General features: G+C 36.8%; 3 protein-coding genes and 1 pseudogene across 4 annotated transcripts; 1 reads left to right on the top strand and 3 right to left on the bottom strand.

The window, feature by feature from the left end:
- Positions 1–31,850: 31,850 nt before the first annotated feature.
- Positions 31,851–34,704, bottom strand: PG2 (polygalacturonase 2). The gene is made up of 3 exons (XM_047297346.2): positions 34,616–34,704; positions 34,002–34,364; positions 31,851–33,895 (listed from the first exon to the last, which is right to left on the bottom strand). Exons 2-3 carry the CDS (start codon positions 34,053–34,055, stop codon positions 32,069–32,071), a joined length of 1,881 nt encoding a protein of 626 aa, XP_047153302.1. The 5' UTR covers positions 34,056–34,364; positions 34,616–34,704; the 3' UTR covers positions 31,851–32,068.
- Positions 34,705–36,098: 1,394 nt separating this feature from the next.
- LOC148196460 (uncharacterized) lies at positions 36,099–36,803 on the top strand (annotated as a pseudogene).
- A 21,119-nt stretch (positions 36,804–57,922) lies between these two features.
- Positions 57,923–68,803, bottom strand: LOC124819578 (uncharacterized protein At4g28440-like). Of its 2 annotated transcripts, none has more exons than XM_088094261.1 (3): positions 68,677–68,803; positions 68,013–68,245; positions 57,923–58,409 (listed from the first exon to the last, which is right to left on the bottom strand). In XM_088094261.1, the coding sequence occupies exons 2-3, from the start codon at positions 68,233–68,235 to the stop codon at positions 58,219–58,221; spliced, it is 414 nt and encodes a 137-aa protein (XP_087950387.1). In that variant the 5' UTR covers positions 68,236–68,245; positions 68,677–68,803; the 3' UTR covers positions 57,923–58,218. The 2 variants fall into 2 exon arrangements, with proteins under 2 accessions (XP_087950387.1, XP_087950388.1); XM_088094262.1 differs by having other exon boundaries at positions 68,555–68,692.
- Positions 64,507–68,004, bottom strand: LOC148196459 (uncharacterized). The gene has a single exon (XM_088094260.1). The coding sequence runs from the start codon at positions 65,684–65,686 to the stop codon at positions 64,511–64,513; it is 1,176 nt and encodes a 391-aa protein (XP_087950386.1). The 5' UTR covers positions 65,687–68,004; the 3' UTR covers positions 64,507–64,510.
- Positions 68,804–72,089: the final 3,286 nt, after the last annotated feature.

Raw genomic sequence — 72,089 nt, 5'->3', positions numbered from 1 at the left:
TGATTTCAAAAGATCTTGTGATTGGTTTGCCTAAACTGAAATTTGAGAAAGAAAATTTATGCACTACATGTCAAAAAGGTAAACAAACCAAATCTTCATTTTCATCCAAAAGCATGATTTCAACATCAAAACCTTTAGAACTTTTGCATATGGACTTATTTGGTCCATCTAGAATTAAAATTTTTGGTGGAAATTACTATGCTCTTGTAATTGTTGATGATTACACAAGATTCACTTGGACCTTCTTTTTAAATTTGAAAAGTGAAGCTTTCAAAGCCTTTAAATCTTTTGCTAAACGTATTCAAAATGTAAAAGACTTGAAAATCAAAACATTGAGAAGTGATCATGGTGGAGAATTTGAAAATGAATCTTTTGATAAATTTTGTGAAGAATATGGCATAGCACATAACTTTTCTGCACCTAGAACTCCCTAACAAAATGGTGTTGTTGAAAGGAAAAATAGATCATTAGAAGAATTAGCTAGAACCCTTATGAATGAATCTAATGTGCCAAAATATTTTTGGGCTGATGCAGTTAGTACTGCTTGTTATGTGTTAAACAGGATGCTTATTAGGCCAACTCTGAAATTAACTCCATATGAATTGTTGAATGGTAGAAAACCAAATGTATCTCACTTGAAAATATTTGGGTGCAAATGCTTTGTCTTGAATAATGGAAAAGATAATCTAGGTAAATTTGATGCAAAATTTGATGAAGCAATTTTCCTAGGATATTCTTTGACCAGTAAAGCATATAGAGTATTTAATAGAAGAACTTTGACAATTGAAGAATCAATGCATGTTGTCTTTGATGAGATTGTGGACCTTGAGGAAAACCCTCTTGAGTCAAACAAACCTATTGCAGGTGATGAGGATTATTTGAAGGAAGCTCTTGACGAGATGTATCTAAATGAGAACTATCCTCCAAAACTTCAAGAAACACCTCAAGCTGTTAATTCTAAAAGCTATCAACAACTAAGAGGACTTTCCTTGGACAACATCATTGGAGACATTTCAAAAGGAGTAACTACTAGACATAATCATAATAATTTTTGTCTAACTGTAGCTTTTGTGTCTCAGATAGAACCCAAGAATATAAAGGAAGCTCTTCAAGATGATAAGTGGTGCGTTGCTATGCAAGAAGAGCTAAACCAATTTGAAAGGAATGAAGTCTGGGAACTTATTCCAAAGCAAGATGATTATCAAGTCATAGGAACCAAATGGGTATTCAGGAACAAACTTGATGAGGATGGAAACATCACAAAGAACAAAGCAAGGCTAGTTGCAAAGGGCTACTGTCAAGATGAAGGTATAGACTATGATGAAACATATGCACCAGTGGCCAGGTTAGAAGCAATTAGATTTTTGCTTGCATATGCATCTTTGATGAAATTTAAACTGTATCAAATGTATGTGAAAAGTGCGTTTTTAAATGGTTTCATAAAAGAAGAGGTATATGTTAGTCAACCTCCTGGTTTTGAGGATTTCAAATTTCCCGATCATGTTTATAAGTTGAAAAAGGCCTTGTATGGTCTTAAACATGCACCTAGGTCTTGGTATGAAAGACTTAGTACCTTCTTACTTGATAATAATTTTTCTAGAGGTAAGGTTGATTCAACCTTATTTATAAAGAAAGTAGGAAAATACATCTTGATTGTACAAGTTTATGTAGATGATATTATCTTTGAGTCAACTGATGACTCCTTATGTGAAGAATTTGCAAAAATAATGCAAGGTGAGTTTGAGATGTCTATGATGGGTGAGTTGAATTTCTTTTTAGGACTACAGATAAAACAGATGAATGGAGGTACTCTTATTTCCCAAACAAAATATTGTAGAGAAATTCTTAAGAAATTTGGTATGGATACGTGTAAAGAAGCTAGTACACCTATGGGTACTTCATGCTATTTAGATAAGGATGAATCTGGAAAAGGAGTAAATGAAACTATGTTTAGAGGCATGATAGGATCTTTATTGTACTTAACTGCTAGTAAACCAGATATTATGCAAAGTGTATGTGTGTGGGCTAGGTACCAAGCAAATCCTAAAGAATCTCATTTGACTGCTGTCAAGAGAATCTTAAAATACCTTAAGGGAACCACTTCTTTTGGACTTTGGTATCCATCAGATGCTTCACTTAGTTTAATAGGTTATTCTGATGCAGACTATGGTGGTTGTAAAATTGATAGGAAAAGTACTAGTGGTACTTGTCATTTTCTAGGCTGTTCTTTGGTATCCTGGAATTCAAAGAAACAAGCATGTGTAGCCTTGTCTACCACTGAAGCTGAATATATTGCTGCTGGAAATTGTTGTGCCCAAATTTTGTGGATGAAACAGCAATTGGAAGACTTTGATATCTTCCTTGATAATATTCCTTTAAAATGTGATAATACTAGTGCTATAAATTTAACTAAGAATCCCATAATGCACTCAAGAACTAAGCACATTGAGATTAGACATCATTTCTTGAGAGACCATATTCAAAAGGGGGATTGTCAAATTGAATATGTTGATACCTTACATCAATTAGCTGATATTTTCACCAAGGCGCTACCTAAGGATAGATTTTTTGAGCTTAGAAGAGAGTTAGGAGTATTAGACATGTCTTAGGATCAACGCTTATGAAAATTTTCACATTTTCGTAAAATTGACGCTTCATAATCGATTATCACAAGGAAATAATCGATTATTCAAACTTAAAACTCAAATCTGGGAAATTTTGAACGAATAATCGATTATCATCAGGCATAATCGATTATCATCATGCATAATCGATTATCACGCTAACAGTTTCAAAAATAAAGTCGTTGGAGCATCCCATAACGGCTATAAATGACCATAAACGGCCATAAACGGCTAGTTTTTCCATTCTTCTTATAAATAGCCTCCTATAATCGATTATTAGACACTTCTTTGCACCTAGAAACTACTGGAATCAAATCTTGAGCTCAAAAGCTCTCCATTTTTATTCACTTTCTCAAAATCTCACTACCTCAAACTTTCTCCATGGCGGATTCAAGAAGACATCGCCGCAGAGCTGCTGGAGCATCTTCTTCCTCTCAACCACGTCCTGCAACCATTGATGGGTGGATTTCAGATCAAGGAAAACATGCGGACTATGTTAATTCTTGGCAAGAAAGAAGAATCATGGCGGTAAAGTATATTCGCCTTGATTTTTTCCGTTTCTATGGATTTTAATTTCCAGATCTTTTTGCTGTTCAAGGACTCATGAATCTGGTGGAGCAAAAAGGTTGCATTTATCCCGATCTCATAAGAGTTTTCTACTTCAACTTGAGATATCGAGATGGGATTATATCCACTAAAGTAAAGGGTGTCCGCATAATTTTAGATGATGATGTGTGGACCAACGTTGCTCAACTTACCATCTGGGATGATGCTGTAAAAGTTCATCTGGGAGTTCAAGATTTCAATAGGTTGATGACTTTCCATTCATTCTTGCGTCACCCTGAACAGCAGACTAATCGAAGGCAATTGCTTGTTGGAGGTTTCAAGGTTGAAGAAAGGATGATTCACTACTTGATTGTTTGGATACTATGTCCTAGAGCAACCAATCATGCTCAATGCTCTGAGCAGGATCTACTTCTTCTGTATGGGATCCTAAATAACATACACGTCGATTGGCCTGCTCTCATTGCTGACACAATGGTAAAAGCTAAGAAATCTCATTCTTATCAATTTCCCTATGCTCTTCTTATTTCTAGGATTTTGGAGTACAAAGGTGTAAATGTTGAAGGAGAACTTGTCCAAGCCATTCAAGCTGTTGGCTCGGAAATTGGAGATACTACCTTTCGTCAGATGGGATTCATTACTAGAGGACGAGTTCTCATTCACAAAGATGATGACCATCCTGATGAAGATGAAGATGATGACATCGATACTCATATGGCAGAACCAGTTAGTGCTGCTGCTCCTTCTGATGCTGGTCCATCTACCATGCCCTCATCCTCCTCAATCTCCATGGAAGAACATTTTGCTAGATTATCTAAGCAATTAGAGGATATGAGTCTAGCACAAAGAACACATTTTGAGGAGATTTATGAGTGGCAACAATCTATTGATGAGTACATGGTTGATCAATTTCTTGATCTTGATGTTCGTTGATCTAACATCGAGAATCATCCCAACCTTCAACCTCCAGAAAGATCTCCTAGTCCTGAGTTTTAGATATAGGTTCTATGTTAGCATGTTTTGTTGTTTGCTTGCTATTTCATCTATGTTATAATTCTGTCTTTTATGTTTCTTCTTGTAATGTAATCTTTCTTTTCAATAAATAAAATGATCTCTTGATTATATGCATACTTTGTTTAATTGAGGGGGAGATCGTTTTTATGGGGAGTTTTTTTTTACATCAAATCTTTTTGCTTATGATCAAAAAGGGGGAGAAGAATAATATAAGGGGATAAGTTAATACAGGTATTGCTAACTCTGTTGTTGTCTGTTAGCTTGTATGTTTTGCAGGTAAGCCGAATTTGCTTTTAAAATTGAATTTTTTGATCATCATCAAAAAGGGGGAGATTGTTACCAATAAGGAGTATTGGTAAATCTTGAAGAAAATTGTTTTGATGATGCTGCAAGAAGTTTTAGTTGAAGAAGATATTAGAATTATTTAAAAGCAATTTGTATAAATTAAATATAGTAGGAAAGTCTTGTAACTTTGTAAAACTTGCATTTTTTACTGCCATAATCGATTATGGAATGTCAATAATCGATTATCACAAGTCATCCAGGAATAATCGATTATCACCTCATATAATCGATTATCACATTTTTGAAAACCTGTAACGGACTTGAATAATCGATTATCACTTACAATAATCGATTATTCGTGGCAGTTGAGACTTAACCTTAGATATTCAGAACAGCTAGCTATATATTGGGTTTCTATGAAGATCACTAGTAACGTTGTTGAACAGAAGCTCTTGCAGAATACTGTTTGTCAGAGGAAGTTCTTAGAAGCTATAGTTCAAGTTCCCTTGCTTGGTCTCGTGAACAGGAGAGGCTCGCGTGTCGTGTGTCGATAGTCGGAGCAAGCTCTCTTCGAGTTAGCAAGGTGCTCTACCTGGTCTCGTGAATAGGAGAGGCTCGCGCTTCGTTTATCGATAGTCGGAGCGGTTCTCTTCGAGTTGGCAGAGTGTTCTTCTTCCGGTTCGTTCGTCGAAGGAAGGTTTATTTATCTGCTTTATTAACTATTTGTTGTAAGTTGTGAAACATCTTTTTAGTGAAATTGTTAATCACTTTTTATAGTGATTAACGACTGGACGTAGATTCTGTTGAATCGAACCAGTATAAAAATTACTCGTGTGATTTTCTATTCCCTACACTCTTTATCTTTTACGCATATTAACTGTTCGATAAATTTTCTGAAAGAAAATTGATTTTCTAAAAACGGACCAACTTATTTTAAAAAAGGTGACCGAACACGCTTTCTGCTACTACAGTTTTATTCCGCTGCGTTACACTCTGTCTGGTACCAACCTTCATTCCGTTGGTCCCAGTCTGTTCGTCCTGTATGCTTGGGGGGTACCTGTCAAAGGTGCTCCGATGCTTAAGTTAGTAAAGGTCTGATCGAATTTTTAAGTGCTGCAATAAATGCGTAATTAATGAATATGCCTACCTCTTACCTTTGACCTGTATTTATAGTTTTGATCATGGGCCTAGGATTAGCAGGGCCTTAATCACGGCCCAATCCAGAGCCCAACCCTCTAATCGGTGTTTTACCTTAATCACCTCTGCAGATCTACCTGTTATGGTCGTCCGGTCTTAATACTCGAGTCCCGCCGAACGTCCCACGTGTTTTACTTGGGACCGTCTGGGGGTCACCTGGTACATCAGGCCCCGTAAGCCCTAGACAAACAATTGTCGTTGGGTTTTATAGTAACGTGTGACTGGAGGACGCTTTTTGAATTTGATTTTGAGCGGGAAAACACGTGTCGTGCTGTCATAGGCCGTTTGTCTCGAGTAGTGGGATCTCACTTGATCTGAGCCGTTGATCGTGCCACATTTGGACGGTGGATGTGGGTCAGCGGTTTCAAAAATTTCGCTATAAATAGGAGCGCGGGGTTCAGTCACTTTCACACACACTCTCTTTCTTCTGTTGTTGTCGTTCGGCTGAAAATTCTTTTTCCAAGGTAATTAATAGGTTTAATTGCTTTCTTTGTCCCCGGTTTAGCTGTAGTGTGTCAAGTTCGTCTACCCTTTTAAAAAAGTTTCAATTACGTCCAAACTTGATTTAAAAGTGTCAATTTCGTCCAAACATAGTAAAATTTGCGTCAATTAAATCCCTTCCGTTAAATAGACAGAAACGATGTTAACTTTTTCTTTCTCTCTCCTTTGCTTTTCTATGCAATGCAGCTTTTTATCAGTGTTTGCAGTATCCATTGTCTTATGCACGACTTGTAATCATTTTTAATGGTGGATGTTTTATTTTATGATTTAAATGTTATCGTTACATTAGCATAAAGTTGCTTTTTATTATGTAATAAAAATAATTATAATGCATGATAAGCACATATTCTTAAAAGAATGTGAGATTTTGAAGGTAGTTCATTCAATCAACATTGTAAAATTTGTTTTCACAATTGTTTAAAATTAAACTCAGGATATAATTTAATTCACACTAGCCTGAGCTTTTGAATAAACTATAATTTTTCATCTTAAATTAATTTATATCAATTTTAAAAACATTAAGCTTAAAAATTTATGCATAAAGTAATTTAATTTTACAAAATATTTCTACCCGTTTTTAGGTAGAATTTTGCAAAATATTTGTACCCGAATTTTATGTAGAATTTTTTGTAGTTTTCATGTTTATTAATTTTGTAATTAGTGCAAATGTTGTAATTCGTTTTCTCTTTGTCATATTTTTAGAAAGAATTCGTGTTAGTAGAAAGAACTTTTAGAAAGAATTCGTGAAGGAACTAGTTTAAATGGAATTTTTTTTTGCTGGTTTGAAGGTAGCATAGGATCTTGTCTAACCAAAATATATGTTTTTTTTGTTTAACACCCAGTTTCAAAAGAATATTAAATTAATAAAAATATTATAATAAAGTTAAATACAAATAGAATTTGTAAAACCTTAGTAGTATTTAAATAAATTTAATAAATAAAAATAAAACATAGACGAAAAGAGAAAAAACGAGAGCTTATGAAAAAAAAGAGTTAATTAATTATGATTGTTTATTAATCAACACGAATATTATTATTTATTAATACTTTGTTTCAATTTTTGTAAATTTTGACTGAAAAAAAAATTTCAAAAACATTAATTATGATTGTTTTACATTTAATTAAATTGTATGTATTAGTAATTGAAATATTTCATCCGAATAAAAATATTCAAATTTGAATTTACTTATCCAAATAAATAATGAAAAATAAAATAATATAAACTAATATCAATTTAAATTTAATATATTTAAATATATCCTTTGAAAATTCTCTATATCAAAGCAAAGTAAAATTAAACAAAATACTAGGATATTTATAAATTTTAGATATATCTAAATTTTTTATATTTTATTTTTTTATGACATATTTGTTATCAAATTTAATAATAAAGTATATAAAACTATAATTTATTATAAAAATAATTATTAATATAATTGATTGTTGTATCAACCAAAGGATAAGTAAAAGCACATATGAGTATTGTGAACATAATCCAAAGACAAAAGGACATTAATAACACTAACAAAGACTGACTCGTTGCACAGATGAGTAGAGGTGAGAGAAAAAAAGTTAACGTCGTTTTTATGTATTTAACGGAAGGGACTTGATTGAAGCAAATTTTATCACGTTTGGACGAAATTGACACTTTTAAATCACGTTTGGATGAAATTGAAACTTTTTTTAAAAGAGTGGACGAACTTGACACACTGCATCCAAACTAGGGACAAAGAAAGCAATTAAACCTAATTAATAAATGTCTACTGTTCACGTTTCTTATTCTGATGAGTCAACGAGCAGGGGAGGCGGGGAGTCGTCCGACGAGAGCGTGTCATCGTCTCCTAGCTCGGTGTCTTCATCTTATCTTGAAAAGCCCGAGTAGGAGGGGGGATCGGGGCCGAAGTCTCCGGTGGGTGGTGACGAGAGGGTTATAAATGGGATATTGTTCTTCCTTCTTCAGGGGGGCGTCGTTATAGATGCTGAATGGGCGGAACCGGCCGGCGGGTGGCCCGTGATCGGGGGATACGACTGGGCTTCTCACGAAGTGGGGTGCTATGAGTCCGAATTTTCTACCCAGGAGGAACTGCGGTTGTGGGTGGAACGATCGTACATAGCGAGGGATGGAGAAGACGCCCGTTTGATCCGCCTCGGCGTTAGTCACCCTAACGATCGAGTCTTTCACGGAAAGGGGGCTCACACTGAAGATTTTTTCTTCGTATATACGTATTTATTTAACCAGATGTTCGTTCGGGTGTCGTTCACTGCATTCTAGTCAGTCGTTCTTCAAAGGCTGAACGTTGCTCCCTCGCAACTTCATCCGAACGGTTGGGCCTGTATTCAAGCATTTGTGGCAATGTGTTCGGCGCTAGCGATTACTCCCACTGTCTCCGTCTTTCTCCACTAGTTTAATGTCCGGCCGATTGCCAAGCGGGGCTGAGTCTCTTTAACCTCCGCCCACGATTGTTGTCTAGTCAAGCCGTACTCAGAGTCCTTCAAAAATTTCAAACACCGCTACTTCAAAGAAAGCGGTCGCTCCCAGTTCCACACCGAAGCGGGCGGTCCCTTGTCCCCCTTTTATTGGACGAGGGACCCTGCCAAAATAAATGTTGTGTCAGTCGGCGCTATGACCCCTGTTGAGATAGAGGCGGTTAAGACCATTGACGCCTTATCCCGCTGTCTCCCTGTCCGAAACTTAGTTGAATGCCTTGGACATGAGGATTTTGACCAAATGGCGTTCGGTACGGCATTTGACACTATCTGCGTGTTATTTTCCTATTAACTTAGCTAAATTTATGTTTCCTTTTCATATACCATGTCTCTCCCAGCTCCCCACAAGACTAGTTATGTGTCGTCTTCTCGGAGGAGGGATCCCCGGTCGGCCGAATCAAGCCATGCACTGACGGGCTCTTAATCGAATACGGTGCCTCAGTAGGATTCTCCCGTGACAAATGTCGCTTAACCGCCTCCCGTGGTAAACCTGGAGGTGTCCGAGGCGGCCGTCATCCCGGTTGCTACCCCTCTAGATAAGAAGAGGAAGTCCAAAGAGGGAGAGAAGTCATCCTCGAAGAGGAGTTGTCGGGAGGGTAGCATGCCTCATATGGAAGCTTTCACTCTTTAGCATCAAGATTGCGAGAAGAAACGGTCGGCGTTGCAAGAGAAGTTAGATGAGGTGCACCCGCACCAGCAGCGACCGGATAGTGGAGTAGCCGGGCGGCTGAAGCTGGAGGCGAAGAGGCTGACTGCAAGTGAAAAGGAGTTGCATGAGCATGTAGATCGCCTGGCCGGCGAGCTGGTGAAGGCCAACGAGACCATTGTTACTCTGAACACAAATGTTCAGATTGAGCATGAAGAAGGCTTCAATAAGGCTCTCCGTCAGGCCATCTTGTTGCTAGTGGCGGACCCTTTGGCTGCCGGTTTCGACATTGGCCAAGATTTTATGACGACAAGATGATGTCGGTAAATGCTTCGCCGGTCAACGAAGAGGTGGCGGGCGATGAAGATGTGCGTCCGGACGTGGAAGATGATGAATGATTGAGCGTGGGGGAAGTGTCTTTTTGCTTTTTGTGGGGCTTATTGTTTTGCGTATCGACCGGTGGTCATTTTCCTCCTTACTGTAACTACAAACTTAAATTTTATCAATGAATTTTGAAGTTTTTAAACTGTGCTTTATCGTCCGGTCGTCTACTTTATCTTTTGCCTACGATATTTTTCATACATGCTTTTTGAAAGTAATGCTGCTAAGAGACTTTGTTGGGTTTCGACCGTTCGGGGTGGGGAGTTTGTGTTATGAACTTTATTTATCTTAAGTATAGTGGCTCCATGATTGGATTCGCCGCTCGAGTGTTCTTTTATGAGTTCGTCGTTCGCTTCTTGATCGTTTTGTTAGTTCTGGATTCGGGTGGCAGTGGTTCTGTTTATGAACTCGCCCTTCACCACCTGTTCGGTTTATTTAGCTTTCAGGTGGCAGTGGTTCTTTTTATGAACTCGCCATTCACCACCCGTTCGATTTATTGGCCCTTGGGTGGCAGTGGTTCTATTTATGAACTCGCCCTTCACCACCCAATTACCCATATTCATGTTGGACGACAGGGGTTCTTTTAGGAACCGCCCGGTCTCTGGTTAGTGCGTCAATAGTTAAGTAGTATGAGCAGTGGAAAACCCGGAGCATTGTATTAAATAACTGGAATGAAAAAGATATTACAAGGACAAATTCAACTAAAATAAAATTTTAGGTGCGAAGCGTTCCATGTGTTAGGGACGGTCTTGCCGTTCTGGTGAGAAAGACGGTATGCTCCATTCTGAAGGTCTTCAGTGACCCTGAAGGGCCCCTCCCACTTTGTCGCGAGTTTGCCATGAGTGACTGTTCTTCGTGCGTTTCCCGTCTTCCTCCAGACCAGGTCGCCTTCCTTGAAGCTTCGGGGTTGTACCTTGGTGTTGTACTTCCTTTCTACCATTTGTCTGCACGCTTCGGCCCTGGGTACTGCCCGGTCGCACCGTTCATCCAGAGTATCCAGCTCCACCATGAGCTCTTCGTTATTGAGTAGGGGGTCCTACGGTTGCCGTCGCAAGGAAAGTTCCCCCAACTATACTGGTAACATGGCGTCAAAGCCATAAGTGAGGGCGAACGGGTGTCGTTGGTAGTCCCGTGTGGGGTGCATCGGTATGCCCACAGGACTTCAGGGAGTTCGTCCACCCACACACCCTTCTTCTCTCCCAGCCTTTTTTTAAGCTCAGCCACTATTGTCTTGTTTACGACCTCTGCCTGACCGTTCGTTTGGGGATGCTCCAACGAACTCGTAACATGTTTAATCCCCAGGCTTTGGTAGAATGACCCTAGCTTTCTGTTGATAAACTGTTTGCCGTTGCCGGTCACTATCGTTCGTGGGAGGCCGAATCGGCACACTATCTTCCAAACAAATTTTTGAACCTGCTGGGCCATTATTTTTGCAAGGGCCTCGGCCTCTACCCACTTGGTGAAATAGTCGATGACGACTAAGATAAATTTTGTCTCTACTTGTTCGGGTGGGAAGGGTCCCACAATGTCCATTCCTCATTGGGCGAACGACCAGGGTGAGACGAGGGTATGCAACTTGCTTGGAGGAGCTTGCGGGATATTAGCATGGGGCTGGCACTTTCCGCATTTCTGGACAAAGTCCCTAGCGTCTTCGTCCATCATTGGTCAGTAGTAACCAGCTCGGACGGTGTGGGCCTTTAGTGTGCATCCACCGGTGTGGAACCCGCATATACTGTTGTGAAGCTCCTCTAATACGTACAATGTCTCCGTCTGATCCAGGCATTTGAGAAGAGGGGTTGAAAATCTCCTTTTGTAGAGATCGTCTCCTATGATGACGTATCTTGAAATTTTACGGGCGTTCGCTGGTCGAACCGAGCGTCTATTGTCCTGATGTTGCATCAATTTCCGAATTTCGCTTCGCCAATCCTTCCCGCCGTCCGTGTCGATAGGGAGGCATACCACTGAAGGTTTTGACAGCACCTGCCGAATTATTGTCGTTAACTTGCCCTTTTCCTTCCCGCTGCTGAGTTTTGACAGCATGTCCGCTCGGACGTTCTCCTCCCGCGGGATATGTCTAATGTCTACTTTTTCAAACTTCTCAAGCAAAGCCTGGGCTTTATGGAAGTACTTAAGGAGGTGTTCGTCCTTCACCTATCATCGTGAGCCAGAGCAAGGCCAGCTATCAGGGCCTCATATTCGGCCTGGTTATTGAACACTTTAAACTTGAATACGAGAGAGTGCTTTAGCAGGAAGTCGTCCGACCCTTCCAGGACCACCCATGCACCCCCTCCTGCTTTTTCGAAGGCCCCGTCGACGTATAAATTCCACTCGCCCTGATCGGGAGTTTGTGACAATTCTATGGCGAAGTCGGCTAGGTGTTGGCCCCTAACCGATCCTCGAGGTTCAAACCTTAATCTGAATTCTGACAACTTCACGCCCGGCTAGATCAGGCTTCCTCAGAATCTTGGATATGGGATGGTCCGTTCGAACCACCACCTCGTGACTCTGAAAATAGGGGCGAAGTCTTCTGGTTGCATTGAGGAGGGCCATAGCCACATTTTCTACCTGTTGGTAACGTGTTTCCGCGTCTTGCAGTAACCGGCTGACAAAGTAGACAAGCCAAGGCTCCGACCTCTCCTGCATCAGCACAACGCTAATCGCGATTGGCAACACGCCCAGATAAACTTGCTGCTCCTCCCCTGGCCATGGCTTGTTCATGACCGGGGGGTTGGTTAGGACACCCTTAACCTCTAAAAACGCCTGCTCGCACTCGATATCCCAGCCTTTGACGGCGACTCCTTTCTTCATTCTTCTGACGATCGGTCGTATACGTTCGCCAAGTTCGGGAATGAACCTAGACAAGGAAGTAAGTTGACCCATCAATCTCTGAATTTCTTTGAGACTGACGGGGCTTCTGATATCCAGAACGGTTGCGCATTTGTCTGGGTTGGCTTCTATACCACGAGCAGTCAGCATGAAGCGCAAGAATTTGCCGACGGCTACCCTAAACGTACACTTGGCTGGATTCAGTCTCATGGAGTATCGCCTGACCTGTCCGAAGACTTCCTTCAAATCCCGGATATGGTCGCCGCCGGACCTCGACCGTACCACCATATCGTCGACATAGACGTCCATGCAGCGGCCGATCTATCCCGCAAAGATCTTATCCATTAAGCGTTGGTAAGTGGCCCCTGCGTTTTTAAGGCCGAACGACATAACGTCGTAGCAATAATTCACCTTCTTGGTTATGAAGGTCGTCTTCTCCTGATCCGGGGCGTACATCGAAATCTGGTTGTAGCCGGAGTAGGTGTCCAGGAAGCTGAGCACATGATGGTCGAACACCCCGTCGACTAGACCGTCAATACTTGGAAGCGGATGAGAGTCCTTAGGGCATGCCTTGTTCAGATCGGTGTAATCTGTGCACTTCTGCCATTTTCCACTACTCTTCTTGACCATGACGACATTTGCCAGCCCAGTTGTGTAGGTCATCTCTCGTATTAAACCGACCTCCCTCAACTTGCGCACCTCTTCATTAACAGTCGCACTCTTCTCCGCGCCTAACCTCCTCTTCTTCTGAGCGACCGACTTAGCCTCTTTAAAAAGAGCCAATTTGTGTGACATGACCGAGGGATGAATGTCCGGCATGTCAGACGTTGTCCAAGCGAACAGGTCGCGATTGCGCCAAAGGATCGTCCGTAATTCCAGTTCAACCTACGACTCTAACCCCCTGCAATGCGGCTAGTTTGTTCTTCATTACGACTAATCTTCAGCTCACGCAATTCCCCGATCGGCTCGTCCGATCATCTGTGTTCGTACGGGGATTAAGGTCTGCCATCGCTACCTCAGAACTCACCGTCCGTCGCCGTGTCACCCTGGAGTGGAGCTTTAATCCCGCTGCATAACATTCCCGAGCTGTTTTTTGGTCGGCCCTGACTGTGCAGATGGTTCCCCTTTCTCATGGGTACTTCATAGTTTGATGAGGGTGGAAACTATTTCCCCGAACGCGTTTAAGTATGGTCAGCCTAGGAGGACATTGTACGACGTGTTGCAATCTACCAGCAGATATCGAACCTTCTTCTCGTCGCCTTCCCGCCCGGTTCCTAAACGAGTGCGGAGATCAACATAACCGCTTGTGTCCCCCCGCTCCCCCATGAATCCCACTATCTGTTCGTTGTAAGGCACAACCAGGTCCTCCGACAGGTCCATGCGCTAAAAATCTTCCAGTACAAGATGTTGGCGGAGCTTCCTGATCAATCAACACCTTACTCACCCCTTACCGAGCGATCTCTTTGGTGATCACCATGGGGTCGTCCAGTTCCAAGTCTGGAGCATGGAAATTGTCATCCGTGAATGTGATTGTCGACATGGATCTTTTGGTTCTCTGCACTACATTGACCGACCGAAGCGCTCTAATATGGTTCCTCCACCGACAAACCCTCCTGAGATGGTGTTGATGTGACCGTGCAATGATCAGTCATTACTCCTGCTTCTACTTCTGCTCCAGCGCCTCTCCTGTCGGGAACGATTACTTCCGTAGTTCCGTGATCATCCCCTTCCATCCTGTCTCGGCAGACTCCTGCGAGGGCTACGTGGTCGCGCTGACGAGCCGACATGGTGTTCAATATGCTTGGTCTTGACATACTTCTTCAATTGCCCAGCCCGGATCAACTCCTTGATCCGGTCCTTGAGAGTCACGCACTCCTCCGTGGTGTGACCCAAGTTCTTATGCCATAGGCAATGCTTGTTTCCATCGGCGTCGGGTGACGTCGAGCGCCTCTTGGGCACCTGTATGAGTTCAGTGCTCAAAGCTTCTTGTAATATCTTTGCTCGGGGTGCGTTTAATGGGGTGTACTGTTGGAAACGTGGACCCCTAGGGGGCTCCTTCGGTCTGAACTCCCCAGTCTTTCCCAACTGTCCTCCATGGCTCCTGCCCTCTGATTTCTCCTTTGCTTCCTAGGCATCCTTCTGGTAGGATTACTTCATTTTCTCCACCCTTATTTCTTCCACTGCCCGATCTCGCAGCTCCTCTAAAGTCTTCGGCGTCCCCCGCAGACGCTTTCCTTGAACGGTCCTGGTTTAAGCGTAGGTAAGACATATTGAAGAGCCAACTCAGAGTTGAGTCCCTTTACTCGTCGGACCATTTTTTGGTATCAGTCCATGAACGCTTTTAGTGTTTCGTCTTTGCCTTGCCTGAGGACGGACAATTCAAAGATGGTTAAATCCTAGGAACAATAGCTGGCAAACTGTCGTCCGAACATGACCTTGAGGCCCTCAAAACTTTCTATAGAATTGGGGGGCAGAGAGTTGAACCATTCCAGGGCTTCTCCTTCCAGGGACAAAGAAAACGCCCGACACTAGATTGTCCGCTCCCTTGTACGAAACGCCATCCGGGTAGTGAACGCCTTCACATGATCGTTAGGGTCGGTCGTCCCATTTTAAATGTTGAGTTATGGTGGGACAAAGTGCTCGGATATGTGGACGTCCATGATAGCTTGGACGAATGGTAGGTGGTCAGAGGTATCCTCGACCTTCACCACCAGCTGTTTGCTTAGGGTTCTCCTCCTGGTCGGCCTTAACCTTGCTTCCCTCGACCTCCGACCCGGGCGGTTTCCAGGTAGGATTAGGCATGCTAATGTGCTCCGAAACACCTTCCTAGGCGGCCTTGCCGCGCTCTTCTTCGGTTTTATCTCCCGCTCCGGATCTTCTCTCCTGTGTTATGCGGGCTGAGCACTCGACCCACACGGCCACCATCTCCGCTTCATGCCGCTGCTGCAACTCCTCCATCTACTGTTGTAACATCCTTATCATCTCGATCGGGTCCTCGCTGCTCATGTTTCTTGTGGTCACCATTGGGTTTAGTTTCTCGGCCCCACGGTGGGCGTCAAAATGTTCCTTTATGGGGTCGAGTCACCTAAGTCCGTGGGCTTGGCGCTACATTCATCCGATCTTCTCGCCGTCCTATCTTCCATTGGTCCTAGTTCGTTCGTCCTGTATGCCTGGGAGGGTACCTATCAAAGGTGCTTCGATGCTTAAGTTAGTAAGGGTCCGATCGGTTGTTTAAGTGCTGTAATTAATGAATCTACCTACCTCTTACCTTTAACCTGTATTTATAGTTTTGATCATGGGTCTAGGATTAGCAGGGCCTTAATCACGGCCCAATCCAGAGCCCAACCCTCTAATCGGTGTTTTACCTTAATCACCTCTACGTATCTACCTGTTATGGCCGTCCGGTCTGAGTGCTCGAGTCCTGCCGAACGTCCCATGTGTTTTGCTTGGGACCGTCCGGGGGTCATCTGGTACAAGAATATTTGGTATATCTTAATGCTCTCACTCAAGTTGGTGCATGAATATCACACATTCCCAACTTGAATAGAGAGTCATCAAACAATCTTCTTGACACTCCTTTGGTGAGAACATCAACCAACTGCAATTCTGATCTTACAAAAGAAAAGGAAATTATTCTACCTTCAAGCTTCTCTTTGATGAAATGTCTATCAATCTTCACATGCTTTGTTTTATCATGTTGCATAGGATTGTGAGCAATTATTATAGACGAACTATTACAGTAAAAACTCATAACTTCATTTGGTATAAAGCCCAAATCTGATAGCACATTTTTAATCCATAAAAGTTCACATACACCTAGTGCCATGCCTCTGAATTCTGCTTCAACACTAGATCTTGCTACTACAGGTTGTTTTTTACTCCTCCAAGTTAAGAGATTCCCTCCTACAAAATTAAAGTATCCAGAGGTAAATCTTCTATCATCTTTTGAACCTGCCCAATATGCATAAGTGTACCCTTTTACCTTTAAGTTTCCATGATTTAAGAACAAAATTCCTTTTTCAGGAACGAACTTTTCAACAACATCCATATGAAGCTTTCGTGAGTCATGCATAAATTGAATAACAACATTCACTGCATAGGTGATATCTAGACGTGTATGACACAAATAAATTAATTTTCCTACCAGTCTTTGTATCTCCCTTTGTCTATGCTTGCTAAATTTGAGCATTGAAAGAGTTTATGATTTTGTTCAATTGGTGTATCAGCTGGTTTACTCCTAAGCAGCGTAGTTTCAAATAGTAAGTCAATAATATATTTTCTTTGGTATAGGAAAATACCATGTTTTGATCTAGCTACTTCAATACCCAAAAAATATTTGAGGTTTCCAAGTTGTTTCATCTCAAATTCAAATGCAAGGTATTGTTGTAAACTAAAAATCTCATATTGGTAATTTCCTGTAACAATCATGTCATCTACATATATAATCAACGCTTTCATTTTTCCCTCTTCAAAAATTAGGTGTGATCAGAGTTACTTGCTCTATAGCCAAAAACCTTCATAGACTTGGTAAACCCTTCAAACCATGCTCTTGAGGATTGTTTTAATCCATATAAAGCCTTCTTTAATTTGCAAACCTTGTATGAATCTGTCATGCTTGGTAGAGAATCCATATAAATTTCTTCTGAAATTTCTCCATGTAAGAAAGAAGTTTTCACATTAAATTGTAGAAGAGGTCAATCTTGGTTTTCAATTAGCGACAAAAGTATTCTCACAGTGTTGAGCTTGGCTATCGGTGCGAATGTCACTTGTTAATCTACACCATAAGATTGAGTGTAAACTTTAGCCATAAGTCGTGTTTTATATCTCTCAATAGTTCCATCAGCTTTATGCTTAATTGTAGATACTCATTTGTAGCCCACAATTTTCTTTCCTCTTGGTAAGGACACAAATCTCAAGTGTTGTTCTTTTTCTAAAGTTGTCATCTCATCAACCATTGTTCTGGTCCATCTAGGACCTGCCAAAGCTTCCTGTATATTACTAGGAATAAAAATTGAAGATAATTGAGATACAAATGATGCATATGACTGAGATAACTTGTGAGATGACACACTAATGGGATATTTAACTTTGGCTTGGAGGTCTGGTTCATATTTAGTTGGAGGTTGACCACGGTTAGAACAAGGCGGAAGATGATATTGAACAGTAGTAGACTCAGTGTTTGGTGTGTTGGTGGTCTCACGTAGACAAGAATCAATTTCCTGATCGTTTTCATCTAAATTAGTATTATCAAGGGTAGAACCAAGAGAAACAATTTCATGATTAATTTCATCTACATAAGTATTATCAAAGATAGGATCAGAAGATATCTTTGAAGAGTCAAGTTGAACCTGTGGAGAAGATTGAGCCAATTGGTTGTGATCAGAAGACACTATATTATCTGGAAAAGAAGTGTCCATATTTAAGATTGACTCACTTCCTGTAGAATCATCCTCACAAGATAATTTATCTTCACAATATAATTTTATATTTGAGATATCAAACATACTAACATCATGATTATGCACTTCACTTTCATTGCCTCCTTGAAGTGAAAAATCAGCATAAAAAAAAATTCATGCTCATTAAATGTGACATCCATAGAGATATAAAATTTCTTTGATAGTGGATGGTAAATAAGACAACCTTTTTTAGTTGATCCGTACCTAACAAAAACACATTTGACAGCTCGTGCTTCAAGCTTTGTACGTTGATGTGAGTGTAAGTGAACATATATAACACATCCAAAACAATGAGGGGTAAATAAAAATACCATTATAATATCAAAAACATAATGTTAATTTTAAAAAATAAATAAAAATATCAAAAAGTTTAATAAGAATTTAATTAGTTTCAAAACTTAAATGATTTCATTATAATATATATTTTTTAAATACCATTATTTTTATAACAAATCTTATATAATTATATCTTTTATATCATTTAATATTTATCCACTAGTTTATAAGCTAATTTATGAAACGACTCTAATTCAATAAATTAGTTTATCAACTTGGAAGTTATAAATTAAGATTTTATAAACTAATTTTGCTAAAAAAATCTCAAAATATTTATTAAATATAGTAATATAAACATAAAGTTGCTGACCTTATTTTCTTCAATTTGATTTAATGTAATTGTTACATGTTTCACATTAATAATACCAATAGATTCTATGTCAATGATATATATGAATAAGAATTGAATGAAGGTTCTAACTATAGATGACATGTTGAAATTCAATTCAATAAAAGTATGATAAAATAAAGAGTGGAATACGGTGTATTAGAGCTTCATACAATACTCTCTATTTTATATATGTTAATGTATACACTTTATGAGCCTTTCTTTTTGGGATTAAATTTAACAACAATCATAAAATAATGATATCTTAGGGGAGTATTATAATTAATATTATTGAAGATAAATAAAAAGATAACTATGTGATTAATCTTTATCCTCTTTATAGTTATTAACTATCTCATATAAGTAGATACATAAACTCCCTATACTCAGAATCCTAGTAATTAATATATATATATATATATATATATATATATATATATATATATATATATATATTATATATATATATATATATATATATATATATATATATATATATTAATTCTAAAAAACTCACTCTTACGTCCCCTATAATTAGTGTTGTTAAAAAGAGACAAAAAGCAAACTCCAATCTAAAAAATAAAAAAAACAAAGCAATTTTAGTGAATTATTGGTTTTCTTTTATTGCAATCCTGTCTATCATATTTTCTTTTAAATTTGTAACATCCCAATAAATGATAATTACATTAATCAGAACTAATCACATTTACAGTAAACACAATACAGTCTTAATATAAATAACAGCTGTTCCAAAATAAAACAGCACGTACAGTAATTTACAGAAGCTGTTCAGAAATCTAAAACTGAACATACAGCACATAACAGTACTCAGAAATAAAAAAAACAGAACCAGTTACTGGACCAACGTTCTGCAACACTATACAGTCAACGTCCCAAAATGCTATACAGGAAGACTAACTATTGCTAATACTGTATAAACAGTGCTGTAAAACTACATACAGAATATCAAAATACAGCACCCAAAATTCTAAAAGCTGCTATAGAACGAGCCTCTACTGCTCAGCTTTAACTTCAACTTCCACAAGGTTGGCATCCTCCAAATTTTCTTCTTCCAGCATAGATTCAAGGGGAGCCTCACCGTCTGCTCACATCCACAACGGATGATCATTGCATTGACAAGACGGACATACAGAAACAGTAGACAACACAAGGAAAATTGCAAGGGTAAGCTTAGGTAATTTAATTCAATACAATCAACATGATTTAACATAATAAAATCAATCATACAGTTCATACAACATTAAACATAAATCCACGCATAAAGGAACTCATTCAAATTCTCATAATTATAGACTGTCCGGACTGTATGATCCATGTATCTACAGGCGTTCTTTGCACCCGGGTGATGTAGTAACTGGGATACCCTCAACAGCTGCCACCCGAGGTTAACCCTTATCAGCCCAAGTACTATAAGGACTAGGGCCTCCTGCCATTCCCACGCATGAACTACTCTCCTCTACATGAGGATGAGCAATCACGGAATATCAGGATGAACAGCCATCAGTAGCTTATCCATGGTCATACTACACTACTTCTCATATTCACATCATGGAGACGTTCCTCCTTGGAACGCTCTTTCACAATCCATTCCAATAAATCCATTCAATCCATAATTCGCACATATTCACAATTTCTCTTAATCAAATTTTCATTCTGTATTCACTCTCTTACTTTTAAGGAACAACCATCACTCAATAGATAGGAAGGAACATATTGCAGTACTCATACATCCACGTTTCTGAACGATAGAAACGAGCCATTTATCCCTTGATACTTGATGACACTTAATACTTTAAAAAGCTTGATCTTAGAATTTATGGATAATACTTAGAAAAATTTTAAGTATAAAGACTCCAGGCAGAATCCAAAGAATTAAACCAGTAAGAATTATTTAGATAAACAACCAAATATAATTGAATTCAGAAAACAACACTGCCAGTCTAAGACCGAACGTTAATTAATAATTTGGACGAACGCCAGATACGTTCGCTCACGAAGCCATGAAAGACGAGCGTTCAATTACAAAACCGAACGCTGCTCAGAACGAACGCCAGATCAATGATCGAGCACCAAGTAGAACGAACGTGTACTTTGAACGAACGCGCATTTGAACGCACGTGCACTTGAACGAACGTCCGTTATCAGACCGAACGCTAACTAGGACGAACGCTCAATCTAAGATCGAGAGTTACTTTGGACGAACGCTCAGTAAAATACTAAGCGCCCCTTATGACGAACGCTGGTAAACAAAACCGAGCGTCCCAACTATACTTAACTATTTTTCAATGGTTGGACACGCTAGGCTAAGCCGAACGCTCACGCCTAACTCTTAACACCAATAACGCTCGTTCTAAATCAGAGTCCTTTCCAAATGAAAGGATCCTCATTTTAAGTGATGTTCCAGGGAAACCGAACGGTATAAGACCGTTCGATAACGAGCGCACATGATCAATCAGAGAAGATGAAATTTCCAGATTTTTCAACTCGATAACTTCACAGATTTTCATATGATTCATAAACTTAGAATTTTATTTCCAACATTATTTCATACCTTACAGAATTTCCCAATTCAAACGTATCATTCCAAATCATCCAGAATTCAAATCATAATACAGTCCATACATTTCATTTTCTGCATAATTTCAAACAACATTTCTGATATACATCCAGTTCAACTCTGCTGATTCATGCACACACTCAAAATTCATCTATGGCATACATTTCAGACAACCAGCACACTTCCACAGTATTCATCTTTCATATGCAACCAGTACAACAAGTTCTTTTCACACATAATTACACATCACGTATTTCATACATTTCAGACATTCAACATTATTCATTACTGTCATACAGATCAAACATATATTAAATGAAATTACTAAAGCTTCCCTTACCTGTTACTGCAGTATTCTCCAAATTGCTTAAAATTTCACTCTAGCACTCACGGCTTTCTATCCAGTAAATCACTCAACCACTTCCACTAAATCTAATACACCAAAATCATCACAGATCAGATTTCTAATTCTGCATGCAACCAGAATTTTGGTTCGCATAAACTAAATGAACAATTATGCAGAATGAGAACTTACCAGTTCAGTTCTCAATTCTGTTCGGATCAACTTGATACTCACGGTGCAGGGAACTTTTCTACTGGTTCTGAAATGGGATTGGAGTAGATTATGGTGAGTTACTTCAGAGAGGAGATGAAAGAGTGCAGAGAAATGCAGAGAATATGGAAGATCAGAAATTGGAGAGGAAGAAGGTGATTGCATGGAATGAAGAGAAGTGTTTTTCAGAGAAATCACTTTCTCTCCCTCGTCAAACGGTTGAGCAGTTATTCACTGCCACCTGGTTTCCAATACTGATTTTAGAAGCTTCCAAATTGACATATGGCATTCAGTGCATGTAGAGAGGATTTAGTGGAATTTTGACGTGGCAGGTAATTTAAAACAGTGATCAGAGAATGGATTTAAGTGTGTTAATTTTATCAGGTTCTCACATTCCCCCTAACTACAAAAATTTTCGTCCTCGAAAATTCTAAGGCTTACCAGGGAATAGATGTGGATACAACTCCTTCACTGCCTCTTCAACCTCCCATGTTGAGTCACCAGTCTTTGCATTCCACACCACTTTCACAAGACGAACATCCTTCCCTTTGTAGAGTCTGGTGCGGCTGTCTTCCACACAAACAGGTTGCATCTCCAGTGTTCGATCTGGCCTAAGTTGGATATCTTCTAACTCCAATACGTGTGATGGATCTGCTATATACTTCCGGAGTTGTGAAACATGAAAGACTGGATGCAGGTTGGACAGTTGAGGTGGCAAAGCCAGTTCATACGCCACTGCTCCAATCTTCTTCAGAATTTGATAAGGTCCAACGTACTTGGGAGAAAGCTTCTTTGGACGCAGGACTCTTCCCACACCAGTGACTGGATTCAACCTCAGGAACACGTGATCTCCAGCAGCAAACTCTAAGGGTCTTCTTCTCTTATCTGCATACGATTTCTGCCTACTTTGAGAAGTCTTCAAACGTTCTTGAATCAATTTCACTTTCTCTGTTGTTTGCTGGATTAATTCTGGTCCAGTTACTGCAGTTTCACCTTCTTGGAACCAACACAAAGGAGTTCTACATTTTCTTCCATAAAGAGCTTCAAACGGTGCCATTCCTATGCTTGCTTGATAACTGTTGTTATAGGTAAATTCAACCAGTGGCAGAACTTCATCCCAAACCCCCATATGATCTATCACACATGTTCTCAACAAGTCTTCAAGAGTCTGGATGGTTCGTTCAGATTGGCCATCCGTTTGAGGGTGATAAGCAGAACTCATTTGCAGTTTGCTTCCCAATTCTCCTTGCAGTGACTGCCAAAAACGAGATGTGAATCTCGTGTCTCTATCTGATATAATGCTTGAAGGAACTCCATGCAGTCTAACAATCTCCTTAACGTACAGCTTTGCCAAGTTGGTCATAGACATCTTCAAATTAACAGCAAGGAAGTGAGCGCTCTTAGTCAATCTGTCTACAATCACCCAAATTGAATCGTGGTTTCGGACTGTGCGTGGCAGATGAGTCACGAAATCCATAGAGATGCCATCCCACTTCCATTCTGGAATTTCCAATGGCTGCAGCAATCCTCCAGGTCTTTGGTGTTCAGCCTTAGCTCTTTGACAGGTTAAGCAAGTTGACACAAAACGTGCAATGTCACTCTTCATACCCGGCCACCAGAAGGATAAACGAAGGTCTTGATACATCTTAGTCATGCCAGGATGCATGCTAAGACGGCTGCGATGTCCCTCCTCCAATATAATTCTTTTCAACTCTCCATCGTTTGGAATGCACGTTCTACCCATGTAACGTAACATGCCATCCGTTCCAGCATTGAATCCCTTAGCCTGATCTTTACCGAGCACGTTAAAGATTTTCACCAATTCTTCATCTTCACGTTGCTTCATCCAAATTCTGTCAAACACATCACTGGAAATTCTAAGATTACAGCATCTGATAACGTCCGTTCCTACATCAAACTGCAATCTTAGATCTCTAAAACTCTCCACCAAATTCCACTCCTTTATCATCATTGCCGAAACCCTTACTGCTTTCCTACTCAATGCATCAGCCACCACGTTTGCTTTTCCAGGATGATACAGTAATTCAAATTCGTAATCCTTCAAGAATTCAAGCCACCTCCTTTGCCTCATATTCAACTCCTTTTGATCAAAGAGGTACTTGAGACTCTTGTGATCACTAAATACTTGAAACGTTGCACCATACAGATAATGCCTCCAGATTTTTAAAGCAAACACGACTGCTGCCAGCTCCAAGTCGTGTGTGGGGTAATTCTTCTCATGAATTTTTAACTGCCTAGAAGCGTATGCCACTGCCCTTCGTTCCTGCATCAGTACACAGCCCAAACCTTGATACGATGCATCACAATATACCTCAAAAGGTTTGGCCGTGTCTGGAATGACCAACACAGGAGCGCTTGTTAATTTCTTCTTCAATTCCTGAAAGCTCTCCTCACATCTATCAGTCCAAGCAAACGGCTGGTCCTTCCTGGTGAGGTAAGTTAGAGGGGCTACTATCTTAGAAAATCCCTCAATAAATCGCCTATAGTAGCCCGCAAGCCCCACAAAGCTCCTAACTTCTGTTACAGAACGTGGACTCTCCCAATCCAGCACTGCCTTCACCTTGGCTGGATCCACTGCAATACCACCAGCAGACACAACGTGTCCCAAAAATTGGATCTCCTTCATCCAGAATTCACACTTTGAACGCTTGGCATACAGTTCTTTCTCCCTCAATACACTCAAGACAGTCCTCAAATGGTCTTCATGCTCTTCAAAGCTCTTGGAATAAATGAGGATATCATCAATAAACACCACAACAAATTTATCCAGGTACGGTCTAAAAATTCTGTTCATGTAATCCATGAAGATTGCAGGTGCGTTTGTCACTCCAAAGGGCATCACCACATACTCATAATGGCCATAGCGTGACCGAAATGCAGTCTTCTGAATGTCCTCCTCTTTAACTCTGATTTGATGATAGCCCGAACGTAGATCAATCTTAGAAAATACACACGCACCATGCAACTGGTCCAGCAGGTCATCAATCCTTGGAAGAGGATACTTGTTCTTGATGGTCAGCTTATTGAGTTGTCTATAGTCAATGCATAGCCGTGAGCTGCCATCCTTCTTCTTTACCAACAATACAGGCGCTCCCCAAGGAGAAGCACTCGGCCTGATGAACTTCTTATCCATTAAATCTTCAATTTGCTTCTTAAGCTCTACCAACTCAGCTGGTGCCATTCTGTAAGGTTGAACCGAGATGGGTGCAGCAGTAGTTACCAACTCAATGGTGAATTCTACCTCACGGATGGGAGGTAGACCAGGGACTTCATCCGGAAAAACATCCGAAAATTCATCTATTACAGTTCGTCCTCCACTGTTATCAATAGTGGATGAACGCTCTATCTCATCATCTCCATACGTCATAATCAGAAAGCAGCTTGCTCCCTCCATAATGTCCTCCTTAAACTGTCCAAGAGTAATAGACAGTTCTTCTTCTTCTTCATTTGGGAAGATCAACTCCTTCTTCCCACAATCAATGAGGATCCGATTGACATTCAACCAATCCATCCCCAAAATTATTTCTAAGTCTTGAAGGGGTAGGCAAATGAGATTAACTTTATATTTACGTCCCTCAACTTCTATAGGACATCTCACACAAACTGTAGATGTCTTAATCCCACCAGCTGCTGGGGTTGACACCACCAGATCAAACTGTAATTCGCTCTCCACTAATCCCAGCTTCTCAACACACGCCTTCGAGATGAAGGAATGAGTTGCCCCCGAATCATACAACACATCACACGGCTTCCCAAACAGTAAGCAAGTACTGGTGATTAGTGTACCTGAACGAGCAGCTTCAGCACCAGTAATGGCATACACCCTTCCTGTTGCTTGTGCACGTCCACCTCTTCCCTGTTGAGTTCTTCCAGCATTTGGAGGTCTCATCACTGCACGGCCTCCCATATTACACTCCTGATCCGAGTGTCCGTTCCTCCCACATTTGTTGCAATGTTTCCCTCCAGCAAGTTGAGGACACGCCCATCTCAAATGCGGTCCTCCACACTGATAACACGTCAGACTCCTCTGCTGCCCAGTTTGGCCAACAGTGACCAAGGCTTGTGATCCACCTGATGATTGAGTTGGACGAACGTATGGGGACCTTCTTACGTTCGTTGTGTTTCTGGATACCACCTGCCCCCTATTCATCTGCTGCTTCTTCAGTTGTTCAGCCTCAGCAACGTTCTTCTCCAGTACCTTTGCTCTTTCAACCATGGCAGGGAAAGACCGAATGCACAGGCAGGATATCAACACTTTCAAATCACTTCTAAGTCCATTCTCAAACTTCCTGCACTGCCATTCTTCGTTTGTAGCCATGGTGTTAAAACGGACCAGATGCTTAAATTTGTTGGTGTATTCCGAGACGGACATACCACCTTGCACCAGTTGAAGGAACTCCACTTCCTTAGCAAACCGCACACTATCAGGAAAATACTCTTCATAAAATTTGGTTCTAAAAACCTCCCAGGAAATTGGATTCTGCGCATCTGTTAGGATGGCCTTCATGCTCGCCCACCAATGACTAGCTTCACCAGTCAATAAGTACTCTGTAAATGCCAAACGATTTTCATTTGGACATCTTTTGGCATCATAGATACGCTCCATATCCCTCAACCATTGATCAGCTTCATCCGGAAGCCCTTTGCCATTGAATTTGGCTGGATGGTGCTGCAATAAACTCTCTAAACTCCATTCTGCATGAGGTGCAGCGTTAGAAGAAGAGGCTCCTGGTGTGCCTCGGCCAGCTGCCAAAATATCCATTAGTTGTCTCTGCGTTGCTTCTGAATGAACACGAGAAGCCTCCATACTTTGCATTGCTTCCTGGTTTTGCCTCATCAAGGCAGCGTTCTGCTCCACCAAAGTTGCGTTCTGTTGTTGAAGCCTGTCTATGACTGCCTCCAACACACGGGCACTAACTGTTGCATCAGATTCGTTCGGCTGAGGTGGGGGAGGAAGTCTAGGAGCCATTCGTTTTCTGGATCAGAGAAAACGTACGTTAGCTATGTTCAAGAGTTAAAAATTACTAACTCATCAAACACATATCAAGCACACAACGAAAAGCACAGTGCACTCATACCCTATATGTCCTTAAAAGAACAAAACTGCTCTGATACCAATAAATGTAACATCCCAATAAATGATAATTACCATTAATCAGAACTAATCACATTTACAGTAAACACAATACAGTCTTAATATAAATAACAGCTGTTCCAAAATAAAACAGCACGTACAGTAATTTACAGAAGCTGTTCAGAAATCTAAAACTGAACATACAGCACATAACAGTACTCAGAAATAAAAAAAAACAGAACCAGTTACTGGACCAACGTTCTGCAACACTATACAGTCAACGTCCCAAAATGCTATACAGGAAGACTAACTATTGCTAATACTGTATAAACAGTGCTGTAAAACTACATACAGAATATCAAAATACAGCACCCAAAATTCTAAAAGCTGCTATAGAACGAGCCTCTACTGCTCAGCTTTAACTTCAACTTCCACAAGGTTGGCATCCTCCAAATTTTCTTCTTCCAGCATAGATTCAAGGGGAGCCTCACCGTCTGCTCACATCCACAACGGATGATCATTGCATTGACAAGACGGACATACAGAAACAGTAGACAACACAAGGAAAATTGCAAGGGTAAGCTTAGGTAATTTAATTCAATACAATCAACATGATTTAACATAATAAAATCAATCATACAGTTCATACAACATTAAACATAAATCCACGCATAAAGGAACTCATTCAAATTCTCATAATTATAGACTGTCCGGACTGTATGATCCATGTATCTACAGGCGTTCTTTGCACCCGGGTGATGTAGTAACTGGGATACCCTCAACAGCTGCCACCCGAGGTTAACCCTTATCAGCCCAAGTACTATAAGGACTAGGGCCTCCTGCCATTCCCACGCATGAACTACTCTCCTCTACATGAGGATGAGCAATCACGGAATATCAGGATGAACAGCCATCAGTAGCTTATCCATGGTCATACTACACTACTTCTCATATTCACATCATGGAGACGTTCCTCCTTGGAACGCTCTTTCACAATCCATTCCAATAAATCCATTCAATCCATAATTCGCACATATTCACAATTTCTCTTAATCAAATTTTCATTCTGTATTCACTCTCTTACTTTTAAGGAACAACCATCACTCAATAGATAGGAAGGAACATATTGCAGTACTCATACATCCACGTTTCTGAACGATAGAAACGAGCCATTTATCCCTTGATACTTGATGACACTTAATACTTTAAAAAGCTTGATCTTAGAATTTATGGATAATACTTAGAAAAATTTTAAGTATAAAGACTCCAGGCAGAATCCAAAGAATTAAACCAGTAAGAATTATTTAGATAAACAACCAAATATAATTGAATTCAGAAAACAACACTGCCAGTCTAAGACCGAACGTTAATTAATAATTTGGACGAACGCCAGATACGTTCGCTCACGAAGCCATGAAAGACGAGCGTTCAATTACAAAACCGAACGCTGCTCAGAACGAACGCCAGATCAATGATCGAGCACCAAGTAGAACGAACGTGTACTTTGAACGAACGCGCATTTGAACGCACGTGCACTTGAACGAACGTCCGTTATCAGACCGAACGCTAACTAGGACGAACGCTCAATCTAAGATCGAGAGTTACTTTGGACGAACGCTCAGTAAAATACTAAGCGCCCCTTATGACGAACGCTGGTAAACAAAACCGAGCGTCCCAACTATACTTAACTATTTTTCAATGGTTGGACACGCTAGGCTAAGCCGAACGCTCACGCCTAACTCTTAACACCAATAACGCTCGTTCTAAATCAGAGTCCTTTCCAAATGAAAGGATCCTCATTTTAAGTGATGTTCCAGGGAAACCGAACGGTATAAGACCGTTCGATAACGAGCGCACATGATCAATCAGAGAAGATGAAATTTCCAGATTTTTCAACTCGATAACTTCACAGATTTTCATATGATTCATAAACTTAGAATTTTATTTCCAACATTATTTCATACCTTACAGAATTTCCCAATTCAAACGTATCATTCCAAATCATCCAGAATTCAAATCATAATACAGTCCATACATTTCATTTTCTGCATAATTTCAAACAACATTTCTGATATACATCCAGTTCAACTCTGCTGATTCATGCACACACTCAAAATTCATCTATGGCATACATTTCAGACAACCAGCACACTTCCACAGTATTCATCTTTCATATGCAACCAGTACAACAAGTTCTTTTCACACATAATTACACATCACGTATTTCATACATTTCAGACATTCAACATTATTCATTACTGTCATACAGATCAAACATATATTAAATGAAATTACTAAAGCTTCCCTTACCTGTTACTGCAGTATTCTCCAAATTGCTTAAAATTTCACTCTAGCACTCACGGCTTTCTATCCAGTAAATCACTCAACCACTTCCACTAAATCTAATACACCAAAATCATCACAGATCAGATTTCTAATTCTGCATGCAACCAGAATTTTGGTTCGCATAAACTAAATGAACAATTATGCAGAATGAGAACTTACCAGTTCAGTTCTCAATTCTGTTCGGATCAACTTGATACTCACGGTGCAGGGAACTTTTCTACTGGTTCTGAAATGGGATTGGAGTAGATTATGGTGAGTTACTTCAGAGAGGAGATGAAAGAGTGCAGAGAAATGCAGAGAATATGGAAGATCAGAAATTGGAGAGGAAGAAGGTGATTGCATGGAATGAAGAGAAGTGTTTTTCAGAGAAATCACTTTCTCTCCCTCGTCAAACGGTTGAGCAGTTATTCACTGCCACCTGGTTTCCAATACTGATTTTAGAAGCTTCCAAATTGACATATGGCATTCAGTGCATGTAGAGAGGATTTAGTGGAATTTTGACGTGGCAGGTAATTTAAAACAGTGATCAGAGAATGGATTTAAGTGTGTTAATTTATCAGGTTCTCACAAATTCTCTTTACTATTTTATGAAGAAAGTAAGAGAGGAAAATTACATAATATTTTAAAAATATAAAAGACATTTAATACTTAGCATACAAAATAATAGCACTATCTAGTTTTTTATAATATAAGCAAAACAAATGATTTCATACGAATCTCAAATACAAATAAATTTGAACTAATTTTATTTCATTTAATCGGCTATCCTTAACTTTATTTCATTTAATTTAGAATTTATTGGCAATGATTATTTTCTTAATTTTTTCAATAGCAGGTTGAGAAAATAAAAATTTATGGGGAGGTGATGGTGTTCTTCCATAAGAGGAAATCACACCTCATCCACATAGCACAGTCATTGATTATAAATGAAAAAGTTAGGTTAGTGTATTTAATTTATTCCTTGGGCTTTGGACAAACTTTAAATGATGCATATAATCCTCAAGGCACCTACATTAATGCATAGTATAAATTTGTACACGGGGCAGTTGAAGCATTACTAGATTCTTCACCAAACCCACCTTCTTCGTTTTCAGAATGTTTTTATTTTAATAAAAATCTTATATTTGAACCAAAATTTTTTCCTAATTGAAAAAATAAATAAAACAAAAGCAACGTGATTTCGTCATATTTAGAAAAGAAAAAGAAAAGGAAAAAATTGTACAGGCAGAGTTGACAAGAATCTATCTTTATTAACTACAAGTTGATGATTGAAAAAACAAGATTTTGGATGGAGCGAAAAAAGAGTTTCCATAGTATGAAACTGATGTTTCTTAACGTTGTATCGATTTGAAAGTATAAAAGTTGCGATGTATTCGGTTCTTCTTTTTGCTTTAATCAAACACCAGAATGAGTATCTGTCATGCACCACCGATAATCCACTATGTGAAGCAGTAAAAATTTTAATGATGGAACCGTTGTGCTTTCGCTTTCGCTTTCGTCGTTGCTCATGCATATTGCATTGAATTAGTGATCCCAGCTCAAACTTCAAACTGCTACACTAGCAAGTCAAGATCTCTCAGTGTCACGCTCAAACACGCATGCTTAATTGCAAGCAAAAGCTTACGTTTGTTTGGAACGTTCACCTTAGTTTTACTGTAACATAGATAAATTATGAATAAAAAGGCTTCGGGTCTTCTTTGGGGACATAGTGACCCTTGTCCTAAATTTTTATGGACAATTGATAAAGATGTGATACACAGTAGTCGTTCACGTTTGATATCAAGTACCAAACACATGGGGGAAGTTGGGGAATACAAGGATTTCAATAATTCCATAATTTTCGGTGACATGTACCACTGTAACTGTGAACCCTTCTCAGTGATATCATAATACTATAAAGCATTATGAATAATAGAAAACGGTATCTTACCAACTCATGTGGCAGTACTGAGAATCCAATAATAATTTCAATGATTAAAATGATATAGAAGATAAGTGATTATGTAATTAAGATGGTTGATTTCGATGATTGAGCATGCAATGATACAATGATAATGAGTAAAATGAAAGAGTTCACGAGTTGAAAATGGAGGAAATGTGTCTCCTTGGAAGTGATAGAAAGAAGGGTGTAGTGTAGGTATTTTTAAAAGGGGGCAAAAGGAAAGACAAAGGGGTGATTAGACGTTTAGTTGAAAGAGAACAAAATGAGCAATTTGTGTGCTCAAATTTTGAGATGAGCTTAGAAGTGAAGCCAAGGTGCATGGACACATGCTCATTATTATAGTTTTATTTGTTAGAGACTCGTTTGGACATTGGGCAACAATAGCTGTCCCGTGAACTCCTCCCAGACCAATACAAGAGCATGTTTTGGGGGATTTAAGGACCACCTCATCCTTCACTTCACATGCCTTTGTATATATCTGGAAAATCCCTCTATTTCTCCGAACCTCTCTACAATTTATCAACATGCACAATCTGGATCCTGTGTCTTTTTGTCTCCTCATGGACTCTTCTCGTGTCAACAATAATTCAACCAAACCCAAAAACATTCACAACCACCCAAACTCACAGATCATCGCTTCATCAAACTCAAAAGCTAACAGTAATCATAATCACATAAACACTCATGCTTCCAGTAAATAATAATCATCGTCTTCATATAAATTAATATACCTTCTTCTTCTCCTTCTTCTTCTTCTTCTTAGTAAAACCCATATATGAATTCAAAAAAAATACATAACTTCATTTTCAAACTAAAAACAAATAATTCAAGGGGCTAAGTTTTCTTAGCGCTTTTGACACTTTAGCTTTCATTTCCTATAGAGGTGATTCTTATTCAGAGATTTTCTCAATCGGCAATGGTCCAGGCCATGTCGTTCTGGAAGATCCAGTGGCAAACCTCGATTCGACCCGGACCGGACCCGAGCGAGACAAAGGCTCCGTGGGTGGGGCTCCAATCGGAGGTGTCCAGGTGACAGATGGCAATGCCGTGGTTGATCTTGCTCTTGGATTTCGGGTCGAGAAGATCCGCTTCGTAGAGCCGAACCTTAGGAACAGCGTGGCAGTAATAGAGGAGGTACGGGAACAGGCTCTGGTGGCAGGACACGGATTGGGTGACTTTACCACCGTTGATTCCCTTAACGGGTCCCACCATCACACTCTTCTTCGAGCCCTTATCGTTCTCCGTGCTCCGAACGGCGACGTTTCGCCCTAAAATGGACGTGGCGAAGTCGATCATGTCCTCCAAAGACCCAACGCACCGTTTGGTCTCGCCGCGACTGGGCGCACGCTCGCATTCCTCCAAGCTCTCGCGCATCATCCTCTCCATGGAACCGTTATCGGAGGCTCGGAACATGCGCTTCAATTCGTCAATCTTGGAAACGGAAAACGGTAATTTGGACAAAATGCTCCGGGGCAAAAAGGACCTTTCCGGCATTTTATCTCTTATGTCAGGCATCGGCATCACAGTTCCTTCCTTCATCATCTCCTCCCTGAAGAATTTACCCGGCTCCACCCACTTATTTACCATTCTACCACTGGCCTCGGAAGCCGAAACGCTCAGCGTGGTGCTCACGTTTGTGTACTTCGCGAACGAGAAAGTGGCGGTTTCTTTTGAGTACTCCTTGAAGGTGTTGTTCACGCCGTAGGAAGTGAAACCCACTTTCGTGCCGCCGTTCGAGGATTTCGCGTACGAGGTGAACGCGTCGGTGCCTTCGTTGAAGGATTTGCCGTAGTTGCTGAAACCGACGTCGGCAGCGTTTGCGGATTTCGCGTACGAGGTGAAGGAGTCGGCGCCAACGTTCGCCTTGTCGCGGTAATTGGAGAACTTCTCGACGGCGCCGTTCCCTCCGGCGGCGTAGTTGGAGAACGTGTTGGTGGGGTTGTTCATGTCGACGCCGTAGCCTTTGAAGGTGTCGTTGGGAGCATTTGTGTTTTCGGCATAGTTGGAGAACCCGGAACCCACAACGTTGGATCCTGTCCCGTAAGAGGTGAACGCGTTGGTCGGGCCGTTGCCGTTTTTACCGTACGAGGAGAACGATTGTTCTCCGGCATTGCCGTTTTCAGAGTAAGAAGTGAACGACTGGGTTCTCCCGTTGGCGTCGTCGGAGTAGGAAGTGAAATCGAGGTTCGGGACGTTGGTCTCCTCAGAGTAGTGCTTGAAATCGCCGGCTCCGCCTGTGGCTCCAGCGGCGTAAGTGTGAAAGCTCTGCTGCACCACGTTCCCCTCGGTGCTGTAGCTCAAAAAACTGTCCTTGTGCCCGGCGGAGTCCCTGCTGTAGCGCCGGAAATCATTCACCGGAATATTCTCCCCTTCTGAGTAGTTCTTGAACGAATCCACTCCACCGGGTCGACCCGTTCCGTAGTTGGTGAAGTTCTTGTCTCTGTACACAGCGAAGTTCGCGTCCTTGTCGTGCTTCTCAAAGCTCGACCCCACCTCCGGAAAACAGAGAAGCTTCGCGGAGGCGCAGAATTCCGGAAGCCTCTGGTCAAGTGCGTTCTGAGCCGCGAGTTTCACGAACGCCGCCGACTCCGCCGCACTCAGCGGCGACGCCTTGGACAAAAGAAACGGAGGCTTGGGAAGCGTGCTGCGGATCTCTTTGTCCCAATAGCGAATCGCGTAGGCTTTGGGCGTGAACGGGTTTTTCTCTCCGTCGGCGGCCCCGGCGAAGCTAACCTGCATTGAGTGAACAAGACCCTTTTCAGAAGTGGCAATGGCATGAATAAAACAATCGAAAAAATCCAGACTTGTAACAGTGACAGTGAAGAAAAGTTTTGCTTACACTGAGAGACGAGAAGAGGATAAAGAGACAGAGCAGCGTGAGTTGTTCGTTCATGTTATTCTCACTCTTTCTTCTCTTTTTGTTCGATTTTCCCCTTTTCTTTTAATTTCCCGTGAGTGAGAAATGAGGGGAAGAAAGAAGGGTAAGAGATTGAAAATTTTTGTGGTCTTGTGTAGTTGTACTCAGAAATTTATATTACGTGAGAGTGTGTGTGTGTCCGAGAGATAGAGAGAGAAAGAGAGAGAGAAAGAGAGAGAGAGAAAGAGAGAGAAGTGTGTTATGTGAAGAGTGAAAGTGTTAGAATGTGACTTTATATTGGGCCTTCAATATTCCATGCTCCTGTGTGTGAATGCTGAGAAGTTCCTGCAATGTACATTTGCAAAAATTCAAAACACGCACTATTAATTTGCTGTCGACATTAAACTAATGATTATTTACTCTAATCACCGGGAAGAATGAGTACAAATGGTGTAAAACAAAAATAAGAGGGTAAGGTGAGTTGATGCAGCACAGATAGTAAGAGGAAAAAGTGCAATGAAACAATAACAGCGATAATGGAAAACTTAGATAAGCATTGAATTTTTTTGGTTATGAATGGAAGATGAAGGGTTCACCTCATGACTGCTGCACTGTTTGCATGAACTAGAAATGTTGATACATAGCCACACATGGGGATGTGGGCGTATTTATAGGCATAGAAAAGCGAAAACGCGCATTCTATTTCTTATGCAGCATACGCGGTGAAAGATTAAACTAGGAATGTGTTTCAACTCTCTTTTACTTCCCACCACTGATTTTTTATTTCCTGCTTTTACTATTCATAAATAAAGAATTGGTGCATGTAAAAAGGAAAGAATGTTGGGTATTATTGATTCACACATCACTACATATCAGAACAATGTCAACCATGAGGCAGCCTGCAGCAGAAAAAACTTGATGGCTTCTCACGCAATTGAAATGCATTCTTAATTGTGAAGTAATTTCCAGTGAACAAAACATCCACCTATATGCCACTCCCTGCCCTGCGCTAAATTTGCTCATCATAAACACTTACTCTTGTTCAAAACATAAATATGCACTCAGTTTTCATTAATGCATAAATTACTCCTATTTAAGAGTCTTTTTATATCTTGTTCAAATTTCTCTAAAAATACCATGATTTAAAAAACAAAATCGTGAGGATTTTATACAACTTTTTCATAAATTAATAAAATTGTTATCTTATGCATTTTTTAATTATGTCTTAGAGTTTAACTAGTCTTTCAGTTAGCTATTTTTAAGTGTATGTGACCTATTTTATAGTCGTGCACGTAGATTCAGTTTTCAACTGTTTTATCTAAAGGCTTATAAAAGTCGTGTTTTTCAATTTTGAAGTATATGTAGTGTTACTACCGTCGGTAGGCAACCGACCGTGGCTTGTGGTATTATCGAGAGTAGGCGACCGACCACAGATTGTGTTATTACCGAGGGTTAACTCAATATCGTCTGATTTGATTATTCCGGTGGAACCGTAGCTCTCTGGGAGACCATCGTCCAGAACCGAGACTTTACCTTCCCCTTTGACTTCTATTTATACAATTACAGGGAATATTATCCATTAATTTACCTCTTAATGGCTTTCAATACCCTCTTTAAATACTCAACAATGACCGTTATCCCATTAACCATGCATTCATGAGCATTTAACGGCTGTCTACAATTTACTTTCCTTGCGCTCACCCGATCGGTTATTTTACGAAACACCCGATCGGTTGCCTTCCTTCGGTAGTAACACAAGCCACAGTCTGTTGTCTACCCTTGGTAATAACACAATCTGTGGTCGGTCGCCTACTCTCGGTAATACCACAAGCCACGGTCGGTTGCCTACCGACGGTAGTAACATGTAGAATATTTTTTACCTTCAAATAATGTGTGTTCAGAGTCTTTAACAAGTGGTATCAGAGTTATGTAAGACGCCTGATACGGTGCGATCATGAGTGAAAGGAATGTGGGGTTTAGGAGACAACGTGAGCGCATAAGCAAAAGAAAGAAGTTTGACTAGAGAAATTTATTCAGTCGACCATCCCAAAATTTGATGGTCATTATCAGTTTTGGTCCATGATCATGGAAAGTTTCTTACGCAGCAAGGAAATGTGGCAGATTGTTCAAGACAGGATACCTCTGTTAGGTATCCACCCCATTGAGGCTCAACAAAAAATTGTAGTTGAGGCTACGTTGAAAGACTTGAAAGTAAAAAATTACTTATTTCAATCCACTGACAAGGAGATCTTAGAAACCATTTTGGACAAGGGTACATCCAAGATGATTTGGCAATCCATGCACCAAAAATACCAAGGTTCATCCAGGGTCAAGCAAACTCAACTCTAAGCCTTGAGACGTGAGTTTGAATTACTCACCATGAAAGACACATAAACCATTGATCAATATATGGGACGTACCCTTAGCACCATCAACAAGATGAAGTTCAATGGAGAAGTGATGAACTCAAGTATTGTGATCAGTAAAATACTCAGATCACTCATCCTGAAGTTCAACTATGTTGTATGCTCGATAGAGGAATCCAATGATTTGAGCATTCTAAGCCTTGATGAACTTCATGGATGCTTACTGGTTCATGATCAGCAAATGCAAGACTCTCAACCTAATGAACAAGTGTTGAAAATCACTCATGATAAAAGATCAAAAATAGGTCATGGACACAATCGAGGAGGTCGTGGTTGTGGAAGAAGCCATAGAGGACAATCATTGAATAAAGCACTCAGAATGTTTTCAGTGTCTCAAACTAGGACACTTCCAATATGAGTGCCCACAAGTGGAAAAGCAGTGTATAAGGAATCATCAAAGGTGGAGGATGAAATACTATTAGTAGCATATGAAGAGACAAATCAATCTGTGTAACTGGAAGATTGGTTTCTTGATTCCGGTTGCAGGGATTGTGCAAGACTATCAAACTTGGCAATGACACCACTATGGCAATAATAGCAAAAGGAAATATTCGAGTGTGCATCAATGACATCTCACATATATTTGCAGATGTATATTACGTACCAAAACTTAAAACTAACCTTTTAAGTTTAGGGCAACTCCAAGAGAAAGGTTTGGATACTTGCACTATTTTCCATGAAGATTGTGGATTACTTCTTCATACCAGTATGAAAGGAAATAAGATGTTTACCTAATTGCTTCAATGAATCCTCGTTAATCACAATGCCTTCATGTAAATGAAGTTTCTGAACGAGAAACACAACTTTGCCATAAAAGGTTTGGTCATCTGAACTTTAAGGAATTGGCACAGTTGCCAACAAGCATTTCCTCTAAAGTCTCTTAAAGAAGTATGTACCTCATGTCTCATTGACAAAAAACATAGGGACACTATGCCAAGACAAAGCTCTTGGAGAACCTCGATGAAACTCAAACTAATCCCTATTGATGTTTGTGGTCTCATTTCACCCTCGTTTGATAACAACAAAAGATACATTTTGAGTTTCATTGATGACTACTCTCGTAAGATATGGGTTTACTTTCTGAATGTTAAATATGAAACATTTAGCGCATTCAAGAGTTTCAAAGCTCGTGTTGAAAAAGAAGCCAATGTTTCTATTATCTATTTAAGAACTGATAGAGGTGGTGAATTTACCTCTGAGGAGTTTGCAAATTACTGCAATCATCAAGGGATTTCAAGACAAATGACCACAACTTACACTTCATAACAAAACGGAGTTGCAGAGAGAAACAATCGTATTATCCTGAATGTTGTCTAGGCAGTCTTACATGAGAAACATGTTCCAAAATCATTATGACCTTATATTGTCCAGTGGTGTGTTCACGCCCAAAATTGGAGCTCATCATCTACAATAAATCAACAAACTCCATAAGAACTATGGAGTGGAGCCAAGTCACATGTGGGTTACTTTCAAATATTCAATTGCATTGGTCATGTTCATATTCTAGATCAGAAGCGGGGCAAATAAGATGGTAAAAGTCAACCATGTGTTCTTCTAGGGGTAAGTGAAGAATCAAAAGCTTACAAACTGTATAAGCTTGCTAACAATAAGGTAATAATAAGAAAAGATGTAGTGCTTGAGGAGGACAAAAGCTGGAATGGCAATGTAAAGAAGTGCAAGGATGATATTTTTTTAGAAGATAAAGTTGTTACTTTAGAAGATGAATCTCTAGGTTTAAAAGATACACTAGTAGGTAGTGCCCCACATGAGAGTCATGTTATTCATGACACTACTTCAGACCCATTGGTAAATCTTGATTCAAAGTCAAAATCTCATCATCCTCTAGCTGACAAGGGCAATAAGACACATGCAACCACCTGCATTGATGACCGACTATGAATCTTACCTCTCAATAACTAAAGAAGGAGAGAGCTTACTAGCCATAATGATGTGTAAATCTGAATATCCTCCCACATTTGAAGAAGCTCGTACAAATTCAAAATGGAGGTATGCCATGTACGCTAAAATCAAAGCAATATAAAGGAACCACACATGGGAGCTGGTGGATCTTCCAAAAGGAATTACACCTAGTGGTGTAAAATGGATATTTAAGACCAAACATGATGAAACTTGTCAGATAGAGAAATATAAGGCCAGATTGGTGACCAGAGGTTATGCTCAAAGGTTCAGAATTGACTATACAAAGATCTTTGTCCTAATTTGCTCGACTTGATATTGTGTGAGTCTTATTAGCTTTGACAACTCAAAGCACGTGGGAAGTCTTCCAACTTGTCGTAAATAGTTCATTCTTACATGGTGAACTTCAAAAAGAAATCTTTGTCCAATAGCCTAAAGGATTTATCAAAAAAGGTAAAGAAAATCAAGTGTATCAACTTAAGAAAGCTTTCTATAGGCTTAAAAAAGCTCCACGAGCTTGGTATAACAAGATCGAAGCATATTTTTTCAAAGAACAATTTGATATCGATGCTCTAGTGAACACACCTTGTTCATTAAAAGGATTCATGGTAATATTCTAATTGTTAGCCTATATGTTAATGACATAATTTTACAAGAAACAATCATCAAATGTGTGTGGACTTCAAAAGTTCGATACAACTATAGTTTGACATGACAAACTTGAGAAGAATGAGGTACTTCCTGGGAATTGAAGTTATACTGAATGATGTGAGAATTTTCATTTATCAAAGATGCTATTCTCATGAGATGTTAACTCAGTTCAACATGATAGAATGCAACTTTGTTCATAATCCAACGGTGTCAGGCTAAAAAATGTAAACACCTATCTTCTTTTTAGTTCACACTTATCATTTTCCTATGTGGAAAACACATTTATGAAGCTAAAAATTGTTAGATGACCACATTTATAGAGTTAACACCTATCTTCTTTTTAGTTCACTTTTTTGCCACATATGAATATAATTTCTTCATATCTTTCTCATATTGACAAATTTTAGAAATTTAAAGTTATTAGCAACATTAATTGTGAATCTTTTCCTTTATTTTCAGGCATAAATATTAAATATTGAGAGTTTAGTTGTTGAAAGTTATATTTCATTAATTCATAGGTTTAGAAAATTAATATCTTTATAAAAATATAAATAATAGATTTTATAGAAATATAAAGATAAAACATATGCAAAAATATAGCAGACTCTCTAAAAGTATAAGGACATATAGTAAAGTTGACTAATTAAAAATATAAATCAGTGTATGAAGAGACGAATGTAATGTGAATTGCTAGACTCTTCTAATCAATGCATTGACAAACTCGTTCAATATGTGTTGTTTAACTCGTGTGATTAGTGTATGGACACATTCATTTAATGTGTATTTTTAGACTCATCTAATTAGTATATGGACAAACTTGTGTAATGTATATGACAAGACTTACCTTATCATAGAATGAATAAAGTTGTATAATATGTATTAATAGATTCATCTAATATGTATTTGAACAGACTCATTCACTTGCGACATATATGTATCATTGTTCATAACTAATCTTGCTTATTTAAAATTAATTTATTATATTCAAACAAAATTATTAGCTAAACCTTTAAAAATATTTAACACTTTTAATTAATTTGAGTTGTCTTATTCTTACTTCTAACAACAAACTTCTTTTTACATTGTGGTGTTTTAAATATTGGTATGTACATTTCAATTTTCAACTTTCATTCCTAAAAGCTTTTGAAGCCTTAAATCTTTATAATTCAATGAGTTTTCAACTTTTCTTGATTTTCTCTAAATCTACAAAATCGATCATACAAAATCGATCATAGTACCAATCCATAAATGACATAACTACATAATTTTAGTTATCGTAATGTAATATATATAATATTGTAGTAGTGATTGTTTTTAACTTTTATAAGAATTTGTAACATAAGGTTTTTTTGAAATTTCCTCTTATATCATGTAACAAAAATGGTTTCTTGAATAACTCTCGTCCTATGAATCAATTCAAGTTATATAACTCAATAAAAAATCAATAACATTTATTGTGTTAACAATTGAAGTTAACTTTTACTCATTCATTATAAACTTTTTCATGGACATTTTTTATATTAACATTTTTACGTGAAGGGTGCCACGTTTCACACATGGACAAGGAATATACACCATCTATCATTATTAGATCTCTTTGAATAACTCGAATTAAAGTATAATCTTCATTTCTAAGTTCTTCATTTACAATAAAATGATATTTTCTTGGTAACATCCAACTTCGACGATCAAGTCTCATGCTTTTCTATTGTTAGAACCATTAAATTCCCCATTTTAGTGGGAAACGTGTGTCTGCAAGAGGGGAATGAGACTCAGGAAGTGGAAGACAGGTGGCTGCAGGAGAGTGGACGATCGTTTTGCTGAGGGAATATATAATCTAAAATTTTAAAAGTTGGTTCCACTTTCTGCATGCAATCTTCTCCTCCAAATCTTCTGAACTGGTTTCTTCTCCTTCTCTCTAACTTCTCTCTAAAATTATCATCTTTTCCTCCATTAATTCTCACGTTTTCTTCCATCTGATCATCCATCAGAGGGTATGTAAGGTTACTGGTGGCAAGGATCCTTATTTCAACCGATCGTTTAGTAGTTTGAACTGGTAGGTTCTTTTACTTCTAAGAAAATCTAGTTTTTTTGGGTACATGCAAGTTTAGTTTCTGGTTGCATGTAGTTGTCTTCTTCTTTTTCTTCAAATCTGATCATATTTCTGGTCCTTGGGTTGGTTCGTTTCTTTAAACAATGAATCTGGGTGTTTGAGTGTTGGTTGTGGTGCAAAGTTCGTATTGTGAGCGATCGGTCTGTTAAGAGGTAAGGGAATCTATTAAATTTAATTATGCATGTGATGATTTTGTGTATATATGGAATGAGTTGATTGATGAATTGTATATGAGTGTATGAAATGCATGTTTCTGGGTTTTTGGTGGTTCTGTATAAGTCTATAAGGATTCTGCAAAAATTATGTAAAATAGTTGGGTGTTCGGTCTCAACCGTTCGGTTATGGTCAGGGAATAAGTTATCAATAGAGTTAGCAGTCTAGCCTTACTAGGGTATAATAGTTCGGTTTATAGGGAGTGATAAATATATTAAGTTTTGATGGTTATATATATATATATATATATATATATATATATATATATATATATATATATATATATATATATATATATATATTTATAATCAGTCTTCTTGGATTAGGTATTTTAGTTTGTGATAGCTCATATATTATTATTAGTAGACTTCGTAATGGGATTAGGCTTAAAATACGTTCGTTTATGATTGGATACCAGTTTAGGTGTATTTCAGCTAAAAGGTATTAACGTTCGGTTTCCTTAAAAGTATTAGGTTTTATGAATAGTTTGTAAGAGTAATTATAAGTGTTCAGTATAAGCTTTAAGCATTCGGTTTTGTCAGATAGTGAAATAACGTTCGTTCTTGTTTTGAGAATAGTAGAATATCGTTCGTTATTACTTTGAGGATAGTGAAATAGCGTTCGTTCTTGTTTTGAGAATAGTAGAATATCATTTGTTATTACTTTGAGGATAGTGAAATAGCGTTCGTTCTTGTTTTTAGAATAGTAGAATATCGTTAGTTATTACTTTGAGGATAGTGAAATATCGTTCGTTCTAGTATTGAGGATAGTTAAATATGGTTCGGTCTTATATTAAGTATTTGGTTTAATTCGAGTGTTCTATTCTTAAGCTGTGTTCGGCTCATGTTAAAGTCCTATTTATTAAACAAACGTTATGTTATATTCGTTTGTTGTTTAGATAATTTCCGTTCGTTTGTAATTAAGGGTGGTGTTATTTGACCGTTCGATCTTCTTATATGAAATGTGGTTTGATCTTTCAATGCTGATGTTATGGATTGGTGCTGGTTGCTTATTTATAGCAATGATCTATTATGTATGGGAAGTATTATTGGTATTCAAGTAAAAGTTTATGTTTCAAGTAATGTGGAAGAGAATTCCGGGGAGGAATGTCTCAGTGTAAGGATAATGTTGTAGTAAAGTATGAATATGGATAGTGAAATTCACGGAGTTCATCCTGATATTCTGATGATTATCAGTTCTCAAGTAGAGATGGGTAAGTCATTGTGTGAGAATGGCGGGAGGTCCTAGCCCATAGGTTCTTGGGTGAGTTATAACAGACTAACCTCGGGTGGCAGCTGGTGGTTTTCCAGTTACTACACCACCCGAGTGCACGAACGGCCTCAAGCTACGCATTCATACAATCCGGATGGTCAAGTCAAGTGTCAGTCGTACATGAATTATGATATTCAAGTTATGTGTGATATCTACGTTGGCTCTTGTATGCTATAGCGTTCGGTCTGTAATTATTTGTAGTTTTATTTCATGTACGAATGCATGCTTAATTGAATTATAGTAGCTTACCCTTATTTTATGTTTTTATCTATATTGTTGTTCAATTTTCTATTGCAATGATCATCCTTGTTGGATGTGAGCAGAAGGGGAAGGACTTACGTTGGAACAGGAGCTGGACGGTGAGATTCCTGCTGAATAGGAGATGACCGTTCGGTCATATAGTATAGATAGTTTTGGTGAACCGACCGTTCACTATTTTTGTTCTGTAAATATAACCGTTCGGTTATATGATGAACGTTCGGTAGCAGTATAGGAAGCTCTTGTATAGTTCGAAAAATTTTATAGTTATTTTTGTAATAACTGTAAGTTTGACTTTCTTATTATAGTAATTGTTCTATCATATTATTAAATGTTGACACCTGTATATAGTTGTGTGCTATATTTTTAGGATGTTACACCTATCATCAAATTCACATATTAAAATTTTTTATATTATGGACTAAGTGATATATTATTGAATTATATATATTTATATAATATACTATAATTTTTTATATATAAATAAATATTTAGTCTATTTATGATGACATAGACAATTTTCTAGTAGTTAATTTAGGAAGGTTTTGCGAATGAATTGCAATATAAGAATTTGATAACTTATTTTGACGATAAAGTTCACTCTAAAAAAATGTTAAATGATATTAACTTTTTGCACTTTAATTAGATTATTTCGTTATTTTGAAATTTTGATTATATTAACACTTCAAATGTGAAACAAGGAATCACTTGAAATGTACAAATAAATCTATCAAGAATACTACTACATTATATAAATACATGTTAAGAATACTATAATACTGTGTAGAAACTTATTACAAGAACACACCTAACTCGGATTTATTGATACAAATTCAGATAATAAACTACAAGGAAATATATCATTTCTTGTAATGAATATTCCAAAAAAATTAAGATCAAGAGTATATATAATAATTTCATCAATTGTCTTCAAATGCAAAACTCTTGAAACGATATTTGAACATAATTTTTCTTTTTCTATTCTTTAATCATTTTTGTAAGTCTGAAAATTTAATTATAAATGATCAAAAACTTCAAAATTTTGAGAATTTTTTTTTATTAAAAAACGATTTTAAATTAATTTTAATAATAATATTGTTTATGGTTGAATATAAAAACTCAATACAAACAATCTAATTGATTAGTCGAGTATAAATTTATTTAAACTAAACTCCACTTTCACTTGAGCCAACAAAAGATAATAAACTATATTTTTGCATAATTAATTGTAATATTCTGAAAACACTTTTTAAAATACTTAAGTTCTCTCAAAGGTAATAAAAAAAAACATTAACATATATAAAATAAGAAAAATATATATATACTAAGGCATGATTTACACATAAAAGAAGAAAAACAACATGAAGGAACTTTTATAGCAAAAAACTTGTTAATTTAATTTTTTTTATGTTGCTTTTTAGAAGTAGTTAAAAAAACCAGAATATCAAAATACAGCACCCAAAATTCTAAAAGCTGCTATAGAACGAGCCTCTACTGCTCAGCTTTAACTTCAACTTCCACAAGGTTGGCATCCTCCAAATTTTCTTCTTCCAGCATAGATTCAAGGGGAGCCTCACCGTCTGCTCACATCCACAACGGATGATCATTGCATTGACAAGACGGACATACAGAAACAGTAGACAACACAAGGAAAATTGCAAGGGTAAGCTTAGGTAATTTAATTCAATACAATCAACATGATTTAACATAATAAAATCAATCATACAGTTCATACAACATTAAACATAAATCCACGCATAAAGGAACTCATTCAAATTCTCATAATTATAGACTGTCCGGACTGTATGATCCATGTATCTACAGGCGTTCTTTGCACCCGGGTGATGTAGTAACTGGGATACCCTCAACAGCTGCCACCCGAGGTTAACCCTTATCAGCCCAAGTACTATAAGGACTAGGGCCTCCTGCCATTCCCACGCATGAACTACTCTCCTCTACATGAGGATGAGCAATCACGGAATATCAGGATGAACAGCCATCAGTAGCTTATCCATGGTCATACTACACTACTTCTCATATTCACATCATGGAGACGTTCCTCCTTGGAACGCTCTTTCACAATCCATTCCAATAAATCCATTCAATCCATAATTCGCACATATTCACAATTTCTCTTAATCAAATTTTCATTCTGTATTCACTCTCTTACTTTTAAGGAACAACCATCACTCAATAGATAGGAAGGAACATATTGCAGTACTCATACATCCACGTTTCTGAACGATAGAAACGAGCCATTTATCCCTTGATACTTGATGACACTTAATACTTTAAAAAGCTTGATCTTAGAATTTATGGATAATACTTAGAAAAATTTTAAGTATAAAGACTCCAGGCAGAATCCAAAGAATTAAACCAGTAAGAATTATTTAGATAAACAACCAAATATAATTGAATTCAGAAAACAACACTGCCAGTCTAAGACCGAACGTTAATTAATAATTTGGACGAACGCCAGATACGTTCGCTCACGAAGCCATGAAAGACGAGCGTTCAATTACAAAACCGAACGCTGCTCAGAACGAACGCCAGATCAATGATCGAGCACCAAGTAGAACGAACGTGTACTTTGAACGAACGCGCATTTGAACGCACGTGCACTTGAACGAACGTCCGTTATCAGACCGAACGCTAACTAGGACGAACGCTCAATCTAAGATCGAGAGTTACTTTGGACGAACGCTCAGTAAAATACTAAGCGCCCCTTATGACGAACGCTGGTAAACAAAACCGAGCGTCCCAACTATACTTAACTATTTTTCAATGGTTGGACACGCTAGGCTAAGCCGAACGCTCACGCCTAACTCTTAACACCAATAACGCTCGTTCTAAATCAGAGTCCTTTCCAAATGAAAGGATCCTCATTTTAAGTGATGTTCCAGGGAAACCGAACGGTATAAGACCGTTCGATAACGAGCGCACATGATCAATCAGAGAAGATGAAATTTCCAGATTTTTCAACTCGATAACTTCACAGATTTTCATATGATTCATAAACTTAGAATTTTATTTCCAACATTATTTCATACCTTACAGAATTTCCCAATTTTCCAGTTTCAAACATATCATCATCAACATACAGTTCAGATCATTTTCATTCCAAATAATGCTATTCAAATTTAAACTTATAATATCTTTTATTTTCATAAAATTAAAAAAAAAATCACTTCTTTTAAGCAATTTGAATCTATTAATTTAAAATATAAAAATGTACATTAACTGCTAAAATTTCCATGATCAAAACTTCGAAAAAAAAGTATTTTAATAAGGAACGTGTACTTTACAAAGAACGTTTGCTTAATAAAATATTACAGTTTAGATAGATAATGATACGAGGAAGAAAAATCCTAATATATTGATATCTAGGACTACTTAACGACTGTAATATTTTAATTGGAAAAAAATGTAATACTCTATTTTTTATGTACAACTCATTTTTTCTAACATATATATATAAATAAAATTTTGAAATAAGTAATATTGTATTTATGTAATAGACATGGAAGATATTATTATCCATAAAATTGTCTAAGAATGTGTTTACATGAGATAATTTAAGAGAAGATGAAAATAAATTTAAGAAACGTGGGTAGATGAACTCAAGTCGATTTCAAAATAAAGTTTGTATTGTTTTTTTAAGAAATATGAAAATAAAAATGAATGAAAGTCTGTGAATAATTTGATTAATAAGATAAATAATTTTCTTTAATAAAATTAAATATAAAATTATTATTTTATTCTTATAATAAATATTAATATATTATTATTTTATATATAATATATTACTATTATGGTAATCTCAAGGAACTTGTTTATCCTCTCCCATGTCCATATAAAACACACTCACACAGAATCAGTTTCATAATAAAAAAAAGAGTGTTCTTTGCCAATGACATGATATGAATATTATGGTAAAATAATATATTATCTATGCAAATCTTTTTAACTTTGAAGAGATGAGATTAATGTCATTGGTGTCTTCACTCTCTCAGTAGAAAGGAACACCATTCACATCTGTGACTTCCTCCCAACAAATGAGTTCATACACCAAATCATAGATTAAACATAGCAAATAAAAAAAAAAACCCTTTTGCCAATAAAATCAAATTACATCATTAAAATGTAAGTTTCAAACTTCAATTTTCGATTTTACATTGTCATCAATCTCCCTGTGGCTCAACCAAAAGTGAGAAAATAATAAAGAGAATGGTTGTGTGATATTATTATTATTATTATGAATAAATAAAAAAAGAAAACAGGAGCACGCCATTATTAAAATATTGATTTAAAAAATGGAAATTTTAAAAATAATAGAAGGCTGAAACGAGAGACGTCTGTGATTAAGTGAGAAGAGTTGGGAGAATAAGACAGGATGAGAATCACAAGCGAAGGAGGTGAAGACAGGGATGGACACGTGGCAGTGGATGATTGGTGAGAGAGCAAGATTATTATAAAATCTAACGCGTTTAGCCGCTAATGATTTTGTTTTGTAATTGCCCCCAACCTTTTCGTGATCCATCTTTTGGTGTTTGCAACGATAAATGCACAATGGTGAAGGACAGTGACAAAGGCTCGTGAAAATGGCACAGTTTGCAATTCATGGAAGGAGAAAAACTTACTTTATACATTTTACTTGTTTGCATTTGTGCCTAAAGACAGTTACTTCGAGATATGCTTTGTTTGAACTATGTCACTTCTGATTGTGACCAAAATTTCACCTTCATAAACTAACACACCAACCATTATTATTTCTTATGCTCTTTGTTTTTCTCCTGTACAAACCGTCATCTGGGATTAAAAATATAGCTATTGTTGAATTCTAGTGATCTATAAACCCTAGCCATGTTCCCTTTTGCCCAAGTGGATAGATTATCTTATAATTGTTAAGAATTGGGATTTTAAGTCTAATTTAACTGTATAAAATTAGCTTATAAAATGAGTTTTGTACCTGCTTATATAATTTAAATTGATCATTTCTTTAGTCATATGAGACTTCTACCATGAGATAGACAAAAAAAACTACCATTCATACTTCTTTCTCGTTTAATTGTTTGATGATGTTATTGTTATTATAATTAGTGAGAAATTGTTTGGAAAATGGGAATAGTTGATGAAAGATAATGAAAGACACATGTGGAAGGACAAAGGAGCAGATGGCAAAAGAAAAGGAAAGATGATGATTGTAGGAGATTTGTTTGATATATAAGGTACGCGGTTTTTAGAACACATGTGATGATGGACCCAATTAACAAGCATATTCAATACTAACAAAATGTGGAAAACAGAATGCACAAGAATAAGCGGAAAATGACACCATCAAATTTCATCTTTTATCATATCAGACAATATCAACAATACCCTCTTTCAATTTTCTCCACAACTTGCCAAATATTTCACCTAATTCTTCTTTCAAATGCTCAATGTCAAACAATGAAACACCCCTTTACCACAATTAAACGTGTCAAGCTCTTAACAATTTCATGGCACACGGATTTTGTACCAGACTCAGAATAAAAGTACTTGTGCTCTTTCTGCATTATTCTTCCTCCATTGGCTAGTTTATCTCAAAGCATCACAGGAAAGAAATGACTTTGAACGTGACATTTCTTAGGTTTATTAAAGAAAAAAGTTTCCTGAATAAATACAACACTGATTAAATCTGAACCTAATCACGTAAAGAATTGATACAATTCTCAGTTCAAAACCTTTAAAACATACAACTAATAGTTTTCACTTTTATATAATGTTTTTACTTATTCATTCCACGCAATATAAGATTTAAACTTATACTTAAAATTTTAAAAATCTCTCGTTCAAAACTGAGTTTCTTCAATATTGATACATCCCTACAGTAAAAACATTCTCAGATCACAAGTATCTTCTTACGTATCACCATTCATCTTTAACTGAACATGTTTACTTGTGTTGTTTGTGCGTCATTCTTCCTCCCTTGGCTAATTTGTCTTAAGCTATCACTGAAAAGAAATGAGTTTGAACGTGACATTATAATGCTTGTAATATTGATAATAACAATAGCTATTTTCTGAATTATCTGAATACATCACCTGTTATAAAAATAGAGTATTTCCAAATATATACTCACCTATTATAAATATTTTTGTCTCATTTAAATAGTTAATAATTTTTCTATCCAATTCTTTAACCATTGTCCTTGAGGTAAAACTGTATAAAAAATGACACAAATTCGGTAAGGTCACCTTTTTAGATTGTTGGTTGGGTTCAATTAATTGATTGAATAGATTGACAAAATAGTAGCTAATTAAAGAACAAAAGCCTTAGAAAGAAGAGAAAGAACATGAATAAACTAAGATTCTTATTTATGATACATGTTGGTTTATAAAATTTGTGTTTTCCCTTTCTCTGCTTGATGCCTCTCTCAGCTTTAGCTTTAATTGCAGAACATAATAATTCAGTCTTTAGTTCTGTCACGTTCTTGATCTCAGTAGCAGGAAGAAACTCTGTTGAAATCAGAATGGTGACTTTTCATGTGTTTGTTCACAAGCTAAACAAAACCACGAGCATATCTCTTCTTTTCATAGAAATTTCACCCTTTGTTTAATATATATTTTGAGAACTTTGTCAGCTAAACTTTAATTTATTTTATCACTCTTATTCATATGCAGGTCAGTCTTTCTTAACTCTAATTTTTAAGCAAAGTTTTCATCATTAGGGTAACTCATCCAAATGCATGCCTCTCTTGCATATCGAACAAGGACCATACAATTTTGTAAGACCAAGTTAATGCTTAGAAAGAGGTAAATCTTCTCTTTCATATTCAGTATTATGATCGACTGTTGTCAAGATCTTCTTAATATGTCAAAATGACGACAGAAATGGCACTATCACCGACTTCCCCATATGTGGAATCCATCAATGAGTTTCAGTATTGCAGCACATGAAAAAAAATGAAATTTCTGAATTGATATGGGAAATGAGTTCTGCTATGCTGAGGGTCATGATTATGAGACTTGGAAGTACATGCATGTCTGATAAGCGTAGTCAACAAATTGGTTCAAAGTTTAAGCATTTGACTTTTGAACAAATGGTCAATTGGTCACTGTGATTTAACTAGACAAATTTTAGATGAGTTTGGTGTTTTAAGCAATGTTCTTACAAGAATTTAATTCAACTCTTATTTTTAATTAATGGGTTCCTGAAAAATCCGAGTCTAAATTTATTAAGAGATTCACGTTACTTTCGACCAAAAACTTTAAAATAATGAATCTATGAGTATTTTATCTTAACTTTTTCATTTCTATTCAATATGGATCACGTTTGGATTTCAGTATTAACCAAAGTTAAAATCCATCAATGATTTAGGCATGGTACAGGTACCTCTCACCACCCACCATCATTTATGTTCTATATTTTTGGTTTTTAGCTTGATATGTACAAAGCAACCTCATTAATTATAAGTAGGTGTCTGATGCATCAGATGTGATTTTGAATAGCTTCAAATACATCTCTGGATGAATTTATTCTGAGTTTATGATTTCTTGTACTACATATCGTATCAGTTGGCCCCAGAAAGTTGCTGCAGTTCTTCATCCTATATCGTCTATTCCCTCTTCTCCTTGTTGGCATTCTCCATCTTCTTTAATCAGTTAATGGTATATATTCAGAAAATAATACTGTATTAGCACCTATGCTGCTATGCACTTTGTCAAACAAGAAGAAACGGATTAAGTTGCTATAGTTTTATTCAGTTTATCCCCTCTTCCACAAAATATCTTTCAATGGATCATTATTGTCAAATATTTTTTATATGGAATTTGTATGTAGGTAATTGTGAGACATAATAATAGATGCCATTGACCCAATGTGATCCTTCGAACAAAAGGATTGTTTTCAAGCACACTAGTTGAAATTGTCTCTGGCCAATATCAGCAGCTGTGTCGCTGATTCCCACGTGTTCCATTATCTTGGTGTTTTTCAACTATTCAGAGATGTTCACTTCATTATTAAAGCAAAAGGAGAGTTGTAGAGCATTGATTTATCTCAGCACCCCACATGCCTAACTTGATTTCCTGCATTCTCTTCATGATCTGTGTCTTTCTCTCTATGCTCTAATATACAAAATGGAATACGCTTTAACAATAATTTTACTTAATAATATATTGATTCTTTTAGAATGCAAGTGTAAGTTTGAATCACATGTTGAGACCCATAAACTCGATATCTTAAGGTTTTTAGTAAGAAGTGGTATCAATATCTTATGTGAGTTGAACTCAGATCTCATTGTTATCGTGTTTTTCCGATAAACTCTCTCTTATTTAGATCCATCAGTGATATCATATCCACCTAATTAACCGGAGAAAGAAAAATGATTAATGGATATGTAAGTAGAGGCTTGTCCTATTTAGTATTGGACCACATAACGTGCCTGCAAATTAATCATGAGGGCAAAACATAACTGTAACTGATATGATTAGACCTCTAACACATGACAAATTTGTTTTGAAATTGCATGTTCTTAAGTTCCACAAGATACAAACTAAGTATTACCTAATAATCCCAGAAACATTCATTGGAGCAAAAAGAAACATGACTGCATTAGTAAAACCTAATCACGTGCCATGATTGATTACATAATGAAATAGAAAATCACTTTGCTAGGAGCAGAGCATCCTGATCCACAAGTCAAACATAATTTTTTAGACCCCCCTTTATATAGTAATGAGTGTCTAAAACTATTAGTTGGTTAACTTTTGCTTATAGTTCTTGCGTGGGAACAATTATGACGTTCAGTTCAAGCTTTCAAAAGGAACACTAAGCAAAATTCTTCCATAGACCAAAACAGTTGTTTCAACTTTCAATGAGGAAAATTCTTCGTGTTAACTTCTAGAGTTCATGTGATGCCACGTGCATTTTCTTTTCTTGGTTAAAAGACAAATCATTAGTAAGTTTTTACCTTTAATTGTTTTATAGTATATGTATAGAATAAAGAGTCTGCAACTCTAATCTGTGCCTTCCTGATAATATTCTTTTATTCTGCTGCAAAGTGTATCTCACTTCTCTTTTCTTTTTGGACAGAGGGATTTGTCAGTTTACCACTTAAGCTGTATCATCAGAGAAAGTGTCATCCTCTTCAATATTTTAAACCTTGAAGAATAAAAAAAATGAAAAAGTCAACATTCCACATGCTGTTGAGTAGAAAAGCAAGAAATGTTCCAAGTAACTGGTTCTCTTATATTCAGAGTGAAGCAGCATCTTTGTCTTTACATTTCACAAAAATATTTTGGCAATCCAATCAAACACTCACTTCTCTGGTGAGAAATGGCTATCAATTTCAAAGTCAATAATCAGTAGCTTGATTAAAGCCAAGACTTCTGTCATGTGGTTATCTTTTTTAGGACCAAAACAATGTTATTAAGCATGATTTCAAGTTCTGCCATCTCTTACAATTAAAAATGGTTTAGTTTAATTATAAGAATAACATGTGCTTCATGCTTCCCTCCTTATTTTTTTTCATTTTCTATGTCCTTCAAACTTCTGTTTCATCACACTGGAAGATTCTACTTCTTGTGTGCATGCATGAGTGGAAAGAGAAAAGAACAACAACCAAAGTCTTATTCCCTTTAGTCAACTACGTGAATTACAACATGATGTCATAGAATATCAGTGTGCTGGATTCTGTATTTAACATCTGTTTTTAGTACAAAATCTCAACACTTTGCAGACCAAAGTTTCATGAGTCTGCAAAGTGTGTTATCTAGTGTGGAATATATGACTCATGCTAATCTTGAAGATTGGATAATCATAGTGTTAGAGAATATCATCTTAATATGTGTATAGAAAATAGATCTGTAAATGCATCCTACAAAGAGTTAGTAAGATATCAAATCAAACTTTCCTGTGAAGCCAAACTCTGTCATGTACTGAATGCGATCTGAATTACTGAACCTTTTTTCACTTGAAATTGAAGCCTCAAATGCACATGGTATTTGATAGCTATGGACCACAAAAAGGTTTTCGGTTTGAATTCATTAATACTATATATTATGCATGATTAAGAACCGATTAGTACATCATTATGGAAATCGATGAGATGCGAACAGTCTTACTATTAAACCGATTATCTACTTTGTATAAAAGTAAATCAAAGACAAGAAATGGTGAAGAAGCATGCCATTTTGCATAAAACAAAACACAAGTACTGTGGTTTTCATAATCTTTGTTGACAATTGAGAAACTGTTTTAAAAATTCAACTAGTCAAATAACTCAGGCAGTTCAAGGTGGTATTTGATTATTTTAATTCTCTTGGTGTGTAAAAGATGCAAATTTTATGTAATTTCACTCATTCAGAACACAAATAATAGTTATATATTACATGCATGCTGGGAAAAATCTTCAATTTGAATCATATGCAATTATTCTTCTAAGTTCTTTCATTGCTTATTTTCATTCAGTATAAAATTCTGTCAATAATCATTCTCTTATTTGAATAATGATGACAACGAATTAGATCAAACATGAATATCCGTAATTTGATCCGAAAAAAAAAATCCACCTAATACTAAATCTTACTTGCATCAATATTTTTTTAAAAAATATTTACAGATATTTTAAAATCCGTAGATATCCGAAATACCTTGAATATATACATATATTTAAAAAAATATATTTTTATAAATTATTAAAATAAAATTTAAATAAAATTACAAAAGGTATATAAAATATAATATAAATTGAAATTTAATTTTAATTAAATTTAATCTTATAACAAATAAATTAATTTTAATTAAATTAAATATAATAAAATGTAAATTAAATTTTTATTTTTAGTTTTTATGAATAACGATAATACTTACGATCAATTTGTTTATAAATGAATATTAAAATCTGTTTATAAATGAATATTAAAACACCATTTTAGATAATAAATATCCACAATATCAACTATTCTTGACGAATTATACAGATTTGTTTTGGCATGCTAAGCATTACTAGTTATTACCACCAGCTATAGTTTTCGCCAATTTTAATTAACCAATTAAAACCAAACATGTTTTGCTGTCTTTACTGCTATTCTAGCCGTGCATCCTTGGATTTATCTTCCTTAATAACTGTTGATAATTTACAGTGTAGTATTTATGTTTTATTCTTATAAGTTTAATTTTAATTGTGCTACAATAATTACTAAAAACAATAGAGTACTTATTAAAAAGTATGAAAATTAATATTTTTAATACATATTATTATTGTGATTGTTAATAATAAAATTTTCATATATTACTTTGTTACAAAATATATTTCTTTAGTCATTACTTCCATAAGACAGTAAAAGTAAAATAACTTTTATTTTAGTGTTTGAAAATGTTACTGTTATTTTTTATTGCACAACCACTCTCACCCAAACCGAAGGCCATTATTGGCTAAACAATAAATCTCCAACAATAAAAGTTGTTACTGTCTTGTCACATCCTTATGCAAGTCTTACCTTGGAGTACATCTATTATTACCCAATCACCGTATATCTTCGCCAGACAATATTATGCTATTATGTTGCTAATTCTTGTAATTTCAAATGCTAATTACAATTCGGATATGAATAATGTTTTTTATAACTCGATGTATAAAATATATATATATATATATATATATATATATATATATATATTTAAAAATATTGGTGAATATTTAAAAGTATATATTTTATAAATTTTTAAAATAAAATCTAAATAAAATTATAAAATATAATATAAATTAAATTAAATATAAATATAATTTTAATTAAGTTTAACCTAATAAAATATAAATTAATTTTAATTTTAATTAAATTTAACTTAATAAAATATAAATATAATTTTAATTTTAAACACATCTGTACTCAACTCTTTTATAAAAAAAAATTAAAATATCTATGCATCCATATATGAATTATTTATCACAAATTTTATCTGTAAATATTTACAAATATAAATATTTTTATCATTCTTAATTATAACAGTTTAATAAAATTAAATAAGTAGGAATTTAAAAAAAGAAGAAGTTAGAACTACCATATTAAAAAAATAATATAAGTCAAAAATCCCCAAAATTATTGTTTTAAAGTATTTTGGTATCTTTTATTTAAAGACCTACACATTTAGACATTTAATATGTAATGCATCACTCTCGTGTGATTTGTAATTGTTTTCATTTTTTTTCTTCAGCTTGTTTTTGTTTATAATTCTCCTATAAATTGAATCGTTGGGAATATTATCCACAGCCAAAAGTATCCAATATCCTCAATAAGACTTACGTAAACAATTTTGCACTGCATATCCATAAACTTTAATGAATCAAAAAGTAATATGGCTTTATTTGTGTAAATATATATGATGAGTAAAAAACAAAAGTTGTATACATATATGGTTAAGCTGGATAAGATATTTTGTTAAATATTTACACATACTACGATTTCATTAAAGTTAGAATTCGGTATAAGAAAATTATGAACTCTGTTATTTTTTATAATTTCTTTTTTAGAAAATCTCATCCTCCTTTTGAACAAAAAAAAGAAAAAAAATCAAAATTCGATTATTTAGAAACGGAATTCTAATTTGTTTCTCAAACAGTTTCCTTCCGATCACAATTCACATTTTGACATGAAAAAAAAAATGTACTGTCTATGTAAATATTTAACATAATGTGTTATTAAAATTATTTTTTTAGTATATGTGTGGTATTTGAATGAAAAATTCTTACATTTAGCAAGTGAAAGAGTAATACAAAAAATGACACTTTTGATTAAAAAAGAACATGAGTTGTATACAAGTATAAGGTAATGATAAGAGTGAATAAAACTAAAATGGCATGCCCCATTTGGTAAAGCTTTAGCATTAGTTAGAAACCCTAAGTGAGCTCTAGCCTAAACAATGTAGAAGACATATATGGTTAAACCTATTTGGTTTATCTCATCCTAATGTCGGTATCTATTTGTCCCGAATCAACTATACAAACTACATATTTTAAGGTGGTAGTTATGAGGCACCACTCACTACCTTCCAAAATTTTCACCAACATTACCAATTTCATATGCAACTATCATGACGTTCATCACTCGTCACATTTTGTTGCCTATGAAAACCTTTCTTTCTGCTTTTGTTTCCATCCATTCCTCTTCTTCGTCAACGATCTTCTTCTCTTTTTCATTACATTTTCCTTTGTATTAGCCATGTGAGTGAGTGGTCCTTTTGCTTGTTCAAAGGGTATCATGATAACGTATGGAGCTTGAGTCACTTTGGTACAAAGACAAATTAAGATGGTGTGTGGTATTATAAATTAGTGTAGGACCTACTATTCCAGCATGCCCACTTGTTTTTCATCCTTTCTTCTCTACAACTAAGCCACTATCTCCTAAAAGGTAGGTATGTATGGTACATGAAGATGCATAGACCATGCTTTCATTTTCTTCTTAAATGTCTCTACTTACAACCCTTATATACTCACCTTAATTAAAATATTGCCTTAATCACACCCTTCATGCCTTGTCTTCCTGCTTATATTAATTGTACCCTTTAGATTCTTTATTGGATATTTTGGTATTATTTTCCCTTCAACATTAAATTTTTCGAATTTAAGTATGAGTAGGTTTCATGTTGAATAAAAACGAGAGAGTAAAATAACATATAAAAGTGAAGACTCATTAACTCATTGTCTTAAATTCTTTTAGTAAAAAATAACGTCATGTGAGTAAACTCAGTATATCTTTAAAAACCCTCTTTCTCGATAAACTTAACACCACTAAATGTTAATTTTCTAAGTATTTTCTAACATTCACAACATTGAGAGTATAGTAACTCATGTGGGTGTTCTTGTTTCACCTGAGTAGAGATGATTGAATTGGTGTAGGGTATGGTTTGCTTAGACCAGAAGCCCAAAGATAAGTCCTTAGTGGTGCCTCACATTATCATTGTCAACACAATGAAGAATGCTTCATGACTTGTGTTGAATTATTAGTTTTGGACAGCCCCAACAGTTCACACACTCCATTCTTGATTAAAGTATGCAACTTTATTCAGACCAGAATATGCAAAATCATCACATGCTAGTAAAATTCTGTTAACATACGCTTTGGATTTTCGTTTGCAGGACCTTGAGTTTCAAAAGAAATTGTCAAATCATTTTATTTATTTTTTTGCATTATAACCAGTTGCAGCAATACACATAACGTAATTTTGCACATTATCCCACTAGAACATTACTGGATGTTTATTACTCGTCCACATTTGCACCAAATAATGTTACCTCTGTATAATTAGTCTTCAAGTTTTATGTATTTTTAATTATTATGTATCATGAATTGCCAATGACATTGGCCTGGCCTGCCGTCCCTTTTGTTTAGAAAAGCAAAAATATTTAATCATTTTCCTGTTCAATTTTTAAATCAAATGTATAAAAGAAATAAAAAAAAATATATATATATATATACACACACACACACACCTTTCCAATAAGTCCGACCCGATACTCAAAACTGAATACTATCCAAAAGTTCAACCTAAAGTTATGGACTCACTTAAATTCACTCTGATTTCATTTTAAATTTTATTGATAAATCCTGCTGCTGTATAAGAAATTTAATAGATAGTTATTATCTTTGTGATATTTATTTAAATTTTTATTTTAAGATTAGAAAAATAAAAATAATTTGTAATTATTTCATCTATAGATAAAGCACTAACTCTCATGTCCAAAAACGGAACTATTTTGACCTAAAGATAGTATAAACTTTGAAATCAAGAGATTTTGATAATTTTTGTCTTCGGTAAAATATATATAATCATCTAATCAGGGAAAAAGTTTAAGGGATAATCATAACAAAAATAAAAGTATTTGTATATAGTTTAAGAAAAACATGATAAAATGGAGAGAGGCCCAACTTGACAGGGCAGCACCCAGCAGGGGTTAAAGAGGTTATTGGTAAGTCAGAATGAGGTTAAACATGGATTATATCAAGTATAAACACCCACCAACCATACATAATACTTAGATAGATATAATCCATGGTAGATGAAGATAGATATAATCTAAAATGTCAATAGATATAGCACAACAAAAAAGTATGATCTGAAAGCCAGTTCCCATTTTCTTGCTGCACTTACACATGCATCTGTTCAATGGTTGAAGCTACAAGATCCATAGTTTGCTGCAACAGTAAGAAGCAACTTTTGATACTACTGGCTTCTCAAATCCTATTCCTAGACTAAGGTGAACTGTGAAGAGCATGATTAGATGTCTCGGATACAAAATGAAAGAAAGCTAGATTTCTTTGCTGGATTTGTTTTATTCTCATTAGAAATTCCAGGATGTCCCAACAAGTCATTCTACAACAACATTCACAAGTTCATACTCGATGAGAGACAAGTTGTTATCTTCCTTAACAGTGAAACTAGCAGGTTCTTTCACTTCCACTCGGCCCCACTTGTCCACAGCAAGCCTCATTGATCCTTTGAACATGTCAATTTTGGCATTTCGCAGGATCACAGTAGCACCCTCTTCCATCAAATCCACTGAACATAAACAAAATTGGAAACATGACAAATTGTTCATCATCTCAGCCAAAAATACAATACTCAACTTATTCCAAATCAATACTTTAAATATTCGTTTAGATTGCAATTTAATTTGAAAATTCTACATAAAATATTTTCAAGATTGTTGTTCAACTTCCAACCTAAAACATCAGTTTAACTTTCATGTTGAATACAAGTTGACAACTATTACGCTATTATTATCAAGGGAGAATTACAATACAATCTAACACTTACAAATATAAACAGTCATAGCAACGGAGTTATAAGTAAATAAGATTAGGCACTAGACCAAAATATGGACCGTAAGTAACAACAGGGTAGCTAAAGGGAAGAGAAACTAAGTGAGTATCAGAATTTCCGAGGGAAACATGTGTAATTAAGTTGAAGAGAAGGTGATTAAAAGGAGAAAGAAACAACAGGGTAGATATGACTAGAGAAGAAAAGGGCATGCGGTTGGGCTAGAGATTTTGTGCATCTACAGAACTCGGGATCTTTTATTTTCTGCATTTATTTGTGCAGGGAACTGGTCTCGTTACTTTTAGGGGAAAAAATCGGTTCCAATTAATTTTAGCATTTCAAACCACTGATTTGGTTATTTTTTTCCTAAATGGTAATTACTTTTTTCTATTACTTATTAAATTTAAGTTCTCCGTCATATATGATCCCTATAATATCATGAGAATACTGAACTTTTTCTATTAGTGAAAGTAATGGTCCAAAAACACATTCCACACTTCCACTATCATGAAAAAATGACAGTCTTAATGTAAAAGAAAGCAATCAGCAGGCATACACTTCCACTTCATGCTTGCTACTCTTTCTTTCAAAACTTCGCATCTGTAAACATAGTTTCTCTTTTAGTTCTACACTTATCAGACCTCAGCCATAGGGAGAATTCAAAGGCAGGAACAAGTAATAAACAGGAATAAGCAATATTGCATCTGCAATTCTGCTTCATTCCTTAATGTTAGCAAGGAAGAGAGCTTGTTCGTTTCTAACTTTCTTCTCAAACTCTCTTCACCCGCTCCCATTCCCCAAAGAACCTCAACTTAATTTGTTTCTGCTCACAGCTTAAGTAATAGATATATCCAAAAGAGCATACAAAACGTTGTTAGAAACTGGAACACACATTATTTCCTGATTATCCTAGACTGTGTAAGCCCAATTCAACCCGAAAAACAGCTCTTTAGTAGTGATACAAAACCCACACATTATTTCCTGATTATCCTAGACTAAGTAAGCCCAATTCAACCCTAAAAGTCATTCTTTAGTAGCGATACAAAACCCATACAACCAGTAGTTATATAAACTCCTGAGTTGGAAAAAACAATACTCACATGTCAAGCAAGTGCACAAGGAATTGGTTATATATCATTTTCCCACCAATTTCACATATATGACTAAAATTGTAAAGCCTTGCTAAACTTCACAACAACAATAACTGAGAAACAAAGAAATTGAATAAAATTGCATTTCAAGTATTCATTAAGATAAACAAAAAACCACAACCAGGACTTATCTTACTATTTAAAATGCCAATAATAAATAAGATAAAAAAGCTGTTCTAATCAATAATAATCCCACCATTGTTGAGAATTTGAGTTCTTGTCTTCAGTTGCAATAATATAGCGAAAAGCATAAAACTCAAGAATTACATAATATAAACTATCAAGCATGTCCCCATGGCCTGAAGAAGTGAAATAGAGAGGGAATACATAATGAAACTTTTAACTAAAGCAAGAGTTTAAAAAGCGTTGTCAATTACGAAACTCAACAAAACTAAACCAAAGTCTTCAAAACTGCACATTGATCGGCTTCAATTGTGGTTAAATCAGTATAACAATATAAATATTTTTAATATTATAATATAACAAGCAATAAACTAATGCAAAATAAATTAGGTAAAAATTAAAAGAAAAATAGCAATTTATATGGATGTAATGATTCATACATAGTAAAAAAACAAAAAAAAAATAGCAATCTATAGATAGATCTTACATATAAACCTAAGATCATTTAATTATTTTAAACATGTTTTAGAATAAAAAATAAAAATATTTGAGGCAAAGTTTAATCAGTTTTTTGCAGTGGTTCTTACCTGGTTTTGGATACCTTTTAACTAGTCTTTTTCTCCACCATTTTTTTTATGTTGTTTAGATAAGTGACCTAACTAATTCCCAATTGAATCAGCCAGTTAAGTTTTAGTAACTACACTAAAACACTGTACAAATTCTAGACAACCACTCTTAAACAAAAATATTACCGATGAGACCTTGATATATTTTAGTTGAACCAAGAAAGTAGTATAAACCAGAATGCAATAACTTAAAGAAAAAAATAACACAAAGCTGGGCTTCTCTGCCCTAGATCCTGAAATGTAGTTTACCGGAAAAAAAAAAAAAGACACAGGCAAAATATGGGAAGGCCCTGAATGACATTGTGTCTTTTGCTACCATTCTTCCCCCAATTACATCATTTTTTCATTTCTATATCTCCCCAGTACTTCAAGTCTTACACCTTCTCTGAGTTCAAGGAAAATAACCATACCATACAGAAGCAAAGAAACATTTCAACATTAGAAGGGAGGAAAATCTATCATTTTTTTTTATATTTATCGTTGAATCATTTATCACCGACAGTGCAGGATACATAGCACAAAATTTTGCTTTATCATTGCAAAAGAGAAGTATGCCATCATATCCTCAAGGATGTAAAAATTCTCCATTACACATACGTGTACACCAACCAAAGGACATTAACACATGTCAACAACTGCAAATTTACTCAGATTTAACTAATTGTAGGACTGATCTACTCTAATAGGCATGTGAATGTACTCTTGATCGACAATATAGATTAACTATACAGCAACAGAAGTTTTATGATATTCATGTCATTTCTAAATACAACACATAATACACAAATAATTGGATAAAATAATCAAGACACTCACAAGAACCAAAAAAATAGATCACAGTGAATTGGGAGAGACCCTGAAACATATCAGAAGATTTAGATTACTAAGAAACTCCGTTTTCCTACAACTAAAAATTACCTTTTCCTTTGATAACACTTGAGATAAAAATATGTTCTTGAGGGCTTAAAAGACACCTCTCATGTTCTGTTATTTATATAGATAAAGAGTTGATACAATAGAGAGATAGAAGGTCAAGTCACTGTCCTAGACTGTTAGTGTAGTCCTACTGACTACACTAACAAGTAGACTTAGTAATTATTCTAACACTCCCCCTCAAGCTGGAGCATACAGATTGTATGTACCAAGCTTGGAACAAATAAACTCGATCCGAGGTCTCTTAATGACTTAGTCAACACATCTGCGAGTTGGTCATTTGATCCAACAAACTCGGTACATATTTCTTTTGACAATAACTTTTCCCGAACAAAATGACAATCAATTTCTATATGCTTAGTCCTCTCGTGAAACACTGGATTTGATGCAATGTGAAGAGCAGCTTGGTTATCACAATACATCTTCATACTCTGGATGTCACAGAAGCTAAGCTCTTGAAGGAACTGTTTCACCCATATAAGTTCACATGTTAGTGACGCCATTGCCCTATATTCAGCTTCCGCTATTGATCGAGCCACTACATTCTGTTTCTTACTTTTCCATGAGATAATGTTTCCTCCAAGGAAAACACAATATCCAGTAGTAGATCGTCTACCAATAGGAGAACCTGTCCAATCGGCATCACAATATCCTGATACCTGAAGGCTTCCTTTTTCTTCGTATAACAACCCTTGCCCGAGAGCCTTTTTCAGATACCTTAGAATGCGAATGATAGCATTCCAATGGCCAACACATGGAGCTTGCATGAACTGACTAACCACCACAACCGCAAAAGATAGATCTGGCCTTGTAATAGTGATATAGATTAGTTTTCCAACCAGCCTCCTATATCTCTCTGGGTCGGAGAATAACTCACATTCTTCTGTTGTTAATTTTTGATAAGGGTCCATGGGACTCTCAACCGGTCTACAATCATGCATGTTTCTTGCAAAATATCTAGAGCATACTTCCTTTGGGAGATTACAACTCCATCTTTTGACTGAGCTACTTCAATGCCTAAGAAGTATTTGAGGCTTCCAAGATCCTTGGTTTGGAAATGTCTACACAAGTACTCCTTCAATTGAGATATTCCAGCAGTATCATTCCCTGTAATAACGATATCATCAACATATACAATTAAGTAAACACATTTCCCGAGAGACGAGTGATAATAAAAGACTGAATGATCTGCTTCACTGCGTTTTAGCCCAAATTTCTGAACAATGGAGCTGAATTTTCCAAACCAAGCACATGGTGATTGCTTGAGCCCATATAGAGATCGATGCAATTTGCAAACCATACCAGACTCCCCTGAGCAACAAACCCAGGAGGTTGCTCCATATAAACTTCCTCCTCAAGATCACCATGGAGAAAGGCATTCTTGATATCCACTTGATGAAGTGGCCAATGACGAATTGTTGCCATTGCAAAGAACAGACGAATGGTAGTCATCTTGGCCACAGGAGAAAATGTGTCACAATAATCAAGGCCATACACCTGAGTGTACCCTTTTGCAACTAGTCGGGCTTTGAGTCGATCAATGTCACCATTAGGGCCAACTTTAATTGTAAAGACCCATCGACAACCAACAGCCTTTTTGCCCGGGGGAAGTGGCACAAGCTCCCAAGTATTACTGTGGTCAAGAGCCTGCATTTCAGCAATCATGGCTTGTCGCCATCCAGGATGATCAAGTGCTTCTTTCACATTTTTGGGTATAACCACAGAGGACACTGAGGATAAAAGGGAATAAAAGGAGGGCGACAATATGTGATAGCTAAGAAAATTATAAATGGGATGAGGGTTTCGAGTGGAACGAGTACCTTTTCTGAGAGCAATGGGCCAACCAGAATCATCTTCACCAGGAGGCGTGGCAGGAGGCGATGAGGGAGAAGAATCTGAAGGAGGAGATCCACCATTTTCTAGAAGAGGACTACCCATCGGGGTACTGTGTCGGAAGATATCAATATGTGGAGAGGAAGGTTCGGGAGGACCTTGAGCATGACTTGGATTGACAATGACATTAGAGATATTGGACTCAACTACTGGAAGAGGAAGGACATGTTGGAGGATATGGACATCTTGAACAGATGGAAAGAAGAAAGGTGTCTGTTCAAAGAATGTAACATTGGCAGACATGTAGTACTTCTTGGTTTCAGAAGAGTAACACCGGTACCCTTTTTGAAGCCGAGAATAGCCCAAAAAGACACATTTGATCACACGAGCGGAGAGCTTGTCTAGCCCCGGAGACATGTCGTGAACAAAACATACACAACCAAAAACTCGAGGAGGGGTGTGAAAGAGAGGATCATTGGGAAAGAGAATGGAGAAAGGGACTTTATTATTGAGAGAGGAGGAGGGCATCCTATTAATAAGAAAACAGGCGGTTAAGATGGCATCCCCCAGTGATGGACAGGTATATGGCACCAAGCAAAAGCGTACGAGCAGTTTCAACTAAGTGTCTATTTTTTCTTTTGACTATACCATTTTGCTGGGGTGTATGAGGACAAGTGGACTGATGCAAAATACCATGGGAGCTAAGGATTGCAGAAAAATTGGATGAGAAATACTCTTTGGCATTATCACTTAAGATTTTAATCACTTGACCAAATTGGTTCTTGATTTCATTCAAAAAGGATGTGAAGATGGATAACAATTCAAAGCGATCTTTCATTAGATAAACCCAAGTACATCCAGAATACTCATCAATAAAGGTAACAAAGTACCTAAAACCAAAAGAAGAGACGCGACTAGGTCCCAGACATCAGAATGAATAATAGAAAAACTAGAATTACACATTGATTGAGACTTTTTAGGAAAGACAGATTTAACCTGTTTTCCTAGTTGACAAGACTCACATTCTAAAGTCTGAAGACCACTAAGTTCAGGACACATCTTTTTTAACTTTGACAAGTGAGGGTGGCCAAATCGGTCATGTAACACTTTAGGGGGAAGAGCTGCAACACAGGATACCCGTGGACGAGATCCAAAATGGTATAAACCTCCAGCTTCATATCCTTCTCCAATCTGTCTCCCCGAGCCACGCTCCTGTATAACAAAAGATTTTGAATTGAAAGTTATTGAACAATGTAACATTTTGGTTAAAGACTTTACCGACTCCCTTTGAACAAGTTTTAGAGCCATTTGCAAGAGTAATGAAATGGGGTTTTTCTTGGAGGGAAAGGGTTGAGAACAATGAGGTATTACCAGAGATGTGATCAGAAGCACCCGAGTCAATTACCCATGAATTTTGACCTTCCATGGATTGAGAAATGCAAGTTGTGGATGTACTTGGGGATTGAGATGATTGCTCCAAGCTGTTAGACTTTAATCGCAGATACTCTTGATAGTCTTCCTCAGTGAACTTGGAGTTGGAAGTGGGAGTTTCAGCCTTAGAGATATTGGCTGTTTTTGAAGGAAAACCATGCAAGGAGTAGCAGTTTTCTTGGGTGTGACCCATCCTCTTACAGTAAGTGCACTGTGGACATCCCCTACCTCCACGTCCTCCTCCTCTAGTGTCCCGTCCTCCTCTTCCCCGCGTAGCAACCATGACAGATGGTTCCATTGTTTCAGGAGCTTCTTGAGATTGAGGCACTGGAACACGAAGAAGACGTGTGGTCAAGGCTTCCAAGGAAGGGACCTCATGACTTGTCAGAAGTTGATCTCTGATATGATTCAAATCAGGGTGTAAAGCACGGAGGATCATCACCATATAATACTTGTCAAGCTTCTTCTTGATGTCTTCCGAAGATTCCACTTCCAAGAACATTCTCAACTCTTCCACAGTTGCTTGGGCTTCAGTCATGAAGGAGACCATATCATGGTCTGTCATTTTGAGACATGCAAGCTTGTTTGTTGTATCATAGAGACGTTGAATATCATTAGCATAAATGCTTTGAGCTTTCTTCCAAAAAGAGTGACATGTTTTGAAGGCTCTAAGAGATATCAAAAGTCGGGGTTCCACAAATTGCCACAATAGGGCACACAATTGGAAATCTGCTTGTTTCCATTGTTCAGCTTTTTCAGAAGGTACTTGGCTTCCATCCTGCTCAAGGTGGTCATAATGTCCTTGACCGAGAAACCACATTTCCACGGCAGCAAACCAAGAGAGGTAATTCTTTCCGTTTAGCTTTTCGGATGTAATTGAGGGACTTCCAGAGAAAGAAAGAACACTTCCAGACGCCATTGTTGATAAAAATAGGAGAGGAACCAGAAAGGAGCCAGAAAACCGAGAGGAACTAGAAAACCCTAGGGGTTTCTTAGGGTTTTCTTCAAGGGGAGCTTCTGGACCTCACTGAAGCAGGGTTTTGAGGGGCAGAGTAGAGAGAGGAGGTCTAGGCGACGGCTATAGAGGTGTCGCGGTGACTTTCCGGCGGCCAGAGGGCGGCGCGTGAGCTGCACGCGCCTGTTCGCAGCGCACAAAGAAGCGGCGCGTGGCGGAGCGTGGGGAAGAATCAAATGCTGGCACCGGTGGGGTTGGTCGTCGCGTGAAGAGGCGAACCAGATCCAGTGGTCGCCGGACGGAACAGTGACGGCAGACGGCGGCAGACGGCAGCGGATGGTGGCGGACAGATGCGAGATGGCAGAGAACCAAGTTGAAGAGCTTCAAACTGCAGTTGACAGCTGCAGACAGTGGCAAGACAACCACGGACGGCGGTAATGGGCACCGGACAGATGCAAACAACAATGACAAAGCTGGTGGACCACTTTAGGATAGAAACCAGAGCTGGATGAACCTGCTCTGATACCAACTTGAGATAAAAATATGTTCTTGAGGGCTTAAAAGACACCTCTCATGTTCTGTTATTTATATAGATAAAGAGTTGATACAATAGAGAGATAGAAGGTCAAGTCACTGTCCTAGACTGCTAGGTACAATGATTAGAGATAACCCAACACACTACCCCCTATTTTAGTCCTACTGACAACACTAACAAGTAGACTTAGTAATTATTCTAACAATAACTATATGTGTACGTTATATAGAGATCTTTCTATTGTTACCAAATGCTGCCAAACAGGAATTTGAGCTTTTTTAGTCGGATAACAAGTTAACAACAGACTGGTTTAAATATATGCTAAACACAAATAAGAAAAGACAGATTATTCCTTATTTTATCCTAATTTCTATAAAATTTTGAGACAAAAAGTGTATATGGTTGATGACGTTACTGCAAGAAAATAAAAATGGACATTAATTAGGATATTTTGGGTACAAGAAACAAGAAAAACACGCAACAGCAATTACACTGATTCCTCTATTGCATAAATTTTTGCAGTTATTTAGATCATCTAGTGCACAATTAACTACAAACCTGGGACTTCCGGAAGACTTCATATGGTAAATTCTCTATAAAATTCCACTAACTGAATAAGTATATATCTTTTATAGAAGTTTCTTTTAAAAAGCAAATCTATAAACGTTCAAGACCAATGATGCACAGATACATTATGCATATCGGATACATATCATGTTTGATATGGAGGGTATGATACATATTTAAAAATATCTAAAAATTCATAAGACATAATAAATATGTAACTACAATTCTGCAAATCAAAATTTAAAACATCTTTCTTATATATTGCTAAATTAAATACAAAATTATAACCCATTGCATCATAAATTACTTTCTACCATTTACATATATGAATACTACCATAAATCTCACTCCTTTCTTAAAATCATTTACAAAGAGAACAATTTGTATATTTGGTATATCTAGGGACAATGTTTCTTCATCGCACATCCTTGTATGTTTCATATAGTTGCATTGAATTTTCATAAAATGCTTTGCAGACTTGACACTTCACCAAAACATATCAAATCCAAACACTTACATACTCCACCAAGCATCTCCTATTGTTCAATGAGGGACTTAGATCTACAATACTCAAATCCCTATCAGCACATCTCCAAGATCCAACACCATCACACCTTCTCTACAACATTTCACTTGTTGACACTTCACTCAACTTAATTAGAATTTAGGCATCTCATTGGTAGCTCTTATATATTTCAGTACACCGAATATCTTATTCTACTTAATTAGAATTCAGGCATCTCATAATAGCAAGCAGTATCAGATATGTAAGAAAAAAAAATAGAAGTGGTTTTGGTGATTTATACATCCAAAACTGCATAGATAAGCAAAGTGAAGTATCTGTTATAGCTCAGGACAATTCACCGTCAGTTCACGGTACATACCACAAGCAGTAACTACAGATGCACATGAAATTCACAGAATAAAGCAACTAATGCATGTCCCTGGACAGATGAATGTCCAGAACTAACCGACATCAAAACAGAAATGGAAATGGAAGATGGCCAAAAAATGGACAAAACAGGACACTAGACACATGACATGCACTTATTCAGTGCAAAACAACCAAATAAATAACGCCCCTTCACCCAGCCAAAGAAAAACACAATGAGAACAATAGAAAAACACCATGCAATGACAGAAAACATGAATATGGACAGCTTTGTGAAAGCAATAAAACATATATACCTTGATCATTTCTGGCAGTGAATATGATCATTCCAGTCTCATCACCAACCAAACATTCAGCAATTCGCATTTGACGGGACTGAGGACCATCAGAACGACCTTTCTGCATCACCATCTTAGCATTGACCACTTTCACAGTTAAAGTGTGCCCACTTGTCCCAGGGCGAAGCTGATCCACCTTGGTAAATACGGGCTTCCTCAATCCTGATTTTGAATCTGCCATGCTTCAAATCCTACAAAAGCACAAGAACCTCCACTAAGACAGCATAAAACTGCAGAAAAACACATTATTCCTCCCTAGAAAGACCTTAATACATAACTCAACCTCACCTAACCTAACCCCAGGTTGAAGGGGCAAGAAAGTTCAGAAATTTTCAATATCTCAGGAACATAAATTGATAATAATATCCGGTTAGTAAAAGGGTAGAGCATAAGATCCAAACTCATACCAATTTCTCAGTTCCATCAAACATGTTTAAGAAGTTTGAAATAACATTCATATGAAAGAAAAAAAAAAGCAAAATAAATTCGAGAAACCCAACCGTCAAAAATGAAGTTCTTTCACAAGAAAACATGCATGAGTGGAAAGCAAACAAGCAATGAAGTGAAAAGTGACATGAAAATTGAAAGATATGGGAACAAGGGAAGGAGATTGGAATGCAACCTGAAAATGGTGTGAGGGAAGAGAAAGATGAGGAACTGAGACTCAGACTGAGATGTCAAGTTTTAATAAGTGAAAGGGATAGCTATAGTCGTCACTCATTTCCGCGTTTTGTCCTCAATTGAGCCACCAAATAGTTTAAGTTTAGGTTTAATTATTTTTTAAATCTATTATTTATTTATGTTACTGATTGAATTTCACTTTTAATAAAAATTTAATCAGTTTTTCAATCTTTTTTGATATTTTATTAATTACCACTTGCTTTAAGTATTTTTGTTAAACGGAAAAAGTATATTAATGTTATATTTGATAGTTGAAAAAATAGTTTAATACTATTTTTCATCCAATATTTATCAAAACTATTTAATGTGATTTTTTAAATATTTTAGAGTTAATGTTGTCTCTGTATTTATTAAAAATTAAAAGTTGATAGGGTTGAAATTAATACTGACAGTGTGAATAACAAGATGATATTATCTAATATTTAAGGTTATTCATATATTTTAGTGATATATTTTATTTATATCATCATATTCAAATTATAATTTGAGAGGATTGTTGTGTTATTTATTTTAAAGAATAAAGATGTGAAAGTGCATGTAAAGTTTTTAATGATTTGATGGATACGATAGATTAAATAATGTTTTAATAAATAAAAGAAATAATATTAAATTAGGTTTAATGGTTTGATAGGTTCTTATTTTCGTCCAAAATCTCAAGTAAGTTTCATACTTGTTCGATGTTTTAATTGAGTCTTTATTTTTGTAAAATTAAAACAAATAGAGGTCTTCCATCAAATTGGACAAATGATGTTTAAGATGGCGTTACGCGACATGCTGAGGGTATTGTTTAATCTGACGTGTCATTAAAAATGTGTGTGAAGTGTATTTTGTATTAAAAAATGGAGTGCAAAGAGGGAAAATCAAATTTAATTCAAATTTAATTAAGGGCAAAGTGAGCAAAACAAATAAGTACAATAGTAATAGTTGCGTGCACATTTTCAAACAAAACCTAAGAAACTAGATATCCAAGTACAACCACGGTCACTACAAATTACAAACAAAACATCAAACATTCAATCCAACACACAACAATGCACAAACGTAAAAGTCTCCATCTGGAGAATTTAAAAACCTGGAAATTCAACCCCAGATTTTCTTCATTCCACAGGCATACTCCACTAAACTGAACCATTCATTCTGAATCTGAATCCTTCGCCTCCTTGCTGCAGAAACAAACCACACAAGTAGGGTTTCGGAGTCAGCAACTAAAGGAACGAAGTCTGCAATCGGCGGTTCAGCGGCAAGAATCGGAGGAAGCAGAGGACGGCTTATCGGACACGTCGTCGTGCTCCTCCTCACCCTGAATTTGTGTCGGCAAGGAGGCGCGGATTAAGGTTAACAACGCCGATAACCTAAGGGTTTGGTGGTGGCATGTTGAAGTGATTTGGGTTTTGTGCGTTTTCTGGCTTTGGGTTTGCAGGTTCGGTGATGGTGAGAATGATGGAGGTGTGTCGCGATGAAGGTTGGGCGAAGATGATGATGGTGATTTGGTTTCGCGACAACAATTTTTACACGAGTTGCATTTCTGTATTATAGTTGCAGGTGGTGGCTAATGGTGGCATGGTGGCCTGAGAGAGGAGATTTTGTGGCAGCAATGCATGGTGTTGAGAAGGTTGATGGTTGTTGTGTGGATAGTTGGTGAGGCAGTGGCGGTGGCTAGGGTTATGGTGGCGGCATAAAGAAACGAAAAGGAATTATGGTTCTAGAGTTGGAAGACGAAGTTGATTAAGCAATTCTCCCAATTTTTTAATTCAAAAAATAAGAAATTACACGTTACATGAATCTAATTATTGTACATATCATGCCACTTCATTTAAAATACTCCTGTCAGCATGTCACGTAATGGCCTCTTAAACGGCGTTTGTCCAATTTGACGAAAGACCTCTATTTGTTTCAATTTTACAAAAATAAGAATCTAATTGAGATACCAAACAAATAGGGGACCTATTTGAGATTCTGGACGAAAATAGAAACTTACTGAAACATTAAACCTATTAAATGTGTATCATTGTAGTTAAAATTAATATAAAATAAAATATAATTAGTTAATTTAATTTAACTAATAGATATTGTCAGAACCATTAAAAATCCATAGAAACCCCATCTCAGTGGATTACATGTGTCAAGGAAGGGGAGCTGGAAATCAGAAAGTGGAAACAGGTGGCTGAAGGAGAGTGGACGTTCGCTTTTGGTGACGGCAGTAGTTAGTGCCAAATTTTCAAATGTTGTGCCACTTCTCTGCATGCTTACCTTCTTCTCCAAATCTCTGAAACCATTTCCCCCTCCTTCTCTCTAAGATTTCTTAATCTTCTCTCTACAAAATCTTACTCTTTTCTTCCTCTGATCATCAAACACCACACCTGAGCATTCCCAGTGTCGAGGGCGTTCGTTTGAACCGATCAGTTTTCGATTCCGAGCTGGTAAGTTCATCTCTCCCTCAGCTGTGTGGTTTCCTAGACATGCAAACCAAGTTCTGGTTTCATGTGTTGATGACTCTTCTAAAATGAGAGGTTCTGATAGTGTTTTGGTTTTTACTTGGTTTAGTTTGGAAATTGTTGCGCGTTGAGGGTAGAAGGACTTGTAGTGGTGAAACCGTATTCTGTCTATGTGAACGTTCGGTCACGCTTAGAGGTAAGGGAAGCTTATATAATTTGATTAAGATTCTTGTTTTGAATGGATGTACGTTCGTTGATTTCTGAATGAATATGAAGTATGATTGTTGATATGTTTTGATTGTATGAAGTGTGAATATTTACTATGATATGGATGTATGAATGTATGAAGATAGATGTTGAGAAATGTAATAATAAGATTATGAATTCTAAGTCTAGAGTTTTATGTGAAAATTGATGTTCGTCACTGAAGATCTTTGACCGTTGGGTTTTCCTGTGGACTCGGTTGGAACTGAATTCTTTCATTTGGAAAGAATTCCAGTTGAGGACCGAGCGTCTTCATTCTGTAATATCTGTATATAAGCGTTCAACCAAGGATATTCGTTCCTTGGTGTTTGATGGTAAACTTAAGTATATCTATATGTATTTGTATATTTCGTTCGTTCGTGAACACTATTTAAATGGTATCTTATTATATTTATCAAGTCTTTCTTCTATAAGTTTAGTAGTGATCGGTCTTACACCAAGCGCTCATACTAAGTAAGTGCTCGGTCTTACACCAGACGCTCGTTCTCGTTTCCATAATCTTTCTTTATAATAAGAGCGTTCGTCCAAACTCCATAGAGTTCGCTCTCTACAGTGCTCAGTCTTCAACTGACATTCGGTTTCCTTGAGGTTTAGCTCATTAAGAAGCTAAGTATTTATTGGCGATCGGTTTCTTCATATGATTCCGTCAAGTACA

The sequence above is a fragment of the Vigna umbellata genome, chromosome 7, assembly GCF_029865625.1.
Source record: "Vigna umbellata cultivar VRB3 chromosome 7, Vumbellata_1.0, whole genome shotgun sequence".
Classification (NCBI taxonomy): domain Eukaryota; kingdom Viridiplantae; phylum Streptophyta; class Magnoliopsida; order Fabales; family Fabaceae; genus Vigna; species Vigna umbellata.
Note: the sequence above shows the minus strand (reverse complement) of the source record. Positions and strands in the feature narration are given on the sequence as shown.

Excerpts from the sequence above, each read along its gene's own strand:
- PG2 (XM_047297346.2), bottom strand. The coding sequence starts at position 34,055 with ATGAACGAACAACTCACGCTGCTCTGTCTCTTTATCCTCTTCTCGTCT. Across the intron at positions 33,896-34,001 it reads TCCTCTTCTCGTCTCTCAGT|GTTAGCTTCGCCGGGGCCGC; the intron begins GTAAGCAAAACT and ends CACTCAATGCAG.
- LOC148196459 (XM_088094260.1), bottom strand. The coding sequence starts at position 65,686 with ATGGCGTCTGGAAGTGTTCTTTCTTTCTCTGGAAGTCCCTCAATTACA.
- LOC124819578 (XM_088094261.1), bottom strand. The coding sequence starts at position 68,235 with ATGGCAGATTCAAAATCAGGATTGAGGAAGCCCGTATTTACCAAGGTG. Across the intron at positions 58,410-68,012 it reads CACTGCCAGAAATGATCAAG|TGGATTTGATGGAAGAGGGT; the intron begins GTATATATGTTT and ends GTTTATGTTCAG.